General features: G+C 34.5%; 6 protein-coding genes and 1 long non-coding RNA gene across 18 annotated transcripts in view; 6 read left to right on the top strand and 1 right to left on the bottom strand.

Moving 5' to 3' along the window:
* The window catches only part of LOC110684643 (B3 domain-containing transcription repressor VAL1-like), a 10633-nt gene extending 8985 nt beyond the window's left edge, over positions 1 to 1648 (top strand). For all 4 annotated transcript variants that reach the window (XM_021861077.1, XM_021861075.1, XM_021861078.1 and 1 more), the window contains exon 13: positions 412 to 1648. In XM_021861077.1, the coding sequence (XP_021716769.1) occupies positions 412 to 1163 (752 nt within the window). In that variant the 3' untranslated portion in view covers positions 1164 to 1648. The remainder of the gene's footprint in view (positions 1 to 411) is intronic.
* A 2791-nt stretch (positions 1649 to 4439) lies between these two features.
* Positions 4440 to 7510, top strand: LOC110684644 (transcription factor RF2b-like). Its single transcript, XM_021861079.1, has 4 exons — positions 4440 to 5108; positions 6093 to 6225; positions 6415 to 6499; positions 6753 to 7510. Exons 1-4 carry the CDS (start codon positions 4618 to 4620, stop codon positions 7121 to 7123), a joined length of 1080 nt encoding a protein of 359 aa, XP_021716771.1. The 5' UTR covers positions 4440 to 4617; the 3' UTR covers positions 7124 to 7510.
* Positions 7511 to 14543: 7033 nt separating this feature from the next.
* On the top strand, positions 14544 to 30670 carry LOC110684645 (nardilysin-like). The gene is made up of 19 exons (XM_021861080.1): positions 14544 to 15033; positions 15188 to 15263; positions 15356 to 15402; positions 16451 to 16563; positions 18536 to 18609; positions 18722 to 18817; positions 18923 to 19042; positions 20357 to 20590; positions 20992 to 21140; positions 21272 to 21428; positions 22253 to 22405; positions 22587 to 22966; positions 25243 to 25392; positions 25560 to 25742; positions 27099 to 27302; positions 27386 to 27492; positions 27655 to 27808; positions 29665 to 29786; positions 29978 to 30670. Exons 1-19 carry the CDS (start codon positions 14710 to 14712, stop codon positions 30219 to 30221), a joined length of 3087 nt encoding a protein of 1028 aa, XP_021716772.1. The 5' UTR covers positions 14544 to 14709; the 3' UTR covers positions 30222 to 30670.
* A 1470-nt stretch (positions 30671 to 32140) lies between these two features.
* Positions 32141 to 36836, top strand: LOC110684650. Of its 6 annotated transcripts, none has more exons than XR_002503796.1 (10): positions 32142 to 32262; positions 32654 to 32787; positions 33083 to 33203; positions 33350 to 33411; positions 33540 to 33575; positions 33740 to 33960; positions 34057 to 35092; positions 36101 to 36311; positions 36409 to 36493; positions 36569 to 36836. It is a non-coding gene; the product is annotated as an uncharacterized LOC110684650 (long non-coding RNA). The 6 variants fall into 6 exon arrangements; XR_002503797.1 differs by having other exon boundaries at positions 32144 to 32262; positions 33740 to 34161; positions 34809 to 35092; XR_002503794.1 differs by having other exon boundaries at positions 32144 to 32262; positions 33740 to 33831.
* A 1180-nt stretch (positions 36837 to 38016) lies between these two features.
* Positions 38017 to 43493, top strand: LOC110684648 (UDP-xylose transporter 3-like). 4 transcript variants are annotated; one of them, XM_021861083.1, is made up of 8 exons: positions 38017 to 38169; positions 38258 to 38554; positions 39762 to 39946; positions 40259 to 40326; positions 41061 to 41193; positions 41324 to 41485; positions 41574 to 41846; positions 43062 to 43493. In XM_021861083.1, the coding sequence occupies exons 2-8, from the start codon at positions 38425 to 38427 to the stop codon at positions 43176 to 43178; spliced, it is 1068 nt and encodes a 355-aa protein (XP_021716775.1). In that variant the 5' UTR covers positions 38017 to 38169; positions 38258 to 38424; the 3' UTR covers positions 43179 to 43493. The 4 variants fall into 4 exon arrangements, with proteins under 4 accessions (XP_021716775.1, XP_021716774.1, XP_021716777.1 ...); XM_021861082.1 differs by having other exon boundaries at positions 38273 to 38554; XM_021861085.1 differs by having other exon boundaries at positions 38306 to 38554.
* Positions 43494 to 44310: 817 nt separating this feature from the next.
* Positions 44311 to 47747, top strand: LOC110684646 (probable serine/threonine-protein kinase WNK5). Its single transcript, XM_021861081.1, has 7 exons — positions 44311 to 44660; positions 45144 to 45409; positions 45510 to 45733; positions 45873 to 46030; positions 46122 to 46434; positions 46548 to 46859; positions 47116 to 47747. The coding sequence occupies exons 1-7, from the start codon at positions 44571 to 44573 to the stop codon at positions 47475 to 47477; spliced, it is 1725 nt and encodes a 574-aa protein (XP_021716773.1). The 5' UTR covers positions 44311 to 44570; the 3' UTR covers positions 47478 to 47747.
* A 6401-nt stretch (positions 47748 to 54148) lies between these two features.
* LOC110684651 (transcription repressor OFP1-like) lies at positions 54149 to 55775 on the bottom strand. Its single transcript, XM_021861087.1, has one exon. The coding sequence runs from the start codon at positions 55336 to 55338 to the stop codon at positions 54265 to 54267; it is 1074 nt and encodes a 357-aa protein (XP_021716779.1). The 5' UTR covers positions 55339 to 55775; the 3' UTR covers positions 54149 to 54264.
* Between the last annotated feature and the right edge of the window lie 5173 nt (positions 55776 to 60948).

The following is a 60948-nucleotide window of genomic DNA, read 5'->3' on the forward strand; positions in this document are numbered from 1 at the left end:
GTCCTAATATGCCTTTGAGTCATATTTCCTACTGGGTGAACACAATTTCTATTTACTTGAGGTTTCTAAGATTTTATTGTCCTATTTGGTAAAGCAATTTCATTGGGTTGCCTTCGTTCAGCCTTCTAAAACTGAAAAACAATGCTAATCAGTAGGCGGCTTGCTCACTTGCTTGAGGGTATAGGACACCAGTATATGCAGTGTCTGTGGACTTTGAAAGATTGCCTGATAGATGAAACTTCTGGACATTTATGTCTTATGCTTTGAAATACACACAAGAACTTTGCCATGTCACTGTTATTTTCTTATAAGTCATCCTATATATTCTTAAAGCTCCATACCCTTGTGGTTAGAAGCAGGGTACCAGGTTAACTTAGTGACAGTAAGTGACACTTTTCTTTCCTTTTTCAGAATCCAGGAAGCGAAAAGCTGCAGAAAGCCCTGAGCAAAGATGTGAGCCTTCTGGCCTGGATGCTCTGGCTACTGCTGCCACCCTAGGAGACAGTGACGAGCCATCTGCTGGAGCTACTACGAGGCATCCTCGACACCGTCCCGGATGTACTTGCATTGTATGCATTCAACCCCCAAGTGGAAAAGGCAAGCACAAGCCTTCATGTGTATGCAATGTCTGCTTGACTGTGAAACGCCGGTTTAAAACACTAATGATGCGCAAGAAGAAGCGCCAATGTGAACGCGAGGCTGAAATGGCACAACAAAAGAGCAATGAACTGCAAGTTAAAGGACCTCAACTTCCAAAGAAAGCTGCTGCAAATGATGTAATGCTGAATAAAGATAATTTGGAGAATGAAGTTAGTCAAGAAAAAAGTCAAGAAAGAATGCAGCTAGATGAAGGCGAGAACAGTAGCAAGGGTCACATAGATTTGAATTGCCACCCTATCCGTGAGGAAGATTCAACAGCAGATGCTCAACCAAGTGTGGGCATTATGGCTCTTGCTCAAGCAGCTAGTGCTCCTGATTTGTACATGGAGCCAAATGGGCTTGCAAATCTTCTGGGCAAGCAGCCAATGGACACTGATTCTTGTTTGCTGCTAAAAACCTGTGATTATGTTGACAAATGTTTGTCAACTAAGGAGGAACATCACCCGTCAGTTGTGAAGGAGCAGGAGCACTGCAAGGCAGATGGTGTGGGTTCTTCCAAGTAGAATGACTTAGATTAGCGAAGCAATCTCATCTACTCAGCCCTCACTTAGCTACTTCTGCTTCAGCCCTGACAACATTTGGTTTGTAAATTCATCGGCTTCTGGTTCTTACAAGGCAGCGTACACCTTTAGTTTTCTAGTTGAGTCTTTATTTTAACAACATGAACTACAGTTACATAAAGAGTTAGTTAAGTCATAGCGTTTGAGTCCTTTTTTTTTTTTTTTTTTTTTTTTTTGGCATGAGTTGGAAATTTGGAAGAGTTGGACATTTCGTTACTCAAAGAGGTCAATACTGCAAGTTTTATGAGCCATCTTTGACCTCTCTGCGTAGTATCTGTCATTCTGTGTTCCAAACATTGTACTTGTATTATATAGGAATGCTGATGCAGAATGTCTCAAGTGTTTCTCAATTGTAAGGAACAATCATAAATCATGATTTAGCAGAAAATTATAATTTCGTCGATCATACTAATATGCAACTCCTGCAATTTCCTCTGTCTCATGTAGTATTTTACAAAGAAATTTGATGATAAATTCTAAGAATTTTATGATTTGTTTCAATAGGTGGTTTTTGTCAGTTTCTACCAACAAAAAAATGAAACTTTCTTAAATGATTGCTTATTGCTCAATGATAAAGGAGTAAGGCTTTGGATGCGATCGCGGAATTACTAGTTCAATGATTTCTCAAAACAGTTCTTAGATAAATTACTCTTCTATTTATCAAAAAAAAAAAATAAAAAAAAAATTACTCTTCTAAATAAAATATCTTCAACTTGATTATAATTAGCCTAACTAGGCTAATTCCCGTGTAATGCGCGGATTTTACTAAATTATATAGTGAAGTACAACATTAATTCCCGTGTAATAGATGCACGGTTGTTCAATACGGAGTGATTATAATACAACAATTATAAAACGAAATAAAAAAAATAAGAACTCGACACCAATTATTATTAGAAAGTATGAAGTATATAAATAAAAATAACCACATATAATAGTTATAATGAACAAAATAATATTTTAGAAAGTTTAGTTTAGATTTCATGTAAAGCAAATCTCATTATTTAGATACAATGATCCTTCATTATTGTAAGAATTTTTTTTTTAAAAGCAAATACTTTTGGAGGGAAAATACTCAATACAATGCTGCCAAGTGTCATTTTAGGTTCGCCTTTAGTAATATGTAATAATAGATTGTGCACAACGGAGTATATTTACACAATTTTTTGTATGCGACCTGCTGTGCCGTGCGGCAGGGGTTACTCGAGTTACTTGGTCAGGGGTTACTCAAGTTGCCGGGGTTACTCGAGTTTCTCGGTCAGGGGTTACTTGAGTTGTCGGGGTTACTCGAATTGTCAGGGTTACTCAAGTTACTCGGTCAGGGGTTACTTGAGTTACTCCTGACCGAGTAAAGTAACCCCTGACCCAGTAACCCCTCGGGTAATCCATGACCGAACCCCTCGAGTAACCCCTGACCGAATAACCCCTCAAGTAACCCCTGATTGAACCCTCAAGTAACCCCTGACCGAATTACTCGAGTAACCCCTGACCAAACTCCTTAAATAACTCCTAACCAAGTAACTCGAGTAACTCATGACTGAGTAACCCCTCGAGTAACTCCTAACTGAATAAATCGAGTAACCCTTAACTGAGTAACCCCTGACCGAGTAACCCCTCAGGTAAGCCTTCGAGTGAACCCTCGAGTAACCCCTATCCGAACCCCTCAAGTAACCCCTGACTGAATAACTCGAGTAACCCCTAACAAAATAACTCGGATAACCCCTACCACACGGTGTGGCATACTGCACCAAAAAATTGCTGGTATATTTATAGTTATATGGTAATTTTGTAAGTAAAGCAAAAGAAAATAAAAATAAATAAATAAATAAATAAATAAAAATCACGAGGAGATAATGTTATTTACGAAGAATCCTTAATTCCATTTTTAAAGTATAAGGATTGTATAAAAATAAACTGATACACTATATTTACATATTTAATTAATTTAAGAGTTAAGATATTTGTATTTTATAAAATAACATTAATATTCTTGTTCAAACACTACATTCTATTATATACTGTACGAAGCATTTTTTTTTTTTACAAAAAAAAAAAACCACTTTACTTATCAAATTTTTTCATGTTTATTATGTTAATATCAATTTTTTATGAATGTTGATTTGATAATCTATTTAATATCGTGTTGCAACTAAAACCGAACAGATAAAACAGGTACGTGCAAAATCCAAAACTTATGGATGAGAGATGGTGACCCTTGTTGATCAATGATCACTTCATAATGCGTGGCCGGTGGACTTAATGACTTATCCATCCAACCAACATCTAGTTCTAGTTTACCTTACTACAACAATCAACTCTCTTTCTTTCAACTTGCAATTAATTACCATCGTAAAAAAAAAAAAAAACAAAAAAAAAAATCTTAAAAAATTACTAACCCCTAACACACAATCAAAAATCATGGGATTACTTTGTTAGCCCGTGTTATAGCAGCTAATTTGTCGGTATTATAGGGTTATCAGTATTACAAAGATTACTCGATAAGTGTCATAAAAATTACTTTGTTATTCCCTCCGTTTTATAATAATCGCTACACTTTCCTTTTTCATCTGTTTCATAATAATTGCAATACAACCTTATTTAGTAAGGACCCACAACTAGTTTATTATTTCTCTTTTCTACCAACCCCACTTAGACCCCGTTCACTTCACCTTATATTTGCTAAACTGAAATTATTTTTACTGAACTGAAATTATTTTTTGCAGGACTTAAATTATTTTTACTGAACTGAAATTATATTTGCTGAACTTAAATTATTTTTACTAAACTGAAATTAATTTTACTGAACTGAAATTATTTTTGCTGAATTGAAATTATTACTGAGTTTCTATTATATTTCTTCTTTAAAGATACTGAATTTTACTGAACTGAACTTATTTTTACTGAACTGAAATTATTTTTACTGAATTGAACTTATTTTTACTGAACCTGAACTTATTTTTACTGAACTGAAATTATTTTTACTAAACTGAAATTATTTTTACTTACTATTTTTTTTAAGGTGAAGTGAACAGGGTCTTACACTACTTTTTTTTTTAGTATTTCTCTTTCCTACTAACAACATATATTTCCACTAACTATACCTTATAAAAGTATTAAAAAATTCTTCTTTTGGTCTCTACCCTATAATTTTCCTAAAACTTCGTGTCAGAAAAAGAATTTTATAAGTAGTTACGTGGTATGATTAATCGCACACAAGATAGGCTGATCCCATAAATATATATAGACAGAGAAAATGAATGAATGAATGAATAATAGTGATATATTTTGGTGTAATATTAGTGGTAATTAAGTCTGCGCGTCCCCCATCTTTCTCTCTCGTCCGTCCTTTTCTCTCTCTTGAATTTTCTCTCTCCTAAAATTGATTCTATCTCTATCCATGGCAATGAAACCAGATCCATCAACCTCCATTCCTAATCCCGACATTAATGCGAAGCCCCTTTCCAATGGCATTCCCAATCCCAACCCCAATCCTTTCAGAGGGCCCCACCATCGCCGTGCTCATTCCGAGCTCAGTTTCCGAATAACCGACGACATGGATCTTTCCTCGGATCCTTTCACCGGATCCTCCACCGAAGAGATCGGATCCGAGGACGACCTCTTCACCACCTACATTGACGTCGACAAGCTCGGCTCCGCTTCCGGATCTGGTTCTCATCCTTCCGACGACTTCCAACCCCATCCCGCCACTACCTCCACCGGCCTTGCCCTCGCCGATAGCAATAACAACAATCGTCCTCGCCATCGGTATAGTAACTCCGTTGATGCCACTTCATCTGCTAGCTTTGGTGAGATCATGGATGCTAAGAAAGCTATGCCTCCTGATAAACTTGCTGAGCTTTGGACCATTGACCCTAAGCGTGCTAAAAGGTTTCCATTTTTCCCTCCCTTTTTTTTCTTAACTTTTTATTTGCATTTAATTTTTATGAAGTCATGATTTTTTTTTTTTTTTTTTTTTTTTTTTGGTAATAGTATAGTAGTACTAGATCATTGTAACTTTTTTAATTTTTTTTTGAGTAATGATGTAGACTTTGCTAGTTTAACTAGCTTATATACCCAATTATAGTATAAAAGATTAAAGGGGTTGCATGATTCTTTCATTTTGCCTTTGATGTTGACTGATTTTTATCTTTTTTGGGTCATTCTAGATCTTGTGTAATGTGAATTATGTAATGTGGTTTTATTGCATTATTATTATATCTGATTAATTGTACAAAGGATTTGTTTTTGATAAACGAAGTATTATTGGTTTTAAGATGGAAATCATACAAGTTTCAGCTTGTTACATTTTCTTTGATTTATAGAAATCTGTTTTTGATTACCCTTTACATTGTGTTTAATTTATAGACATTGGTTTCGAGTATATTCCTGTACAGATCATCGAAAATTAGTTTTAATAGGTAAGTTAACAGCTAAATTCAATTTCAATTAGTTAAAGTTAGTTTTAAACTTTGTCAAAATCAGTTGAGAGGATTAAAAATAAGTTGAAGAGAGTAAGACCTTTATCGTGGTCATTTGTATGTTTGTGGCTAGCTTTGTTTCTTGTTTACTTTTCCGATTGGTAGATTGATTTTTAGTGACATCATTATCGATGGTTTTGGAGGTATCACTGTTACATTGTATTGCAAAGTAATGAGATGAGACCTCATTGTTTCATGAGAATTTAATCTGCTGTGGCTTTTTTTGTTGTTAGTGTTTATTATATCCAATCATTGCTATTTGCTCCCTTTAGAGAGTATGTTTGCTTTATAATCATATTACTTTTGGAAAATTAGGGTCCTTAATTGGTGGTTATTATGTTGCTTTCCTTATTTAGTGTACTTGTGCCTCACAATGGTTTACTTGTTGCTGCAGGATTTTGGCAAATCGGCAGTCTGCTGCACGCTCTAAAGAGAGGAAAGCTCGATACATATTGGAGTTGGAGCGGAAAGTACAGACTCTTCAAACTGAAGCAACCACTCTTTCTGCACAACTCACCCTGTATCAGGTATTTTTGCTAATCTCACACCATTGGTAACTTCTAAGATCTGCTCTTTGATTTAGATCCACCTGTTTTTTTAATTTAGATTTTAGATACAAGGTTTTAGAATCCTGGAAATTAAAGGCACTTTTAGGATTCCCCCTTTTCCCTTGTGTGAAGTTCTTGTGCTTACGTTTCTATGAATTTATTGTTTAGAGGGACACAACTGGTTTGACATCTGAAAACACAGAACTCAAGCTTCGGTTACAAGCCATGGAGCAACAAGCTCAGTTGCGAGATGGTGAGTCTCATGCCCTGTTCAACATTAAACATGGATGGGATCAAAATCTAGGTTTGAACAGCTGATTTAGTTTGGAACTTTTGCTAACGAACAAATTCAAGTTTATTACTATCAAATTATCTTGATTTCTTTTTTCAAGTCAAAAACTATCTCACTAAATACACTGAACTTGATTGGCTTGACAGGTCTTCTTTTTGAATTTTGTTGGTGTATAAATCTTTAAAATCTGCACTTGTCTGTTTATTTTTTTCAGCACTCAATGAAGCATTAAAGCAGGAAGTGGAGAGGCTTAGAATGGCCACAGGCGAAATGATGGGTCCTTCAGAATCATTTAACTTAGGGATGCCTAGCATGCAATACAATCCTTCTGCATTTTACTCGCTACCTCAGCAACATGTTTCCCAAGGCCAACATAGTATGCAAATGCCATCATTTCATCAAACTCAGGGAAATAATAATAACATGCACCATATGCATTCATCCAATTCCCAAAATCCTTCAGAATTTATGCCGAATGATCCCCTGGGAAGATTACAAGGGCTTGACATTGGCAGCAGAGGAACACCCGCTGTGAAATCTGAAGGTGCCTCGATGTCTGCCAGTGAAAGTAGCACAACATTTTGACGTGCGCTCAAGTTGCTGACTAGCTGACTTCTTCAGAAAGTGTGTGTTTGGTAGATTGTCTATAAACTGACATCATTCAATTAGATAAGGTACTATTGATTTGTTCCATTATTTATTCTATTCGTATCCTTTTCTCTGGGATCACGTCTATTTAAATTGGTCTCAAGGATGATCCCCAAAGAGGGGGTCGTTGTAGGTTACTGAGTTGCTTCATCTTCCTCCCGATTTTTTAGTTCTGCTGTGAAATGTTGTAGCATGTGCGACTGAAAGGTCATTCGGCATGCCAGGAAAGGCTTCTGTATTTTTTTTTTTTTCTTGTAACTTTTTTGTGTACTCAAAACCTGTATTATTCTTCTCAATCCAACTTTTTTTATTGTAGCTTTCTTACACTTGTTAATGATGAAGCTAATTTGAAAGGTGGGCAATCATGGTTGTTAGGCTAGGACCCAATGTTCTGTTGGGATCAAGTTTTTTTTTTTTTTTTTTTAAATTTCCTATGATGACTCGCGCTATTTACTGTTAGCACTTCAGCATGCCAATGTCACCTCAGCTGCATGGCTGCTACTATTGCAGCATCATCATTAGTCTTTTGAATTTTTCGGTGGAGGCAAGATGAGCATCTAAACAAGGTCAATAGCGTTGTCCTTTTAAAACAAATTAAGTAGCAAATCAATTGAACATAAAAATAGTCTCTCTAAAATAGGCTTTTGTCTTGAGAAGGTAGGATTTTCAATTTATACAAATTTGCAATTTTCATACACATCATAAAGGTTGATAAATGAAAAGGAATACCAAAAAGTCGAAAATTAAAATTATAAATGGGGATATGAAACTATAGGTTAAGATCACTATGTTTTTCAAAAGTACTTAGGTACTCACTTGGATCTTGAAAAAGTTGAGTTATTAAGACTTGAGAGAGCAATGCTTGCCAAAAAAGAGAGCAATGAATGTGTGTACATGTGAGAGCATTTACACTCATGAGGAGGAACTAATTAGGAGATGTATCCTCACGTGGGGATTTTATGAGATTAGGAAAATTGGATTTTTCTCATTAAATTAACTCATATGCTATTGTCAATTCAAATTGTGACACGTGGTTATTGCTCTAATAAATCAAGCAACGACTAATTCTTAATGACGTTTTAATTTTTTACTTATTTTCAAAGAAATTATTGTATAAAATATCTTAATGAATGAAATTAGTTAATTATCAATGTTCATTATGATTACAGATCTATATAAAGACATCTATTTTGATATATATTCACATAATTTTCAATATTTTTCTAATACTTCTTCCTCCGTTTCTTTATAGTTACAACACTTCCCTCAAATGGAAATGTCACAATAGTTGCAATACACTATAAAAGGAAGGTTTTTATGGTGAAAATTGTACAAGTACTTTTATTTAAACCTCATGGCCTACTTGATTATACTCCTAACAACCTCTTAACCCTACTTTAAGTGTATTATATCATGTGAGGTCTACTTTTATTAAATACCGTGATAAAGTGTGTGTTGTAGCTATAAAGAAACGGATGAAGTACAATTTTAAACTAAGAGCACATTGATTAATATGTCATCAACAATGCTACAGAATAATTTGTCACAAGTTGCATCTAAAAATAACTTCTTCTTTTTTGACATTTATATGATTTAGTGTATTTATTAATTGTCGCTAGTTTTTTACAAAGTAAGATTTTATGAAATAAACGTATATTAAAAACAAATAATGCATGGGATGGTTAATTATTTCCTCCGTTTCTCAATTAATACATCTCTTTTCTTTTTGGGATACTTCACAAATCACAATAGGTGCATCCATTCTCTTATTAATAAAAATGCACGTATATTTTATGAAAGAATTTAGTACTTTTATTAAAAATAAAAATCAAAAAGAAAAATCCACTGATAAGGCGAGATCTATTTGATAATAGGAAGTAGAAAGAGTGAGAACTATTTACAATCACAACCTCTTAACTTCCAAAGAATCAAATTGAACCCATAATCTCCTATGCAAGGCAAGGACATTCAAATGTCATTAAGTAGAAGATATGGTAATCAGACCACTCTCACTCATGGAAAAAAAAATAAAAAAATGTCATTCTCTCTCTACCCATTTTCTCACTCCTCTTTCCCACTTTTCCTTAAGGACATTTTATTTTAACAACTCCTCACACACTCATACTCATGAGCTAAAAAAAAAGAAAAAAAAAACCACATCACTATCTCTCCTACATTTTCTCTCTCATACACTATCTAATTTTCTGATTTAAGAGTTAGGGCCCACGAGTACTGTAGCGATTTATTTTCGCCACTCCCATGGGCATTTGACAATCTCCCCATTTTTTTTTTTTTTTTTTCTCGTGAGTGGGATGCCATTTTTACCTTAATATTCTCCTTATGGGCAATTTGTTTGCCCACGAGTGAGAGTGCTCTAAAAGATTGTACTCCGTATGTTGACATCAATGCATTATGTCTGGTTAAATTGTTGCTAATTGTTACAAGTTGTAGTGCCTTATTTTAAAGAAACTAATAGGACAACGATTAATAAGAACTAGAGACTTCCCGAGCCATGCTCGGTTTTTAAAAATATGATAATTGAAATTCAAATGTAGAAGTCTCTAAGAAAAGTTAATCATAACAATAAATAATTAAAGCATGAAGTTCCTAGGTAAATTCATTATTCTATTAAAAAAAAAAAGTTTAAGAGGGAAAATTCCTTCAAAAAAGATTTTGCTTTAGTATTGGTATATAGATGGTGTGTAAGATAATAAACTCAGGATATAAGCATCTCTAATATCTCTAGTTATTTTATTGTGCAACCATACATAATCAAAGGTGGAGAAGACAATTGATGAAATTGCCTTCCAAAGATAACTATTTGATCTAAATCCGTTGGTTTCTAACCAGTTTCAATTATGTTTATTTAAATTTTTTGCTCTTCCCTATCAACCAGTGCCATAAGCCCATAAGGTACTTTGTTAGTTAGTAAATTATCCTAGCAAATTTTTATTACGAAGTATATATTATATTTTATTCGTATAAATATTGTAGTAAACTCAAAAACATTGACTTTTCAACATTGTGAATTTGTAGTTCATGTTTTTAAACTCACACTTAAATCTTAATAACCCTAAGGCGCATTTAACTAATTTAAGTTAGCACACAATGACCTAACTGTTAACTCGCCTTTAATTTGGTCCCAAATGTTTATTAGCCATGCATAACTTACTTATTTTATTTTTTTGGGTGTTCCACCCGTTTCACCCTTTGGGCTGATCCGGATTCGAGGATCAGTTATGGGTGGTTAGGTTCCAGTCTCCACAAATTTAACTTATGTCACACAAATCGATGCATTTCTTGACATTTTATTTTTATTTTATTCTTTTTTTTTATTTTTTTTTTTAAATTTTAACCTCAAATTTGACTCTTAAGGATTAAAATGACCACATCAGATCAGATCATTAAAACTAAACATAGTCTAACAAAACCAATCTAACGCCAAATTAACAATAAAGTCACTGTATGCTTACTTAAATAAGTTGAATTTTCCGAGATTTATTGTGTGTAAATTTTTTAAACATGGGTTAAGGCATACAAAAATCAATACAAAAAAAAAGATTATGCATGATTAAGTACATACGCATGTGTCAATCGACGTTATGTTAAGCTAACCTTTATACACACTGGCCTTTTTTTATTATTATTAATTAATAAAATACCTATAGTTTATAACTAATACTAAAGTAGCAACTGCTGATGACATCTTCCAGAGCTGTACACATGACGTTACCTCATGAAAAAATTTCCCGCTCAAATGTTAAGCACATCTATCTATATACATAAACTATATTCGAGTTTTTTTAAGGGAATTTTCCCTCCTAAACTCTTTTTTTTTTTTAGATTTTTCCAGAATTATTAATGCGTCTAAAAACTTTATACTTTAATTATTTATGTAATACCCCGTATTTTTGAAACGTATTTTATAATTAATTAAACAATTATTATTTTCTAAAAAGGGTATTTTAGTGTTACTATTTGAATTTTGTAGCCAAAATGATATTTGAATTTTGGCGCCAAAAGTATTTTAAACTTAATTATTATTTTTGGATTTTGGATAAGATTCATTATCCACTTATTTTATTTTAAAATCAAATATATATATATATATATATATATATATATATATATATATATATAATTTGGCTATTTTAATTAAACAAATTATATTTTCTTATTTATTTAATTAAGACCGAATTTCCTAATTAATTAGCTAGGAATTTTTGGGTTTTCTTAGTGAAGAAAATCTGATTTTTCTTAGTTAATTTAATTGGTGAATAATGGGTATTTTTTAATTAATTATTTTATACAAAATATATTATTTACATAATCATTTTTAAACCCTTAAATCTAGCAAAATAATTTCCTAACTTCTACATAAGGGGTCTAAAAATTTGAACTATGGAAGCTCAAAATTTTCGGCCACCTTGGTTGGATTTTGGGGTGATTTATTTTGGTAATTTGTATTTTTAACTATCTCCCTTAAATCTATTATTTTTCCTTAATTCTTATTTCTCATCTCCTAAATATTTTATCATCTTATTTCCCTACCTTATTTCATCCTTGATTATTCCCCAAGCAAAGCTATTTGCTATATTATTTTTCATGACAACATACTTTTTATAAATTAATTATTTCTTAGTCACCTTGACATTAAACTTTCCATAATTCTTTAGCTCTCTTCTCCAAGTAATTTCCTTAATTCTTCCTACATTCTCCTACCATAATTCTTGCATGAGCTAGCCTATAAATACCCCTTGATTCATAGCTAAACACTCAGACCAAAACTCTCTAATTCTCTCTTAATTCACTCTAATTCTCTTCTCTTTTTCTCATCTTTTCTTACGCTAACCACCACCTGTCACCACCCTTCACCATCAGCCACCACCTCCGATGCCGACCACCGGCAGCAGACACCTGCCGGCATGTTGCTGCCCTCCTTGCCGCCACTCCTTCTTCCTCTTTTCCTTGGTTTTCTACCTTTTCTTCTTATCTTCTCTTATTTAATTAATTATTATTATTATTATGGGGGACTTATAAAAATTATTATGAGTAGTTTTAATTAAATAAAATCAGATTTTTATTCAAGTTTATGAAAAATAATTTATAAGGTTCATGTATATATAGTTGGGGATTTTATTTTAATTGTTGTGATTATTTGTTAGCCTTATATTAATTAAGGTTATATTTATTTGTAGGGTGTGTTTGATCAAAGTTCTTGAAGTCCCTTTTTGTGTTGCTAACAAGGATCAAAGGTACGTTTAGGTGGCTAGATACCTTTGAAATTGACTGGATTGAATAAGCATGTTTGTATATTTTTATGGTGATTGAATTAAATTGAATTGAATTATGATTTATGAAATAAAAGCATGTTTAAAGAATTGATTTTGATATATAAATTGAGGGTTGATTTTTATATCATGTTTTGAATGATTAAATTATCGGATTTATCACCATATATCACTGAGTTTTAACTTAATTCACCATATACCACCAAAAAATTTCTAATACACCATATACTACTAAGTTTAACATAAATGTCACAACATGCCCTTAATGACTAACGCTGTTAACTCCGTTAGTAATTAAGGTTAATTGTGCCACGTGGCTGTCACTTATTGGCTCTTATTAATATTATTTAATTAATTACATAAATAAAGAATTAAAAAACTTTCAAAAAATTAAATAAATAAATAAATAAAAACTACCACCAACCTAGCCACCGCTGCCCCCCAACCCAGCCCTGGTAGGCGCCTAGGTGGTCGGCGTCCATCACCCTTCCCCTGCCGGCGACAACCCCCGCCCCCAACCTTCTCCTTTCCCCAATTTCCACAACCCCACCACCAGTTTACCTCCCAACCACCCTCTCACCTACCAGCAGAGCCTTCCCCACCCCGACAATCGGCCATACCGGCCCTCCATCGCTGGCCGACCCACCCCCTACCTTTAATCCTTACCTCGACCTTCTCCCTTCCCCCATCGTGCCACCAGTCAATCCCTAATCCACGAAATCACTCCTTAGCTCTAACAAAAAACCCAATTTTTTGTACTTTTCACTCCTCCACCCTGGTCGATTCTTCTCGTGGGTGGGTTTTGGTGTGGTTGAAAGGGTTTCGGGGGTTGTAGGTAGATTTTCGGGAGTAGTAGTTGGTTTTAGAGGTTGGTGGGTGGTTTTCAATTGTTGTGGTGGGGGTCGTGGATGGATTTTCGGGAGTGGTGGTGGTTTTCAAGGGTCGTGGCTAGGGTGAGGGGCGGCGCCGACGCAGGGGAAGGGAGTTTGGGCGTCGACGGCAGGGTGGAAGGCAAGCTGGGGGCGGTGTGGGGGGCGGGGAGGATGGCTGACTGGCAAGGCTTGGGGTGGCGGAATTTATTTATTTATTTTTTAGTTTTTTAAATATTTTTTAATTAATTAATTAATTTAAATAAGAATCCCTCAAATGCTGCCACATGTCACAATTAACGTTAATAACTAACAGAAAATGGTATCTCGTGACATTTATATTAAACTCAGTGGTACATGGTGAATTAGAAAGTTTTTGGTGGTATACGGTGAATTAAGTTAAAACTCAGTGGTATATGGTGAAAAAAAACCGTTAAATTATTTATCATGTTTAAAAAGGTTCGATTTTGAAAACATGTGAAATTAAATAAAAAGAAGTTTGAATTGTTATTATAAAGATTGGAGTTATTGAATGAAAAGGATTTATTGATTTATTATTATCAAAGCTTTACAAGTATGTTGGTAGTAATCCCACTATGTGGATTTGGTTGATAAGACTTTGGACTTTGTATGACCGAGTCTTTCCTCAAGAATAACCTTGCAATATAAGGAGACTAGCTTGGGGGGTGTGCACACTTGGGTGAGGAATTGGATTTACAAAGAAGAATTGGTTTTATTAATTAAGTATTTGAAATATTGGATTATTGGAATTGGTTTTGGGATAATGAGTTTGGAATTATTGGATTAATTATTGGAGTTGGTTTAAAAAAAAGCATGTTTGCAAATAAATTGAGTTTACTTATCTTGCAATTATCGTACTTAGCATATTTTGCTAATCCGTATTTCCTATTTGTTTTGGTTCGCCTTGCTTACCATAAGCAGTGTTGACTATTTTCAGGTAGAGTCTATAATTGAGCATATGGGAGTTCAAGATGTTCTTCACCTAGTTTAGGATATCTTGAGTATTCATAACATTGGTTACTATTTTTATTAAGTATTAATAAAGAGAGAGTTTGAATTTCCGCTACAAAGTTGTAGTGTCAATTTAAAATTTGAATAGCCTTGCGTAATTACGCTACGGTAATACGTATAAGTCTATCTCTTTAACACGATCTTTTGATTAACACGATTACATGAGGAAAAAAAATTGTTCCATGAAATAAGGGTACGCTGCAGCCAGGCAGCGCAAATTAGGAACCCTCTATTTGAAGAAAACAAAATCCTGTCTAGCGGCGGCGAACGACAGTGTGCGAGAACATCTCAACCTCATTCATTCTCCATTTCCGAAACTATCGCCGCCGAAATGACGGTCGGAGGTGTGACATTCTCGTCGGATAATCTTGTTAAGAAGTCGCCCAATGACAGGCGTTTATACAGATACCTTCGACTTCATAATGGTCTTTGTGCTTTGCTTGTTCATGATCCTGAGATTTATTCTACTCCTGATGTTGATGATAATGGTGATGGTTCTGAGGAGGATGACGATGATGACGACGAGGAGGATGATGATGATGAAGATTACGACGACGATGAGGAAGATGATGAAGAAGATGATGAAGAAGAAGATGAGGATGATGATGAAAGTAGGAAGGAAAAGGGGAAGAAAGCTGCTTCTCAAACTAAAAAGGTTTTAATTTGATTTAATTGAATTGGGTTTTGAATTTGTTAAATGTGGATTGAATTGGGTTTTGAATTAGTTAAATGTGGATTGAATTGGGTTTTAAATTGGGTTTTAATTTGTTAAATGGGGATGGTTTATTTTGTGGAAATTGATGTTGCAGGCTGCAGCAGCAGTTTGTGTTGGGATGGGGAGCTTCTCTGATCCCTATGAAGCACAGGGTCTTGCTCATTTTTTAGGTATGAACTACTCCTATAAAATATTGCTGTAATTTTTATGGTTTTCCTGTTGAATTTGATTGGTTGGTTGGTTTGTTTATATTTGTTCGTAGAGCACATGCTGTTCATGGGTAGTGCTGAGTTTCCGGATGAAAATGAGGTATGCAAGGCCATGTGTGTTTTTGCTTAAACTTTTTGGTTTTACGACTTGTACTGGTGTTGTCGATAGCTTGTAATTCTGTTGCTGATTTATGCCTTGTGCTTGTTGTTTAAGGCACTATAGTTTAGTGACTTTGTTGTTCGATCATCTTCTAATTGCTTACTAGTTTCTGCTGGTATATCATCAGCAACCATCCAATAGTAATTTCGTTGGAGGAGGGATTGGGGAGGCCTGTGTTTAGATTGTATGGAAGATACGTTTTCTCAGTCCACTAAAAGTACGTAGTATTATAGTTCCAAGACTTCAAAATTACAAAATCAATTTATTTGACCAATTAAGCCTAAGTGACTTACTGAACTCACTCATTCTCCTTCTGTACTTCCCGAAACTTTCTTTGTGTTCCACTTGTCAGGTTTCGGCAAAGGACAATTTTACATTTATGTACAAACCATTGAAGCTGATTTTTAACTGGTAACTGAAAAAAATTATAGGGGAGTTTGGATTTTGGAATTCCTAATCAACATCAATAATATCTTTGCAGTCTCATTGATGTCTGCAGCTCATGGTTGCTGACAGTAGACTTGATAAATGAGAACTTGCTGACCAGCTACGTTGCCTTCCCAGCTTGGCATTATTGTTGTCTTCCCAACTAGGCATTATCGCTGCCTTCCCAACTTGGCATTACACTCTGAAATGGTGTATTGGAAATAGATAGAATGATGGGTGTTTTTAGGAACAAGGGACATGGGGATTGTGGGTATGTTTCTTGCTATATAAGGATCCCAAAGCTTCTCATTTCAGCTTAGTATATGCTAGTTAAATGGTTGATAAAAACTTATAATACATTGATTTTGTGTATATCCGTACACTTTTTTGTGTCATCATTCCCAGATGGACAATCACATTGTTGCCTCATGATATACATATATGTTTAAAGTTATGCTCTACTGGAGGTTATCCATTCTTTTCCTATTTTTTTTATTAAGCAAACAAATCTTCCCTTGTGTTTAAAATCTTGCTGCCTTTGCATTGACTTTTCCTGCCTTAGTATGATAGTTACTTGTCCAAGCACGGGGGTTCATCAAATGCATACACAGAGGCAGAGCATACTTGCTATCATTTTGATGTCAAGCGAGAGTTTCTCAAAGATGCCTTGAGAAGGTTAGAACCCTTTGCTCTCTTATATTCCTCATTGCTGCTTTAAGTCAGCTAATTATAATTCACACTGCCGCTGAAAGTTATGGGTTTAATATTCAATAAATAAATGCTGTTTGATTAATTAATTCATTGTGCATGCTTGCATTGCTCAATTTATTGTATGCAAGTCTAGTGAAGATTATGGAAAAAAGGTCTAGCTGTGCTTATGTATCTGACTGCTTATTAGGGTTTAGGCCATTAGTGACACTTTGGTACCTTATTATAAATGAGCAGAATTTATTTGATGGTATCAAAGAGGGTTTACTCCTTTGTATTCTATGCATATGGATAGGAATGCAAGTATGTCTGCATGTTTGATTTTGTACAAAAGAGGGCAATTTTAGGAGAGCAAATAAACTTGCAATTATTTATCTTTGTATTCAAGATGTGTTGGTATCCAATTGTCTAACAAGAGACACTTTGGGGTCACTATGAGAGTGTCTGTGGTACTGATACCTAGTTGATCCCTACACAAGAAATTAGGGTTGTAGAATTTTATTCCTTTTTCTGCTAACAACACAAAGTGACAATTTTCCCAATGTACACATACACCTCATTTAGTAACTAATGTAGAGGTGGTTTGGTAGAGCCATATAAATATGACTTTTAGAATATAAGTGTAAAGCTCAACCTATAAATGTTATTTTTGCGACATATGTTTGGGACATATACAATTATACACGGGTACAAAGGATCAGTTTTGTTTATTTCCTCTCCAAACTCGATCTTCTTCCTGTCCATATAGACAGTCAGTTGCCAACAGAAATATTTGAATAAAAGACTTAGCGTCATTGTGGCAAAGATAAAAAAAAATGGTAATACATTGGTTGATTTTGTTAATTGATTGACTTTATAATTATTTTTTTTCTAGCTTTACTTGTTTGATTGATTTCATCATCCTTCTTTCATGGTTCATATAGTGACTTACTTCAACTCTTTATTTTGTCTTACATACCTTAATGACTTTAACTTGGTATTGACCTCGTACATTACCCTTTCATTATCAGTTTGACATTTTCCATCAACAACATATTCGTAAAGGAAACTTGTAATTTGAGAGGGAAAGAGAAGCAGCAGTTTTGCAATGTATGCTCACAAATGCGCTTGAGATAAGAATTTTAATTTTAATTAGAATTAGCAGACAAGTCTATGTATGTGTTAAAAACATATGTAGCAAGTCTTTTGAGGCCCGTTTAGTATCATTTCTAGTTTTCAGTTTTTTGGTTTTTACATTGTAAGAGTCATATAATATGAATTGTATTTTTAACTTAATATTAGTCCTACTTATACATTTATACTAATCATCTAAATTTTGAAAACCGACAACAAAAATGTGGAAACTACTTTTTTTTGGTTTCCAAATTATTATTATTTTTTTATTTTTTTGCCTATATATGTGTCTAAAAGCCACGGGGATAACAAACAAGAAATCAAAAGCGATAACAAACAAGCCGCCTTTAATTTTGGATTATGTTTAAAAGCCACAGGGATATTAGAACAGTGTCCCCACGTCTGAAATTTTTAGCCTATATATGTGTCTACTTGCCTATACTATACCTGTACTTACTCCCATTATGTCTAAGTGAGCAACATAGAGTTTCTCTATTACTTATGAAAAAGATTCAGCTCTTTCTTATGTTTTAAAAGTAGTTAACTGCTAGCCTCTGGAGATTCCAAAAAAAAAAAAAAAAAAAAAAAAAACTGCTAGCCTCTGGGATATTCTTATTTGAAAGAAAGTGATAATGTTTGCAGTATGTTATTTCTTTTGCCATGTGGGTCCTGTCTTTTTTTTCTTTTTCTTTTTTTTTTCCAGTTAGTGTTCGTTGAGCTGGATAATTAGATTTTCTAATACTACTGCTAAATGATTGCGATTCTTGAATGATAATATCTTGATTAGCTATTTGATTCTTGCAGTAACTCTTCTTTTGTATTCTAGATTTTCTCAGTTCTACATCTCACCTTTAGTGAAAAATGAAGCCATGGAGCGAGAGGTACTGGCAGTTGATTCAGGTAAATTAATGATTTGCCATCGTTTCAAGATATTGCAGAGTTTCTTATTTTTCTTTCTATATTCATTCTCTGTGCTGCTATCACAATTTTCTTTCTTGTATTTTTTATTTAGAGTTTAACCAAGCTTTGCAAAGTGATACTTGTCGTCTTCAACAACTCCAGTGCCATACTTCTGTGCCGGGTCATCCTTTTAACAGGTTCTTCTGGGGTTAGTTTTTTATTCTCCCTTGCCTGTGTCTTCCTTGTCTGTGTTCCTTTCTTTTTAGTTGACATAGGTTTTATTTATTTATTTATTTTTTTTATTTGAGAACAGGGAACAAGAAGAGTTTGTATGATGCCATGGAAAAAGGGATTGATTTGCGACAAAGGATTATGAAGATGTATGAAGATAACTACTGTGGTGAAATTATGAAATTAGTCATCATTGGTGGAGGTAAAGCTTTTGCTTTTTCTCTCATGTAAATTATGTTTAGGTCTCCTGTAAAAGCTGTAATAAAACTGAATTAGCGTTAGGAAAAACAGAGAAACAGTGCTGCTGGTTGTCAGTTGTACTGTAGTGTTTAGTGCAGTATACAGTTATAGAGGAGAAAATTACAGGTACATCAAAGATGTATATTCTTCAGACCGTCACCAGAGGTCTTTGATTTTGGTTTATGGTACTTCATTGACCCCTAAATTTTTCATCTGATATGTTCTGTAGTCCTTTTGTCCATTCTAATGGAAGGAGAAGGTAAACAGGACCTAAGACATTTTGGATTTACCCCCATCATCGCCACTGTTAATTTTCTTAGGTTGTCAACCTTCTTCACAAATAGTTTATGTATCATGATTACACTATTTTAAAATGTAGAACAAAAGGGGAAAGGTTGTAATAAAACATTAGTGGTTCTTTCAAAATTAGCAACCATGTTGGTGCATAATTATTTATAAAGTACAAAATCATTAAATGATACATGGTGCAATTCCAACTCTTGACATATCCTTGGTGCAATACAATAAGGTTACCTCATGGATTGTCCTTATTTAATATTGAGAGAATAAAAAAATATGTTTTTGAAAAATTGGAACAATTATAAGAGAACATCCATTCAAGTATATCAATGTACAACTTCACCTTTGAATTAATTGTTTATCTCCAACCCTGTTATGGCTGTCTAGTCTTAATCTTGTAGAAAATTGAGGTTATATGACTTATATCTAGGCTTTAAATATTAGGGTAATATACTGCTATAGCCTTATACCCTTATAAGGGTTAGTCTTGAGTTCTCTTTCCTTGAAGAGTGCCTCTCTTGCATAGGGAGTTACTCGAACAGTCTTTTGCTTACCTAATAGACAATTTAGGGGTAATCTGCGGCATTTTCTTTGGGATCTGGTAATTAAGAGTGCTTCTTGGAAAATTGATGTGTGGAGAAGAGGTTTTTTATTTTTTTATTTTTTATTTGTGCTGTGGGGTCATCTAACCTTTCTGTCTTGTCTATCTGTCCTATGCTGAACTTTATCTTTTTTAGTACTTCACCACCCTTTTAAGGTGATTTCTTTCTAAATCAGGTTTCGTGTGACATAATGATTGGTGGACTATGCTGTGTAGCTAATTGTCTGTATTAGCATCGCCTTCTTTTTTTTAAACCCTTGATAAGGGATAATAGGCAGATAATTCATACTCCGTAGGTGTTGTAGCAAGAAATTAAGGATATATGGGTGTATTCTCTCTCTCTTTAATTAACTATGCTTCTTTCCAATGTTGCAGAGTCGCTTGATGTACTGCAGAGTTGGGTCCTTGAATTGTTTAGTAACGTGAAGAAAGGCCCTTCCTCTGGACTGGAGATTAATCATGAAGGCCCTATCTGGAATGCTGGCAAGCTATACAGACTGGAGGCTGTTAAAGATGTTCACATCCTTGAGTTATCATGGAAACTGCCATGTCTTCGCAAAGACTATCTGAAGAAATCTGAAGATTACTTGGCTCATCTAATAGGACATGGTAAGGATTTGATGTGTTATACTTTTGACTGATTATTGTGATAAGAAAATGATTTGATTTTTTTGGTTGAACAAGTCTCTGAGCTCAAATTGCTCAGCTTGTGAAAGTTGAGATTTGTGTTGACACATTTGTTAAAAGAATTTTGCTGGTATAAACATTTTATAGATCTTTTAAATCAAGATTACATCAACTCTTTTCTCCTGTTATGAAGATTATTAATTTCAGCTCTTTGTTGCTTTTTTGTCGCTTTTGGCAAATTTTCCAACTGTCTTTCTAGGAAATATGCCAGTTCCCCTTTCTTTCCTCGTTTTCTAGTTGCAGATGAAGAGTATAAATGACTTGTTTAATCGATCCATTTATTAGACAAGGAATTCAGTTATTTATGTCTTATTTTGTTACAGAGGGTAGTGGAAGCTTGCATTTCTTTTTGAAGAGTAAAGGATGGATAACATCCATATCAGCTGGTGTAGGAGATGATGGAATGCAACGATCTTCTCTAGCCTATATATTTGGCATGTCTATATACCTTACTGACTCTGGATTGGATAAGGTTCTGTTTTTTCTTTGCAAGTTTTAACCTTTGTCTTTGTTATGTTCTGCCCTCATGTTATCATTGGTCTTGCCATTTTCTGATGTTTCCCCTTTTTCTTCTTACTTTGCATGGCAATATCAAATTAGCAGATCTATGAGATTATTGGATTTGTATATCAATACCTCAAACTACTGCGCCAAGCTCCTCCTGAAGATTGGATATTTAAGGAACTCCAGGATATTGGAAATATGGAATTTATATTTGCTGAGGAACAGCCTCAAGATGATTATGCTGCTGAACTTGCAGGTTTCGCTACTGGCAATTTTATCTTCTAATTGCTATTTATGTTTGATTTTGTATTGTAAATGTTTTTGAAGGTGTCTTTCCTTTAATCCTCCAATTTAAGAATTTACTGTCTCAACATTTGAATCCATATTTGAGGCCTACACCTTTATGTCTGTATCCATGAATCATAGACATTTTGTTTCGAGCATTCCGACAATTTTATTTATTTATTTAATTTTATTTTTTGAAAATTTTGGTTTAGGTAAGTTGAAATGTACTCCCCTGGCATTTTGGAAAGATTTTTTTTTTATATAAATAAAGTGGTTTTTTTTTTTTTTTTTTTTCTTTTTTTTTTTTCCTACTGTTTTACACACCTGCAATGGTTTTATAGATGATATTTATCTGTTTACTTTAGTAGTGTACCATTATGTACAGGTCCATTTATCACGTGTTATACGAGGCTCACTTCTTGAAGAACTATGAAGTGATCACATATGTGGTGATTTATCAGTTTCTTGATCCAAAGGCACGTTTACAGCAAAATAAAATAAAGTTGTGAACATTGCAATTGCGGGTATCATTATGTGTATCTGTTATGGTCATGGTTTCCACTGTTGTCATTTTCTTGGAAGCAACCAATCTATCATTGAACCATTTGCAGTAAACTTAACTTGCTTGACATTCCTAGAGTCTGTTAACTTTGTTTACGTCCTGACCTACCTAGATTCTTACTGTGCCGAGTGCCGTTGTTATTATGTGATTAATAACTATATGCCTTCTTTATTAAGTTCATGAGCAAGTGGGTAATTTAAATCTTCATGTATGCCTTCTTTTTTTTATTGCAGCAAACTTGCTTGTATATCCACCGGAGCATGTTATCTATGGTGAATATGCATTTGAAGATTGGGATGCTGAAAAGATAAAATTCATTCTTAATTTCTTCGTCCCAGACAATATGAGGGTTGACATATTATCCAAGTCCTTTGGCAAATCTGGAGGTATATAGACATCCTTCCTTTATGGACAAATGAGCGCATTCATTATTTGTCCTGTTGCTTTTCTGGGATATTTTTCTGCTCATGTTTTAAAGTTTTATATTGTTTGATTTTAATAATGAAAATTGAATGAAAGGCTTGGTTTAAGTCATTTAACTCATCATTTTTTATTTCTTGGCTGTAGATGTCTTGTGTGAGCCATGGTTTGGAGCAAGATACACTGAAGAAGATATTGCTTCATCTATGATGGATTTGTGGAGGGACCCTCCAGCAATAGATGGATCTTTGCATCTGCCTGGAAAGAATGATTTCATTCCAGTTGACTTCCCTGTGCATGCTGATAGTGTGTCTGAAGATTTTGTTGGTGGATCTTATCCAAGATGTATACTTGATGAAGTATCAATGAAACTCTGGTTCAAGCTTGATAAGACCTTTAAACTTCCACGAGCAAATACATATTTCCGTATCAATTTGAAGGGTGCTTATGCAAGTGTGCGAAGCTGTCTCTTGACCGAATTGTTTGTTCTTCTTCTGAAAGATGAGCTGAATGAAATTATTTATCAGGTTAGTCTTATTGTACTATTGAAGTTCTGTTATGTTATTTCTGTATGTATAAATTTCACTTTCCTGGATTGTGGAGTTCAAGTTTTCTTACGTCAAGGAAAAATTATAAGAGCTTATATTATTTATTTATTATTTATTTATCACGTTTTTACTACTCTTTGAAACTTTCTTAAAGTTTATTCTTGGTACTCTTTTAAAAGTCTCTTAAATTTTACTTGAATGTCCTTTCTTTTTCTCACTTTACAAACTTTTTTTCAAACTTTTTCGACTTGTTATCTTGTTAAGCCATTTTTTTTCCGGACGGTTCCTTATGATGATTCACGTTAACCGACCCCAAATCTTTTTGGGACTAAGGCGTTGTTGTTGTTGCCCGCGGGGGGGGGGGGGGTGGTGGCGGGGGGTTGTTATTGCTATGCATAAGAATCTCTGAGTAATATGCCTCTTAATATCTGTATATGGAAATTTTATCATCATCAATTGTATTGTTTATTTCCTCTCTGTTACAAAGGATCCATCCCTATTTTTCTTTATGGGACCTCTGATTGCTTTGTGTTCTTTTGTTTTTTAATGTACTGGTTTCCTTGCTGTTGCCTGAGATTTTGTAGTTTTTATAAGTAGTCTACAATGTTGAAGCTTGAAGTTTATTTTTATCTCTCTATTTTATGACATAATGAGTATATTTGAATATTTTTTTATATGTATTAGGTAGTTGCTTGCTTAAAAAGCAATCTGTGATATTGTATATTTGCTTTCATTGAGGTTGGGAACCTTCAGGCTGAGAAGAGAGAAATTTTGATGAAAAATGTGTCAAGGAAGTTGCAATTCTTTCAAAAATGGCAAAAAGTAGAAATGGACTAGATTTTTTAATAATTTTGTTTATGAAAATTGATGAGTCAAGAGTCTCAAGACTGCTTAGAGTAAGTTAGCAAATAGATATTGACTGCTTATTGTGGGTGATGTTGGTCTATAATACTGTGATGTTAGTATTTAATCTCATCAGTGAGCTAAGAAGGCCTATTAAGGATCCAATTTTATCAGTCAGCCAAGAGCGGAGACTCGGAGAGCCACACCTATTGTGGGTTCTCTGACTATCAGACAACATTATGTGGAACCAGCATTCTTGCTCTTGTTGGAATAGAATCTTGAAAGTCATAAATGGGAGATCCTCAGTTCCAAGAGAACATACTTGAATCTTATATATTACAGAATTATGAATAGGAGAACCTAAATGTGTGCCAAAGAGTGAATATTTTTGAAGTTCTTTGCCTCTCTTCTTGTTAAACTCCACTTAACTTTGTCCTAGCAAGCTTTCCAAAATTCCAGCATACCCTACTTTGTCCTTGATGTGGGCAGATATTATGAAGATTTCAAGTACTAATGTAGAAATTAGATAATGAAAATATTGAGAGATATTACCTTGAGGTGATCAGATACTTGTACGACACTGGTGGATGAGGCTTATAGGCAGACAGATAAGTTGCACACTGTAAAGGGTGTGAACTGCCCCTTATGGTTGTTCAAGATTGTTTTACCTTTTATGCTCAAGGAAGTGAAAAGTTTGAAGTTTATTGGGAGAGAAAGTGCAAGGTTGTAGAAATTATTGGCATAGAGAATTGATAGCGTTCGTACTCTAAATAATGTGAAATTTCTAGAGTCATAATGTGTTTGGTATTTTTAATCAATCTAGGCCGCAAGCCCCACCAAGCTTGGTTTGAGCTAGGGGACATCCTTTAGATGCACCTAGTCATTGGCTATCTTTTATCCAATATACATGCAGATGTTGCTCAGATATAAATGACTCCTGGCTGTGTTTATTTATGCTCAGGCTGTTTAGCTAATGCCAAGGTGCTCAAATTCAGCCTTTCCACAAATTTTCATGTATCTTTCTTGTTAGATATTGAATGATTATGATTTGGTCAACCAAATGAACTTATAGCTCAAGGTTATGATTGCCATTTTTCCTCAGAAGTCTTCCTGTGCTCAGCTCCGGAGGTCAATTCTCTCCTATCTTATGGAAATTGAGGTGGTGAATGGGTTGGGCCTTGGGCTCAATCTAGAAAACTGGCTTTTTTTTTTTTGTTGGGGGGAGGAGGGGGTGTGCATTAATAAGCTAAATGTATACTTCTGATCTGATTTTGTGAGACTTAATGCATAATGTCATTTATTTTTGTTGATGGCAGGGTTTTAACTCTTTACTTGATGGCTTTCTTGACTTGTTGAGAATTATGATTTCAGTCCTTCTGTATTTGATATAAACACGTTTTCTTTGTATGTAGGCTAGCATAGCCAAATTAGAAACTTCAATATCTGTTTATGGCGATCAACTTGAGCTAAAGGTTTACGGTTTCAGTGAAAAAGTTCCGCTTTTACTTTCAAAGATATTGGCTGTAGCAAAATCTTTTTCACCGAAAGAGGATCGATTTAAGGTGAGATTTCTGGTTCGTTTACCCTTGCACAGTTACACACTTACACCCCTCCCTAAATAAAGAAAAGAGAAAAAGTCAATGCAGATTGAAAGTTCTCTTTTTGGACTGAATTGGGAGTTTGCATATTAATACTTAATTAATTACGATGTATTCCTGGAATTTTGTAGGTCATTAAAGAGAACATGGCGAGGAATTTCAGGAACACAAATATGAAGCCTTTAAACCATGCATCATATCTGAGATTGCAAATCCTATGCAAAACTTTTTGGGAGGTGGACGAGAAGCTACAGTGCTTAGCTGATTTGTCCCTTGCTGAGTTGCAGGCTTTCATTCCAGAGCTTCTTTCTCAGGTATGAAACTGTGAATGTCTGGTAATTATTTTATTTTTATTGCCCTCCAATTTATATCACAAGATGTTTGTCTAAAGTTGTGCAAAATTGAACGTGTACCGAGATAAAAAATAAGGTTAATGACTAAAATACTTTCGGCACTAAATATTGCATAGAGTGGTACAAGAGGAGAAGTGAAGGGGTAAATTGCAAAATTTCTTTATTTTTCTATAACCCTTTATTTCCTGAAGCAAAAGAAAATCTGTTATCTTCTTTTACAAGGCATGAAAAGGATTACTTTAGGTAGAAAAGATACTGGTAACACATTGATAGGGCTGTAAGACTGTTGTTCATGTACAAAAGGAGGATTAGATGACTTAAAGCATGGACTATCATTCTCTAAATCCCTTGTACTATTATGCTTGATTTAGATCTACGAAATTTGAAAAAAAAAAATAATTAAGTATTGTGAACTGCAGTCTGCTGCACAGATGTCCCCTAAAAATGTATTTGACATTCAGAAGCTTTTTGGTGAAAGATCCAGTGCTTTGATTGCTTCCATGAACCAATCACAGAATAGACCACTCAAGAATTCTGCTCTCTTTTCTCCAAAGCTTTTTATGTGGCTTAAAACTAAAACTAGCTCATACCAAAGAGAATTTTACAAAGGACATAAGAGGTGGTGAACTAATATCTGACAAATAAGCAATATTTTTTTGATATACATCCCAATTTCAAACTCTAGACGGTATGTAAGACCAGGAAAGAAAGTTCTGTTTCCTGTAGTTTATGCATATGAATCTAATGAAAGGCTAAAACTATTTGTGTACTTGTATTTGCATTGCAGTTTTTTTATTTTTTATTTTTTATTTTTTTTTATCTGTAAATACTTATGATATTCTCACAGATATGGGCCTGTTTGGTTTACCTTATTTTTTGCTTATCTGAACTTTTCTTTTCTGATCTGAATTTATTTTTTCAAATCTGATGTGACTATCTGATTTGACTCAACTTTGACCTTATATGTCCGCTAATCTATAAGGAGAAATTATATCAAGTGGGGTTTGGTTAGATTTGTAATAATGTGTATTCTATTAATATGTAATTTTTAAAAAAAAATTCATCACGAAATTATTAATATTAGCAATAAAGAAACCACACATAAAATGATTATGTCAAAACTTATTTTTTCTGATTAGAACTTATTTTTTCTTATCTAATCTGAAATAAGTGAAAAATAAGGTGAAGTAAACATAGCCTTATGATCTGAAATTTGCAGACAATTTTTGCATTAGCAAGCAACATTCTTTAATTTTTAAGTTTGGGTCCTATGGGAGTACTAATTTGGCCACCTGGCCATTATTATTTTTTCTGCAGTTATATTTTGAGGGTCTCTGTCATGGTAATTTACTAGAAGAAGAAGCCATCAATGTGTCAAAGATAATTCATAGCTACTTTTCGGTACCCGCAATTCCTGTGGAGATGAGGCATAAAGAACAAGTTTTGTGTCTTCCTTCTGCAGCAAACCTTGCTAGAGATGTCCGTGTAAAAAATAAGCTGGAAGTAAACTCTGTGATTGAGGTATGTTAGACTTGGCAGTACTTATTAGTGTCTATATATATATTGTGGGGTTTCTCATGCTATCTTGTGGGTATGTGCTTCAGCTTTATTACCAAATTGAGCCAGAAAAGGCTGTGGATTCACTTAAGCAGAAAGGCTTCTCTGATTTGTTTGATGAGATTGTGCAAGAGCCATTTTTTAATCAGCTAAGGTAGGTTATCATGCTTAAGTGATATTAGGCATTTCTGCAAGTATTTATTGTCGTAGCATATCTGCTTTGAGGTGCATTCCTGGCTTGGTTTAAATCTTGTTACCGTCTATGTCATGTCATTTGACTTCTCCTTTTATTTGCCTTGTTTTGATTGGGATATAGGACAAAGGAGCAGCTTGGTTATGTTGTTGAATGCAGCCCACGGACTACATACCGTGTCTTTGGTTTTTGCTTCTGCATTCAATCTTCCGAGTATAACCCCTTATATTTGCAAGGAAGGATTGATAACTTCATCAATGGCGTGAAGGACATGCTGGTAAGAAAGCTTTTTCAGGCTTCTCAGCTATGTTTATCAAGTAGTCTGGTGTTTAAATAAAGTATTTTATATATATATATATATATATATATATATATATATATATATATATATATATATATATATATATATATAACAGAAGTCACCCTTCATTTCCCTTTCCCCCTGTTTTGCTTCTTTGATTTTTCATCACTCATCTGCCTGCTCTATTCTTCCTTCGCATCTGTGTTATAGTTTTTGGTTAGAAAAATGTTAAATTGTTTGAAAGAACAAGTGTTTTTTATCATCAAGATTGAAGAATTTTTTTTTCAAAATTTAATGGAGGGCAGTTATAATTCTATACAAGCTCTCTCTGTTGCAGCTTTGTGGATTCATCCATCCCAGTCTTTATTTTGAAGCTTATATTGTTCTGTAGATGACAAAGTTAGAGCTTCGAAACTAGCCTGACTTGTGTTACTCTTTTTTTAAAAATATATATTGATCTTTCCTCTAAACCATATGCTCGACCTATTTCTGTTTCGGAATGGTAATTGATTTTCTGATGAAGTTGTTTTATTAAAATGGTGTGTGGAGGTTGTAGTCTGTGATAAATTGATATTACAAATTATAGAAAGCATAGGAACTAACTCTATGCTTGGATAGAGAGAAATGGAGGAAAAGGAAGAGAAGAGAAAAGGAAAAATGCATCATCCTTTGTTTGGATATTTAATGCCAAGAGGGAAGGGGAGGGATTGGAAGGATCCATTTTCCTTCCTCTTTAATAAACCAAATCCTTCTGTTGTTTGGAGAGACTTGGAAGGAGCGTGGAAGGTCACCTTCTCCATCTCCTCTCCTCACCTCACCTCCCTTCCCCTTTCCTCTTTTTTCAGCCCCTCCCTTTCCCTTCACTATTGTTATCCAATAAAGGAAAGAGGGATTTTTAATATGCGCTTTGTTTGGATAGAAAATAAGGAAGGGGAGGGAAAGAGGAAGGGAATGTTAAAGAAAGGGAGGGGGGGGGGGGGAGGTGAGCTCCATTTCCTCTCCAAATCTCTCCAATTTTGTAGGGATTATGCTTATTTAAAGAGAGAGGGAAAATGGATCCCTCCCTCTCCTTCCCCCAATCATTTACCCAAACAAGAGAGTTTGTCCTCCGCCTTTTCTCTTCCCTTCTTTTCCTTCCATTTCCTTCTATCCAATCAAAGTGTAGCGAAGTACAACGATAAAGGAATATGAATTACATCAACGAAGGAAAGAGGGATTTTTAATATCTGACTGATGAAGTTTGATCACATAAGCTCTAAGCATTGAGAGGCTTAGACTTTCTCCAAACAAGGAATAAACATTTCTTTTTCATAATGCCTCTTCTCACCTCTTCATTTCCTTATAAAAATCACAGCTTTTCTACTCATCTCTCAAAAGTTCCCAGCCATCTTCCTTTTTCAACAGAATTACTGTGACTTACCTTTATTACCAGTGTCCCTATGCCTGGCATACAGTCATTACATAAACATTTAAAGGTGGTTGGTCAGGTTATAATCGAGCTTGGTAGAGGGTGGTTTTTTATTCACTTTTGTGTCAAACCAAAATTTAGTCTATTTTTGGGTCAAAAAAATTGTTGAAGACCCTAAATATTTGGGAAAAAACTGATCGGGTTTTCATTTTGGGTAAAATAAGCCATAATCCAAAGCATGCTCAGGTTTGACAGTTTCTTTAAACATATGAGTTAAACCGCTTGGATTATCTGTAACTGTACTGACATGTTTCTGCATTGAGAATTTTGCTCAACATGGCAACTCACTGAATTGTAATAATGATTATCTGGGCATTCTGTTATTCTAATATCATTATTTTCGATTGCCTTGGTTGTGTTGCAGGAAGGACTTGATGATGGATCCTTTGAGAGCTACAAAAGCGGGTTAATTGCAAAATTACTTGAGAAAGATTCATCGTTGTCATGTGAGACTAGCCGGTTATGGAATCAAATTGTAGATAAGAGGTATGCCATTTCACATTTATGCTGATATTTGTAGATGTTCTTTGTGAAACGGGGCAGTGGTACTCATACCTTGAACATGCTCTGAGCTATGGGAGCGAATGCTCTAAGATTCATTTTCCTTCAACAGTTTACAGCACTCTGTATTCACTTTTTTTAATGGTTATTTGACATGCAAAATGGTCAATCTTCAGGTATATGTTCGATTTTTCAGAAAAGGTGGCAGAAATCGTGAGGAATATTAATAAAAGTGACTTAATTGACTGGTTTAGTAAATATTTCCGGAAGGAATCCCCCAAGTGCCGGAGGCTTGCTATCCGAGTTTGGGGTTGCGACACAGACTTAAAAGAGGCTGAAGCACAGGGCAGGTCTGTGGAAGTCATTGACGACTTTGCTGCATTCAAAACATCTTCCAAGTTCTATGCAAGTATTTGTTGAATAAACTGGCATCAAACATGATGAAGCATTTGTCGACTGGGAGTCTCATATTAGCTTTCAGTCAGGTGCTGAAGATGAGGTTGAGGTCTTGTGTATGGTAGTGAATATGCACAGGAATGTGAGGGTAAAATTGGGCTCAGAAGCAGGGGCCTTGCCAATGCGCTCCATCTTTCCTTTCACTGCTTTGCATAGCTATGCAGAGGGTCCTGACCATCCAGAGAGAATGGTTCTTGTACTGTGAACTATACAGGATTTCAGAGCTTCCTGTACTATTTGCTTGAAACTTCGGACAGGCTACCTCATATATTACTTAAGAAGCAGAGTTAGGACTTTGTTTTTGATGGGAGTAATATAAAATTTTGAGGTGTTAATGGAGGTGTACAACGCATTTGTTAAATATGCTATTTTATCATTGGTTAATCTGAAAAATTTAAACCATAAAACTTCAACAATTTTTCCTTATTGATATATATATATATATATTATATATATATATATATTTTTTTTTTTTTTTTCTTTAGAATAATTCGTTTGTTTGCTTTTTCTAATCCCTTCCTCAATATCATGGCAAGAGGTGTTTTGCAACTATAAAGAAATTGAGGAAGTGTTTATCTAAAAGAAGACATTATGCATAAACGCTGGTCAAAGATATCACAGCATATCACAAGTTCTAATAAAGGGATTATGTCACAGCAATCCTAAATGAGATAATATCAAGGAGAATTAATTCTTGATATCAAAGAGGATTTTTGATATTATCTTCCAAGTATAAGTAGCCAATAAACTAATATTGTATCTTTCTTCTATATCTGAAACTCTTAATTCGCCCTAATTTTCACTTAAACAAAAAAGCTTCGGCCTTTTACTCCCTAGGCAGGCCAGAGCTGAAGACCTCTTGTTTCAGCTAGTCGAAAACCATTTGCTCAACTCCTCCAAAGAATTCAAAGGCCTTACTTCCCACCAAAAGAAACAATTTACCACGATATCGAATTGAAATTGAAATATATAAATGTGTATTGAGAACATATTAAACTTGAAAATTTTTATACTCCAATTCGTATATAGATACGAAATACTCCTACTTACGTAGGACATGACAATTTAAGCTAGAACTATGACATGCAATTAGCCAATTCACTCTATTACAACACACCCACTCTGAAACTGTCTAAATCGTACGGCATTGTCCCAACCAAAATTCACTCCTCTTCTGCACTTTCCAGTAGGGGTGAGCAAACCGGGTACCCGGTCAAAATTTTAAGATCCGGACCCGGAATTGGTTGGGACCGGGTCCTAAAATTTGGAGCCGGAATTGGAACCAGTACAACCGGGTCCTAAAATTTAGGAATTGGAATTGGTTCCACCGGGTACCGGTTCCGATCCCGATTCCGGGTACCCACTTATATATATAAGTGTTGAAATATAATACAAATTATAATATTTTTTTTGGTGTATTTTTACTTTTAGCGTTTAATACTTATATTTTTATATACATTAAGCTATTTTAATTATATTAAATATTAATATTTTTTTTACTAATTAGTTACGTTCAAATATTTTTGTTTTTTAAATATATTTTGTACAATATATGTTGGGTAACCGGTATAGTAGAGCAGAGAGAAAAATCTAGAAGTTCTAGGATTTTGTTTGATAGTGGGTTGAGTGTTTTATAAGCAATTGGGTTAGAAAAAAATGGGTTGTACATAACTCTTTAGTTTCTTAAAAACAAAAACAATCCACATACTAGGTACCGGGTCCAAAATTTTAGGATTTGAAACCGGAACCGGTTACAACCGGGTCCGAAATTTTGGACCCGGTCCCGAAACCGGTGAGACCAATTCTGGGTCCGGACCCAGCGGGTCTTAACCGATTCCGGGTCCGATACCGGGTACCCTGAATCTTTGCTCACCCCTACTTTCCAGTTGACAGTCATAACACCAAATTCCATACGAAACTATTTTCTAATTTTAGAAACTAAATCAATTTAGGGTTCTTCTTCCTCTTTCTATCCGACTCAAATCTTCTTTTGAAAATTCCTTACGTAAGACTAAGTTCATCCCCGATTACACTCTTCTCTCAATTCTCTGAAACTATTTCCAAACAAATGATCAAATGCCATTGATGTATTCCATTCATTTATTCAAAGCAATTTAGGATAAATTAATGATGATGGTGCAAAAGCAACATAATTTATTAGTTCTGTGGCTAGCAATAGCATTTTTAATTCAGGGCCTGTCTTAAATACTTTAGAGACCCTGTTTTTTTTTTTTTTTTTTTTTTTTTTTTGTGTGGAATCTAGGGTTTATCGTGACTTTAATTGTGTCAGTATGGTCAATTTAGGGCTCTACTAGGGTGGATTACTGAACTTTTAGCACTCGTATATCAGTTTTCGAAAAGCTCAATTGTTGTACTCTGCTTTTGTCGAATTTCAGGGAAAAAGAGGAGATAGAGAAGAAGAATGGAGGTAATCAGTTATGTGAGACAATGGGGAGGCGTGGGATTTATCAGAAGAAAAGCCCTCAGAAATTGAAGGAAGAAGCTTATAATTTCAGTGTTTTCTGCTGAGGTTTAAATTTTAATATGACCCGAGTAATTTTGATTTGCATGTTTATTTTTGAGTTTGGTTTCTGAATATTTGAAATTTTGAGTATATATATTAACTTCACAATGTGTTACCAATTAAGATTATTATAAATAAAATAGACATAATTTAACTAAAAAATTACATTCGTATATTATGTACATAGCCTAATAATTTATCTGTTCCAAGGAAGCTGTGAAGAAGTGCCTTCTTTAGTAATGTTAGTGAGAATTGAAAGCTTAATGCCTGAAAATTTTCTTTTCCTATTTAAAAATATCAGGATGGCTGTTGCTATGCTTGTCAAGAGACATGCTGATGGATTGCTACCTACTGATGACTACAACATTGAGCTTGAGGATCAAATAGGGCAGAAGCTTAATATGGGTTCTGACAGATCAAAGGTATGTGTTCGCTGATTGCAAGCTACTGTATGCACCATCTGGAAGTCTCTCTTTAGTTTCAATTGTTGAGAAGCAACGCATGTGCGGAATTGCCTTATATTTTGTATATGAGGGAAATAATGATGGGTCTTATGCTGCATACAAAGGGAAGCAGCTAATGAGAGCACAGCAATACAAAGAGGCATTAGAGGCGCTTGAAATGGGAGAGGTTAGTGGCAGCACGTCAATGTGGGGAGTTTATTGTTAATAAGAAATTATTTTGTCAGACATTCGATTTTTTGTGTAACTCTTTTTTGAATATGATGTTCTTAACACGAGATCCATTGTGTTTTTCAGAAAGCCTTTTCTCTCTGTGACTCTAAACTCATAGAGGTATTAGTCATTCCTTTTCTCCCCGGGTTTTTTTATTCTTGCTTTCAAGTGGTATCTTACAGAGATTTATTCTGCATATCTGAGTGTATCTGGTTATCTGCTTTCTTCTTTCTGTCTGTTGCAGTTTAATATGTGCATGCTTATTCAATGGTTTATATTCACAGTGTATTGACATTGTTCCAATCCTTCAAATTGACATGGTGTGGACGTGTGTGCTATTTTATGCTTCGGGACATCAACTTGCTCACGTTGGCTGGTGAGCATATTGCAAAAGCTAGAGTAGGTATTGAGCATATTGCAAAAGCTAGAGTAGGTATTGAGCATATTGCAAAAGCTAGAGTAGGTATTGAGATCTTCAGAGTAGTCGTAGCCCAAAGACTGCATTGTAGGTTACATCCTTCTGTTTTCATATTTTGTAGTTTGTCTGGAGATGGGAAAGAATGACTGCTGCATAATTCTATTTTTGTTTGGTTCCTCCTAGATATTTGAGGTTAGATCTCTTGAAAGGTGTGGCAGCTTTTCACTGTGGCAAATTGGATGAATCCAGAGAAGCTTTGACATCTGCCAAGGCAAGATATATTGCAAGGTATGGAACAATCAGTTCTATATTGTGTTCTTTAAGATTATCATGAGTGGCTCACCTCCTTTAAGAGAGGGATTTTAAAGTGATGTTCAAGTGGTCATTGCTGCCAGAAAAGTGAGCATTCCTCTCTTTATATCCATCATGGTTTCTCCAGGTTTATATTCAAAATATGTATCATTTAAACTCCAAGTTTACAACATAATTGGTGAGTCCTTGTGATAAGTATTACAGAAATGGTAAATAATTAAGCTAAAACTCGTAACAGCCTTCTAATTTCTAGCTTTTAGAATGTGAATAATCTCCATCATGGTTTCTCTAGGATGTCATTCAGTAATATATATAAAGTTCCAAGTCTACAACATAATTGGCTAGTCCTTGTGATAATCGTTACAATATTGTAGGCGTTGGTTTGGATAATCAAGCTAAAACATAAAAATTTGAGAAACATGAGCTTGAGCTCGCTTTCTAATCCCCAGACCCCAGCTCTTAGAATATAATGCAGACACCTAATAACTTTTTAAATTTAATCTCGGTATTGGAGATTGGTATGAGTAACGCGTTTGCTCTTAGTTATAGTCTGCGGGGAATGCTCTTAGTTACAATCTTGGTATTGGAGATTGGTATGAGTAACGCGTTTTTCTTAGTTACAGTCTGCAGGAAAAGCTCTTAGTTACAATCTTGGCATTGGAGATTGGTATGAGTAACGCGTTTGCTCTTAGTTACAGTCTGCGGGAAATGGGGCCTTTCAAGCAGGAAAGCATACAGAAGCAGTTGAACATTAAACTGCAGTTTTGTCATTTAATGTTGAGTCCTGTCCTTTTAGTGCAGTATGTTTTTGCTGATCGAGCTGCAACTTACCCAACATTGGGGATGTTCACTGATGCAATTGCAGAATGCAGTTCAGCAATAGCTTTGTATGAACAATACTTTGAAGGTTTGGACCAATTATATTTGCATTTAGAGCACTAAATCTGTTTTTGGAATAACTTTTTTTATGAGATTTGTTTTACTTGTTAAACTGCAACTCCAACTTACTTGGTTCCTCATGAGGAAACATGAAAGTTTATAACTTTACCTAGCCTTTTGGAGGAACACATATTAAGCCGGTAACATTGGTTATGTGAACTTTCTGATTGACATTGAACGTATTAAGAAATTCAGATCAGTGCCTTTTTTTTTTTTTTTTTTGGCCTGGACAATCTGCTCATATAACTTACTGGCTTCTCAAATAAAACACTTTCTTTTTAATATGTATTTATACTGTTTGAACATTAAAGTAAATAAACACCATGTTGACATAAATAATCAGAAAAGCAGCATGCTTCTTTAATAAGCTTCTTGTCTATGCAGTATACCTTACTTAATCCGAAATTTAGCGCTTTGACTGAGTGATCTACCCAACTTATCTATAAAGCTATATGTAAGTTACAGATATGTACCCAAATAGGTGATGAATTTAGTTCTGTACAAGTAGGTTCTTTTTGCTGTTGTTTTTAAATAGACAACTAGTTTCTTCATTCACTAATGTCAACCATGAATATTTATAATTGTACATTCAAAAAATTAACATTTTGAAATTGAGATGAATCTAACAAGATATCAGATGACTATCTATTTGTTACATATTAAATCATTTGCGGTAGGGAAGTAATATTTTTAGAAATGGTCTTTTACTTAATGTGTAGAAACTAGAAAGAGTATAACTGTGTAGGTTGATGCTCAGGAATTCATTGCTCATCATGGCTTTTACCATAGTATGCAATTTGTAAGCTATGATCAAGTGAGGGAAGTAACTACATATTGACTTTTATCCCTGTCTACTTAATTAATCTAGCTGTTGAAAGTGTTCCAGATATTTGGTACTGTTTACTCTGGCCAATCACTGTATCTAATTAGAGTATTATCTTAACTAAATTAGAGTATTATCTTAACTATGTTGCAGGCAATATCTACAAGAGCCATCTTTTTGAGATGATTAGAGACTATGAGCAGGAAGTGAAAGATCTTGAGAGACTTGTGTCTCTTGTAAGTCCACTCAACTAGGAGCATATTTGCCATTGGGCCTGTAGCTGATCTAAGACAAGCTCGACAATGGCTCTATCAGTTGGAGGAACAGGCTAAAAAGGAATACCTTTAAAGTTGTACCTCATCTTGTAAGTGTTATGAATTTTTCAGTTTGATTTTTTTTATTCTGGTGAACTGGAATTTGGTACTTAATAACATCAGTTTTGGTCTTAATTCTGTTGGCAGGGAGTAGAGCCATCTGTTACAGCAATAAATCTGAAGAAAGCTTATTGTAAAATGTAATCCTGCTCTGAGGCATCATCCTGATAAGGTTTGAGCCTTCGCATTGCTGTTTCACTTGCCATATTTGTATGGCTTGCAATTGACATTAATTTTGCTAATACAGCCTGGTCGATCAGTCATTGCAAGAGCCGAAAGCGGAGATGATGTCCTCTGGAAGGAATAAGCGGAGGGGGACTACAAGGATGCTGAAGTGATAAGCTTTTCAAGATGATTGGCGAGGCATATGCAGTTTTTTCACACCCGGATCAATTTATGATATGTTATCTCAAGCTGATACTAAGATCTATATTAGCATTTTCACTTGTCAGCTGATACTGAAAATGATATTGCTTTTATTATTACCAGTTTTTGGTGTGTGTTTGTTTTGGGAATCGTTTGAGCGTTGCTTGTTTGATAGTTAAATAAAAAAGCATCACTTGTTTTTTGTTTTGATCTTGTAATCATTTGTGACTAGAAACAGATCTCTATTCTTGCGAGAATTAATCGAAATGTTATACGAAATAATTTATGTTTATACCCGTAAAAAATATAGGTCACAAATCATACCAAATCAAATACTGCATTTAACATGAAACTACATGAAATAAAACAACTCAAACAAGAACTAAGTACTTTACAATATCTTTATTATTTATTATATAAGCCAAGGAGTGAGGGGAGACTAAAAAGTTGGTTTCCAAAATATGAATTACTAACAATACCCTCCTTCTCTCTCTTTATAAAAAAAAATTAAAACAACTTAGGCAATAAAAAAATTAATTCTTATACCTTGACAAAATTAGAGAAATGCTATTCACAAATCACAATTGTTGATTGATTGCCTTGAAAAATTAATTAAAGCAATGAAAACGTACAATATTGATAAACGTGCATTGAAATTGGGAAAGACGATCATATATATAGATTAATTTGTGAATATTCCATCAAAAACTATATCTATTATACAAGTCAACTCCAGATAGCATATAAAAACACAAGTTAACCTTACTATCCATATTTTTATTGAAAAAAGAAAAAATAAGTAAAAATTTTATATTCATTAACCAAGGTCTATCTATAAGTTGGTTGATATAATTTTATTTATTTATTTATTCATTTGGAGAAAAATTAGCTTGATTAATTATCAATTCACGTGTATATTTGCTCAGAGTGAAAAATTACACACGTATTGATTTTTTGAAATATAAAGTACCCGTAAGGCCGTAATATTGTTTGGTCAAAAACCATGTATTAAAGTTATTCGTAAAATCTTTTGGTGCCAACGAAAGTTATTAATGCTAAAAAAATATATTACATGTAAATTTGTAAATATTTACTAATCATGTAATTCATGTTCATGAATCCACATATCATATATACTTTGACATATTATATTTTTTTTTTATTTTATATTTTCTCCTAATTGATTGAAATATATAATCTCAGCCTATATCGCGTGCATAGATTACTAGTTTTGTATATGAGATGTTTTAGACGTGATTTAATATCAAATTCCGAATCCACCCTTATTGGCAACTGCTAATTTGTTATACATGGTATGGTAAGTATTGGTGACTTTCAAGTTTGAAATGAGAAAACAATAAATGTTGACACACATACACGCCTTCATTCACTGTTATTACACTGCACACCATTCTCTGCATCACATAATTCCACCATAAAATCCCGATTCTCTTGCTATTCAGTGATCCCAATGTTCAACAGGTAAATCTCTATCTCTCTCCTCTGTCAACCCCAATAAATTTCACCCCACCTTTCCGATTTCTCTGCTAAAAAATTTCATGTTTTTCAGTTTTTTGATTGACAGATCTAGGGTTAAACCCATTTGATCAATTTACAGATTGGACTCCCCTCGAAGCTGATTGCCCTCATTTCAATTTATTTTTACCAAAGAAAGCATGCATTTTTGAGGGATTTTTCAAAGATTGAATATTGTATTACTGTGAGAATTTTTGAAAGATGGGTGAGAAATCTGAAAACCAGCGGTTTCAGCTTGGAACAATTGGAGCATTATGCTTGTCAGTGATTTCTTCAGTTTCCATTGTTATCTGTAACAAGGCTCTTATTAGTACTCTTGGCTTCACTTTTGGTTAGTCCCCACATTCTTATTGTGTTATATTGTGATGTTAATGTGAGTGTAGGATAGAAATTGTATATGATCAATATATGCTGGTTTAATTTGCTAATGTGTTTTTAAGGGATTAGGGGTGACATTCGTGGGGTTTGTGTAGAATTCTTTCTTTTTTAATTTGTGTTGGGCTGCTTTAGATTGTTGCTAACTTGCTAAGTATATTATTTAATGCTATGGAGTTGAAATTGAGAAATAATTAAAATAATATTGCTTTGAATGTGGACCACTTTTGTATTGGACTTGGGATGGAGATGGGGAATTATGGTATAAATGGAGATATTTAGCACGCTTGACCTTGTCGAAGTTTTGACGTTTCAGCAAAGGGTTGCACTAAATTTTTTCGAACTTGGTTGAATTAGAAACAAAATGCTATAAAGGGTTAGCGCCTTGACTGTTGGCCTTTCATGAGTTATTACGATCCGTGTATCACTATCTATTGAATATAGTTTCCAGCTACTCATTATTTGGTGAAGTGAGATAATGTAAGAAAGGAAGAGTGGAAGAGGAGGAACCAAGACGAGCCAAGTTATAGGCTTATTGTAACATGGATCTCTATGGCTAAGATAGAACCTAAAGTCCATGTTGTTAATATTGGCCTTTAGCTCGCTCATTCCCTTGAACAGTTTAGGGAACAAATCACATGGATGGAAGTAAGAACATGTTGTGAAAAACTCCCCGGGGTGGGGGGTGGGGAGGAAATAGCATCCTCGATGAAGAAAGTATGACAGAAGAGCCACATATTAGTGCTTCCTGGTAAACTCACCTCAGCTTAATTGTTTTGCAATCAGTCTGTAAAAAAAACTGATTTGGTCAGAAAGGGGGAGTGTTATGGGTTAGAAAATGCACCAAATTGAAAGAATACAGGGTACAGAAACTATACAAGATGGCAATTAATTTGTTGATTTCCTAAAACTTTCGATGAGAAGTATTAAAGGGAGAAAGCTACCCAATGCATAAAGAAACCATACTAAAAAGGTGAGGTAGTGATTTGAATGTATGGGAAGATAGAGTAACTTGATCACAGTAGATTTCGAGGTTGAAAAGGAATGCTTTCATGCTTATTCCTTCAGTAATAAGTAATAGGCCTATTATACAATAATCCTCACATTAATTTATCTAGCCTTGTTCTCTGATGTTGTATTGAATCACTTATTGGGATTTGCAGCTACTACTTTGACCAGTTGGCACCTTCTAGTTACATTTTGCTCGCTTCATGTTGCACTATGGCTGAAAATGTTTGAACATAAACCATTTGATCCAAGAGCGGTGATGGGATTTGGCATACTGAATGGAATATCTATTGGACTACTGAATCTTAGCTTGGGATTTAATTCTGTTGGTTTCTACCAGGTACATCTTTTAAAGCATTATCTCTTTAAGCATGTAGCTATTTCTCCTATATCCAACATATAAGTTGCTCAGCTGGTCTGAATTTATGTAAGTTGCTCAGCTGGTCTGAATTTACATAAGTTGCAATAAAGTCTTCTGGTCCTTAAAAGTCTCAATTTTTTTAGCTGTTGATTGCCTTTTGACAAACATAGTGCTTTAAAGTGCATTGATTCCTCTTTTCCATTTGTTATTTATTTATTTATTTTTTTTAATAATTTTCCTCTTCGAATTTAGTGGAGATAATTTTTAACTTCATCTTCTTGTAAACTGCAGATGACCAAATTGGCCATCATTCCATGCACTGTCCTTTTGGAAACTCTGTTCTTCTTAAAGAAATTCAGGTCAGGGTTAACCTTTGCCAAGTGTTCTTGCATGTTAAGTTTTCTTTGTTATACTTCAGAATAGTGTGCCAATTTCATATTGTAACTTTGACCTGAGAGGGAGAGGGGTATATCTTAATCTGTACTTGAATATTGCCTTGTGAAATTCTTCTATGATGAGAACCCAACTATGTCTATTCTTTGGTTGTGTGTATATAAAGTTGTTCTATTACTCGAATGGTGTTTCACCTTTCGAGATAGCTTTATTGGGTATTGTATCTTTGTATAGATTATTAGCCTCATGAATCTTTACAATGTGTGCATTACTATCAAATTAGCAATTTCCTTTCTCTTTTCTCAGAAGTATACCTCTTTAGTTCCTTGATCATCATGAATAATTACTGGGAAGGACAACATTATTAAGTTCATTTTAATAAGTTTTTCTGTTATTTATCTGAGTATTAATGCTAAGAGAAGGGATTTTTGAGTACAAACTCGTCTTTTAATGTGATATAACGAGTTGGTGTTGTGTTCACTTTATGAGCCTCTGGCTTCTATATTATCTGCCTTTTCTGATTATGTAAAGTTGAGTTGAAACTTAACTAAATTTGGGTTCCAAATGAAGCCTTGCCCATTGGTCGAATCTCTTCTCATGGTGTAGTGTATCTTGTGTTCAGTCTTTTGCTAACTAAATGTGCTTGTTTACTTGCTTCATCATATTATGACTTCATCTACACTTTCATCATGGATTGCAGTCGGAGTATCCAGTTTTCTCTTGGCATACTTCTTTTGGGAGTTGGCATTGCAACCATAACTGACCTGCAGCTCAATCTTCTGGGTTCTGTGTTGTCACTGCTTGCCATTCTGACAACCTGTGTCGCTCAAATTGTATCCTCAAATGAACCTTTGAAGCTTACCTGCTGTGTTTTATTTTTTAATAATTGGATATTAATATTTAAATCTTGAATTTAATGATAGAAAAGCATTTTGTTGTTTAATATCTTAATCAACCTCTCAGATGACAAACTCTATTCAAAAGAAGTTCAAGGTCTCCTCAACTCAGCTCTTGTATCAGTCATGCCCATACCAAGCAATAACCTTGTTCATTTTTGGCCCATTTCTTGATGGTCTTCTGACTAACAAAAATGTTTTTGCATTCCATTACACCCCAACAGTTTTGGTAAGAACTTGTTTGTGTCCTAAAGATCTTTTTACACTTTTCTTGGTATAAAATGATTGTGCAAGTAATAATTTTTTTTTCCTTTCAGGTCTTCATTGTCTTATCCTGCCTGATTTCCATCTCCGTAAATTTCAGCACATTTCTTGTAATAGGGAAAACATCAGCAGTTACTTATCAGGTCCTTGGACATTTAAAGACCTGCTTAGTTTTGACATTCGGCTACGTACTACTTCGTGATCCATTCAGTTGGCGTAACATCCTTGGTATACTTGTTGCCGTGGTAGGAATGATTCTGTACTCTTATTATTGTTCAGCAGAGGGCCAGCAGAAAGCTCCAGATGCATCAGCGCAGCATTCTCAGGTTTCTTATGACACTTTAAGTTTTATTTATTTATGACTTAACTTTTGGAGATTTGGTAATCAGTGTGTGTCTATGAAATTCTGGGAGGTGTCAAGCATAATGGGCACAAATAGTTGTTCCTTCTTTTCTTTGTCTTCACTTGGTTAGTCTTGAATGGGAATTATCAAACTAGTAAATCATAACTAGGGATGGCAATAGGTCAGATCTGTAATTACAATTCCCTTCCTACCAAGGGGCAAGTGAAAAGGAACTCTGTAATTACCTTTAGGCTCTGGTTCATTAGAGATATTAGGGTAGTAGTGATCATATTTCTCATTGGTGGTTTTTAGATTGAACAAGTGGTTCTTAACAGCTAAAGGCGCTTGTGTCTTTTACTGTGGTGATAGAAATATTGAGGATGCCTTGTCCACCGTCTTGCTATAGATCAATCATCAATGGTGTACATTCTGATGTTCTGTCATTCATCCCCAGGCCTGTCTATTGGCATTTGTCTACAAAATAGGGTCATTGGGTGATTTGATGATTGACCTCCCATGCATTAGCTTGGAGAAGTGTTCGAAAAAGCGCGCCTTAGGCGCAAGGCGAAATGGGGTAAGCGCTTAACTTGGTCTGGGCGAGGCGTTTTTGGTAAGGCGCATGAGGCGCACCAAAAGCGCACAAGGCATACCCGAGGCGCAAGTGAGGCGCACCTGGAGAAATTTCTGCCAATTTTTTTTAACTGCTTGACACTGGCGCACTGAGGGGCGCCTTAGGCGCACCTAGGCGCTGCATGACCCTTCTCACTTCAGCGCGCCTTGAGCTTTTTTATACATTGGCTTGGAGAAAGTTAAATCTATTGACCTAGTTTAGTAATTTGGTTTCTAGAAAAACACAGGCTCACATTAATGAAGTAGTTGATGTCAGGCACCAATAGGGCGGTACTTGGTAGGTATGTCAGTATTTGTCTCCAGGTGTAGTGGCTCTTAAGTATGCCTTTTTCTGGATGCTTACCGATGAGTGAGCAACATGTGACAACATGTAACTTAGAGATGTTTTCACATAAGTATTAGAAGTGTCATCTTTGGCAGTTGGGGCTAGAACCTCAAGAAATAAGTATCAATTATCTCTGGATGTTGGACTGTTAGGATAAAAAATGCTAATCATAATATCAAAAGTTTGGCCTTACATAGTGAAATTTTAACGTACTGAGCTTTAGTACACTTGTAACTTTTGCAGGGTAATGAAAATGATACAGATCCGTTGATAGTTGCGGAAGATGGAGCTTCAATCTTGGCTGACGGTGTTGTGGCAAAGGAGCCTGCCTGGAATTCAAAAAAGGACGTGGATGCTTGAAGGTTATGTAGTCTTAGTTGCAAGTTCAAAATATACAGGCTGATGGATTCCAGTGATGAAGATGTCACTGAAAGCAAGTCACTGCAGTGCACTGTTTAGCGTATTATCTCAGTTAAACTTTGAGGTGTAGTTACGAAAATTTCTCCGTTCATTTAGGCAGTTTTGGTTATTAGCACAATGAAAAAATTTGAGAACAATGGACTATATATATAGGTATTTTTGGGTAATTGTAGATGTTCATTGACAGTGAGATGGTATTCTGTAGATTTCCATGGTCTTCAATTCTTCATTACAATGTGGGTTACTGTTAAGTCTCTTCGGTCTATTGTTTTTCAGGGATTACCACAATGGAGATGCAAGCTCTAAGCTATCATAAAATGGCATCTGAAGCTCAATTCCTCTAGCTAAGAGAATCCTCTCATCCTCTAGCACATCCATGAGGAATTGGTGATTTTCTCTTGGCGAGTACGTAGGATACTTTCCTTAGCTCTTGTTACAAAAAAAAATGTTTATGTAATTTAAAAAAGGTGTTGAGGAGTAATGGGTAGTACGGAGTAAAAAAATTCGGTAAAATTTCATGATTTTAGCGAAATGATGGGTAGATTCCAATTAGACACCCTGTTCTAAATCCTCAACTGGAAGAGTTAGTAAGTAATAATCCATACTTTCGACAACAATAAAGGCCAGGGACCAGTGGTATCTTGAAATGGTATAACTCGGTAGTCTGGACTAATCACCCGGGTTCGACTCCCGGTAAGGTTGAACAAATAATATTGATCGAGTGATGAAGAAGACAAAACTTGTAGGTGGACTTTGGGGTCCGCCACTAAATCCTGATGATAAATCGGATGGAATTCAAGTGCCGTCTGAGCTCGATCATTCACTGTCCCTTCCCCCTCCCTTTTTTTTTATCTTTTTATTTTTTTTATTGTGATCAACATTTGACTTTTCGTGGCCGTCAAACATCTGGCTTCTAATGATTTGTAAGTTTCAATAACGATATCTTGTCTACCATATTATCCTTTCGGAACATTTGTTTGTCTTAAGTTTCAATCACTATATTTTGTCTACATCATTGGCCTCGTATATGCCAAAAGATAAATGATGATGAATGAATTGAATAAAGACAGATACCATCCTAAATTAGAGGAAAAGAAAGACTCGAAGACTTAAACTGAAACTCTTGCTTTGAACTCTGAACCTTCAAACCAATTGCGTTACACAGCGTAATCCTATTGATATTATGATTGATCAGTTCATAAACCCATTCAGCAAAATTAATTGCGTCAAATAAACAAGATAATTGCCAAGTCAAGGGAAAAACCATTTTTTTTTAAGTTCTATTTGTTGCTGATATAATGAAGGTTGACCATCAGTAGCAATAGCAAAAGAATGGCGTTAGTTACAGGAGGAAGAACACAAGCAGAAACAGATGATTCAGCTGACTATGCAGAGACTGATCCTACTGGTCGTTATGCTCGGGTAATTGATTTCAACTCTAAATCTTGATTTTTTTTTTCGTGTGTTCGTGTTAGAGGTCTATATGTACGCAACTTTATCCCTGTTCCGACAGGCCTTGGGATTGTTTATGATCATGTGAAACCCAACTTGCCCTTTTATAATAATTATGATTATTAATAATAATTATAATAAAGTAACACCTTTTTATCTAATTTGACGACTGTAACTTGATCTTGCGGGGGAATGGTTTAGACCCTTATTCTGGCAAGACATGATTTTAAGTAGAAAATCATTTGAATTTTTTATTGCTAGTTTAAAGTAATCCTTTTTTTTTTCCATATTTTTTGAGTATATATTGTTGTATTGGTAGCTCCACAAAGGCTGAACTGTTTACATACAAACTAGGCAGGAATAAATCATGTTTTTTGGGTAGTTGGATGAAATTTTGGTGATAGATATGTTGCATAGCGTTGATCTCATGGCTTTGATTTGTTATGTGGGTAGTTGAATGAAATTTTGGGAAAAGGCGCGGTGAAAACAGTATATAAAGCAATAGATGAAGTGTTGGGTATAGAAGTGGCATGGAACCAAGCAAAGATTAAGGATGTATTGCGTTCTCCAGAACAGTTGGAACGCCTTTACTCGGAAGTCCATCTGCTTAGCACCCTTAATCATGATTCTATCATCCGTTTCTACACTTCTTGGATTGACACCAAGAACAGGACCTTCAATTTCATTACAGAACTCTTCACTTCTGGCACTCTTAGACAGTAAGCTCTATTACAAGTCTTTCTCCCTGCAGGCCTGCAGGGGCTTTATAAAATGAATTCGAGTGAGTAGCTAAAAGTTTCTGAATCACCATTATTTCAGGTACAGGGAGAAATATAAGAGGGTAAACATCCAAGCTATTAAGAGGTGGTCTCGCCAAATCTTACAGGGCCTTGTTTACTTGCACGGTCATGATCCTCCAGTCATTCATAGAGATCTCAAGTGCGATAACATCTTTGTTAATGGTCATGTTGGCCAAGTCAAGATTGGTGATCTCGGATTGGCAGCACTTCTCAGTGGCTCCAAATCTGCCCACGCTATTATAGGTACAGAGAAACTAATATGTGACCAGCTAGCTTCACGCCTTCATCACAGCCAATTTGGAGCCTCTAACCGATCTTAGGTTGAAATTGATATTGTTGATGGTAACTTGCTGTGTGTTTCTGTTTGGGTCATATATTGCAGGTACACCTGAATTTATGGCACCTGAGCTATATGAAGAGGATTACGATGAGTTGGTTGATGTATACTCATTTGGCATGTGCTTACTCGAGATGTTAACTCTGGAATATCCATATAGTGAATGTGTCAATCCTGCACATATATACAAGAAAGTCACAATGGTAAAGTTGTGATTTGATCAATGGCTGGTGAATAAACATACATACCATTGAAGTAGTATAGTTATTTGGTAATTTTTTTTTTGTTAATCAGGGTAAGTTACCAACAGCAGTAAATCTGATTCAAGACAAGGAAGCACAACAATTTGTTAAAAAGTGTTTAGCCCCCAAAACCAAGAGATTGTCTGCAAGTGACTTACTTCTAGACCCGTTTCTTTCATCAGTTGCTGGTGATTTATTGCTCACCAAAGTTAAAGAAAGCGAAAATCCTATTCTTAATAGCTCGTCCAATCTGGGAAAGTTGATGCTGGTTGATACTCTACCAAGGACTAATATGACAATTACCGGGACACTGAAACCCAAAGATGGTATCATCTTTCTCAAGGTGCAGATTTCAGATGGACATGGTATGTAACAGTCTAATCATGCATTATGCAAATCTGTCCAACTCTGTCATGCTCTTGATCAATATGGCATTATATAAAATTACGGCTCTAAAAATGTCTGTGTCATCTTGCAGGTCCTGCACGGAACATATTCTTCCCATTTGACATAATAAGTGATACGCCGGAAGAGGTTGCATTAGAGATGGTGCAGGAGCTGGAAATCACTGATTGGGACCCAAAAGAAATAGCAGAAATGATTGAGGCTGAAATTTCTGTTTTGATGCCACATTGGAAGAGACCGGTGTCATCTAGGTCCCAACCTTACGATTACCAAGAATACAACTATGATGGGGCTCGTGGTTTGTATAATTCTTCATCATGCTCATCTTCCATAGCTTCAGCTTCAGGGGTGCTTTCTTCTCACGAGAGTGACCAGTTATTTCTTGGTAATGACTGCTTCCAAGGTTTCGGATTTTACTTCTCTAAGTATATGTATAATTATCAAGAAGTCAGACTCACAGTATATGTATGATTAGACCAAATTGATAATTGAATTTAAACTATTAATCATGTTTAAACTGTCTTTAGCACCAATTTAAGTTAAATCAAACTCACATGGAATGGTTTGCTATCTGTTCTTTATGTCTAATTGTCTATGATGTTATCTTTTGAAATGTTTAAGTTGTTCTATCTATTTTGCAGAGGATTTCCCTGATGAATGCAGCTCTTACAGCTCAACGCGTACTGATAAGACCACTAACTTGAGTTGCAGTTCAATTGCTGATGTAGAAGGTTTTACAGGCTGTAAGAGAAAGAGTTCAAAGGACAAGCACCGGTTGACTAGGAATCGTTCACTTATAGATGTGCAGAGCCAAAAACTTCACCGGTCATTGTTAGAAGAGGTAATGAAAAAGAGATTATCTAAAACAGTTGGGGCTGTGGAGAACATTGGGTTCCAATCCCCATTTAATATCTCAACTAGTCAGGGCAGAAGGCTAGCTCAGACTACCAGAGATGATAAAAGGCAGGGAAAAATTAGACCTGATGAAGCTCTTAAAAAGTAATCGTAGGGAGAGGATTAAATCATCAGAATTCTTTAGTCATGTCCCATTGGCATGTTTACGCTCTGCATGTATATTAATCTGTCATAAAATTTTAGTTAAACTGTATTCTATTTATATGTTCTTGCTACGATCCTCTACTTGGTTTACGGGCTAGGATTGAACCACCACTTATTCTCCCATATTGAACCTCCATTACTGTATGATGAGAGTGTTCTAATACCACTGTAATGACTGCTTCCAAGCTTAAATAAGAAACTTATATTGATAAGATTCTTATGAGGTTCAACATAAACTTGGCAAATGGGTCATTCGGGTCGGGTATGGATCGGGTCAAATTCCGGTCAAAAAGTTATCGGGTTAAGTTCGATTCAGGTCGGGTCATTTCGGGTTTTCGGTTCGGGTATTGTGTCAACACTTCAGGTCGAGTTTGGGTCGGGTCAATTTTCGGGTGCAAATTTCGGGTCAACTTCGGGGCGAGTCATATTCGGGTCGATGCATTGGGTTAAACTCAACTCTGTATATATATTTATTTATTTTTTGATGAGAAACTCAATATATTTATTAAGGCTACTTTTGAAAAAATATAGTAATTGTTAGACTTTTATTGACCTTGTTTTTTTTTTTTTTTTTTTTTAATTTTTTTATTATGGTGTTTAGATTGAGAATCAATTTCAGGATCTCCTGAAACTAAGAGAAATGATCTGACTAATTGAGTCATACCTCACTCTCTTATTGACCTTAGTTTTAATACTCTTATTATCATTGTCACTATTCACTGTTGTAATAATTTATTTGTATTATTCTTATAATAATCTATAATATAATCTATGTTTTTTAACTGCTCCATTAATTTTAACTGGACATACATCGATACATATGCAGGCATGCCAGTGCAGGAAATTGATCAATAATAGACTTCCTATTATAATTATCAGTAATTTACATTATAGAATTTTACCAATTGAATATCCTTAAAATATTTATTGTGGTAACGATTTCAACAAGTACACACAAGAGTGACAAGACTATATTTTTTTCTAATAAAGACTTAAAGCATAGTAGCGTGGATGGACGCCAGCCAAGTACACTTACTCGCGCTATGAACTTTTCTTAACCGATTCGATCAGATATATGTTATGACATGCTTCGTTTGAAATTAAATTTATTGATAAATTGCAAATTAGGAGGTCAAACCAGCCAATATATACTCAATTTTATTTTTGTGACCGATTCAATCAAAAATAGGTTATAACATGCTTCGTATGATAAAAAATCTATTGGTAATTAGGAATTTAAACAAGTCAACTTAAACTCAGTTGTAATTAGTTCTTCAAATTACATGCTTTAATGTATAATAATATATGTGATCAAGTACTTAAACATAAGGTAGGGTGGAAAACGACACAAAATTTTATTATAAAGTTGATTAACAACATTATTGTAAACCTATCCGATTCCAATCAACTTTTTTCAAACAAAACTCATAACAAGGTTTTTCTTGTTCAAGGTAATAAGTAATTTGATCTCAAATTCAAACTTGATAATATTAGATTAAACCTTTTCGGGCTACTTAATAGCTCAGTCTTCGACTCTCCGGTCTAAATTACTTCATAGGATGTCTCATCACTATTAGTCTATTATGAACTAATGAATTATGAAGTATTGCAGTTATGCAACTATGCTTGTATCTATGTATAATGACTGAGTGTTGGGTAATTGGTGCACAATTGGCCAGTTGCACACAATATGATACTTCCTTTGTTTCTTTTTAGTTGACACGTTTCTGTATCATATTGTTGTTATAAATTTATAATTAGACAAAGACAAAATGACAAATTCTTTCTCATTCTTCTTTCAACGTATTTTTTGTGATCTTTACACTAGATTATCCTAGAAGCACCTGAAAGGCTCTTGTAGAACTTTGAAATTTAATATGGAAATATAGTGAGCTGGAAAATATTATTAGTTTATGGTATGATTGAACCTTAAGTAATTTCTTTGCAGTTTATATATATACCACGGATATGCTTTAAAGACCTATTAGGCTTTCATTGTGCCATAGGTCAAGAGAACGAATTCATTAGGAAGTCCTTTAAGGTTTGCTGTGAAGACAGCGGTTTGTTGTAAAGCCTAAATGATCAGAAATGCCTGAGGATCATTTCTGGAAAGTGCGGAGTTGTCTTAAATGTTTGAGTCGTATGCAGATTCATCCTTGTCAAGAAGAACCCGACCTACTTATCCAAGGCCCCTTCCTAGACTACACCAATGGCCTTTGGTTGAAAATTTTGTACTCCAGATAATTTGTTTGCTGAACTTGGAAGTTTTATATTACTTATGCTATTAATTTTTCACCTGTAACGATACTCAGGCTAGATAATCTCAATATAGCTATTTTGGGGAAAGTGTTTCTACGATAATTATGCTAATTTGGTGTTTGGGGTAAGTTGTGGAGTTTTTGAGAAGCGATAATATCACAAAAATTAATGAAGGAAGAAAACTAGGCTCTGTTCACAGCTCACTAATTTGAAAGCAATGCATCATGTTTTTTTGTTGATAGTCATATGTGGAAATGATTATCGTTATAGCTATATGGTGTGCTTATACTTACTGTGTCAATTGTTCTGCAATTTGTAAAGCAGGCTAAGCCATGAGTACAAAGATCCGTGTAGTGGTTAGCTCTTTTGGCCGTCCATTTTTGGAAAGCCTTCCACCTCATACGCGAAAGATTTCACTGCCTGAAACTAGAGTATTGTATACTATTCTACGGTCACCTCACATTGACAAAAAGTCCCGAGAACAATTTGAGACCAGGGTCCAGAAATGTGTACCGGACATAAAAGCTGAGAGGCTTGAATTGCGCCACAAGCTGTTTTGGTTAGCACGTCATCGTATGTTTGGAGGTCAAATGGAAGTTCAAGTGTTTTCTAAGACTCGTCTAGACCCTAAGCTTTTGCCTCTCCCGCAAAGAAAGCCTTAGTATCTTTTCTGCTGCCATCTTATGGAGCTCTCAATTTTGTTGGTTAAATTATTGATTTCAGATCTCTTTGTAGCTTTTGTTGAGACCAGATTGCTCCAACTACTTGTTTAAGGAAGCTTCTTTTTTTGGTTTCTTGTTATACTTCAGCAAATAATTCTTGCACTTGTCAGATGTTTGTGTCGTTAAAGTCTTATGAATGGATACTAGAATTCTGTACATCAGTGGAGTTTACCTATAAGTTGAACCTAAAACTTTTCCAAATTCTGGCTACGAAATATCTCATGGATGTACTGGTTAATTTGTGTTGTTAAACTCTTATGAATGGATATTAGAATTCTGTACATCAGTGGAATTTACCTATAAGTTGAAGCTAATACTTAGCCTAATTCTGGCTATGAAATCTCTCATGGATGTACTGGTTAATCAATTTTTAGCTATGAGAAAATTTTACAAATTTGTTACTAGAGAGCAAGTTTGTCTACGTATTGGAAAACTGTTGGGTTTTGTTACCCCTTATGCTGTTCTTTGGGTCAATGATGATCAGATCTTGTAATGAAGTCTCGTTGCTTTAATACTTGTATTTTTTTCAGTTCATCAATTTACTGAATCCAAGTAGAATTCAACTTTATGCAGATGGGAAATATAGTTGGATTGGATTATGCAGTTTTCTGTTAGCAAGACTTGCAATGTAATATTTGCTAGCATGGTAAACGAAGTATTTGTTCTCTTTAGATTATGTATGCTAGAACTTAAGCAGGACTAATGATATTTACTTCTGACTCTTCAAGATTTCGATTACTAAATTATAACTCCCTCTGTCACAAAATAAGTGACATAGTCAAACATCTTTAATAGAATTCATATCATAATTCAGTATTACTTATTAAACATGCATGATACATGCCGATAAAGGTAACAATAAAATACATGTGTCTTAAACGTCATGTCTATCACGAATCCACCGCTCATCTCATAATAACTTACATCAATCTTCTCAATTCCCCAAATAATAATTAGATTTGAATTATAGTTGAGATAATTAGATTTAAATTCATACTTGCCCAATAACTCAAATTTCAAAATGATCATTTTTTAAAAAGACAAATGCAACCCAAAATTTTGAAAAATTACAAATTGTGAAAAAAAAAAAAAAAAGAGTCATGAACGACGTCGTTTACATGAGTTCATCCTGAAAAAAAAATGAAAAATACAGTAAAAATGAAGTAAACAGTGGCTCTTTTTCCATTAATTAATATTTATAAATTATAAAGCCTCTGCAATTTTCCGCCTCTCCTCTTTGTCTCTTCCTCCATTTCAAAATTTTGAAGTTAGCTCTTCTACCAAATCACACTAAAAGTGGAGCTTCCCCAATTTTTTATTTTTTCTTCAATTGATTTAAATTTTTGTCGTTGAATTTTTGCATTATATATTCAAGTTAAACAATCAATTTCATTGCAATTTTTTAAAAATTCATTAAAAAAAAGACCCAAAAATGGAGATATCTACCGGCCCAATTTCTACATGTTCTAAAGAACACCAGAAAATTTATCAGCTATGGTTTCCTATTGCTGATTCAGGTAATTTTTTTTCATTAATTTCCCCAAATTTTTTATTTTTGAATTTGGATTTTTTTTTTTTTTTTTTTTTTTTTTTTTGGAATTATTGCTATGAATTTACTCTTTTTCTTTCTTTTTTTTTTTTTAAAAAAAAAATTCTGGGTAGATGGAGATGGTCGTATTACTGGAAATGATGCAACCAAGTTTTTTGCCATGTCTAATTTGTCTCGATCTGACCTTAATTTTACAAAAAGTTGTCGATTTGTTCAAATATACATTTCTAGGGTTCTTATTTCAGCTGAAGTTTTCAATTGAAATTTTATGTTTTATTTTTGGTGTAATGGGTATGTTGAGTTTTGATATTTGCCCACTTCTTTAATTTTAAGAAATGTAGTATTCTACTTCCTGTTTCATTTTGAGCATATCACTAGGAATTTGGTAACAATCTCTAACTATTTGGAATGTTATATTGTTTGTGTGTCGGATGAAAACAATGGGAACTTCAGCAGGCCCTTTCAAGATGCTGGAGCCGAGGGTATCTTGCACAGCAAAGAGCACATAAAACTGGCCTCGGGGGTTGTGCCGAGGAAGGCCCCTCCGATGCCGAAGTCAATACAGTGTTTTAGAGAGAGAGAACGTGTTGTGCAAGAGATTTTGTGCTTGAGGCTGATTGTGAATGAATGTGAAGTGAGGAGAAAGCTAACTTTTATACCTTCGCTTAAATGAGGGGTTTGGGACCTAGTCAAGTGGGCTTGCCACTTGGACTGATCCTTTGACTGACTTTGACATTGGGCCGGAAGGTTGATCCTTATTTTTGGGCTTTGAATTGAATCATTTGTGGACTAGGTCTAATAGATAGTTATTTTGGACCCAAACAACTTGCCCCCCACACCCGATTCGGCTGAAGACGGTTCGGGTTTGGACTTGCCAGATGGAGGGAAGCAAATGATTAAACTTTGGAACATGGAATCAAGGCTGTTAATGACGTTTTTAACTGTCATTATGGAGAATAACTAGGGAAGGTGGAAGGTTTAGTGGATAATTTACTGGGCAACGTGTTTAACGGTTAGATTTAGGGGTTTTTGGCATTTTTGAACTCTTAGAATTCCTGATTCCAGTGAGCTATATAAGTTACCCTCACCACTATTTTGCGGTTCACTTTGCAAACACACCGCCTGAATATTGTAAAGCACCCTTGCAACCCTAACTTCAATTCCCCTTCATTCCTTGCAATTCCGAGACATTAAAGTGAAATTCGTTGCTCCGAACCGAGAGATCGCCGAATTCCGAACTTGATAAAGCTAATTTTTTCTGCAATTTCTTCGGTTTTGCCTTTTGAACTCCCCTCTCTTTTCGCATTTCGCATTTCCGTCAATTAAAATTCCCGGTAATCCGGAGAAAAGGCCCATTGAATCCGAAACAAATTACGGGGAAGAAGAAGAGGAGGCGCCGCAGTTAAGTATTATTCAGATAGATCACATTAAGTGCAACAGTTAAATATGCTACGCGGCACAACCAATTACCATTCGAATAAATAATGAAATAATCTTTGCACTTATTATCCCCGTATATATCGGTATTATGAGAGGGTTGCGCCACTGACATAGAGTGCGACTATTATATAGAAAATCTTCAATTAGTTAGTAGTATAGTTTTATAAACATGATAGACATAAATAATGAACTTGTAATTTATTTCATTAAGAAATAAATTTAAAGATATTCATATAATTATTGTGGCTACCTTTAGTTCAAAGGATATCATTATGCTAACAGATTAATGAAGGGAAAATAGACATCACTATTCTAGACTGAGTATACAAGTAAGAACAAAAGTCATTCAAAAAAGACAAGAGCATGACCTTTTAGTATTCTTGTCAAATATAAGACAATAAGATCATCACTAGTATTTGTTCTTTCATTAAGTGGAGGATCATGTATGCTCTGAATTTATATATGACAGAAGCATGAAAATTAATCTTCGATCCCCTGCTTGTCCACTAGCATTACCAAGCTTCTATAGTGAATCTATGTTGGATTGACCTATGTACGAGTGAATGTCGTCTGATTGGTCACATAAAAAGTTCTTTCTGAAACAGTAAAAAACAGCTATAAATTATGTAGGAAAGGCTTAAAAGATGCTGAAACCATAAACAGAAATTTACAGTTTTCATTATTTAGTATTATGTACATGAGAATCTTTCACAAACTTAAGGATTACAACTAGGACAATTTTCTTTACTAGATAAGCCTTATTATGAAGAGCAGAATATTTTGAGCCAGATATGCTCGAAAGCCTTAACAATAACAGGATGATACTCTTTACAGTTCAATGAAAGATAACAGGCTAAGAGGTCTTCTAAATCTTTAAACTCTCTTATGTTGTTTTCCTGGATCATCTCCATCATAGACTCCTTGAAATCTCTTTGAGGGTCTAACGACGACTTAACAATAGCAAAGTTATCTAATAGACTTGACCTTCGCGATTTTACCTCTTTGACATATTTATTGTTTTTATCAGTGACAGGCTTCTCATTTCCTGCAGATTTCCTGATAACACTGCTTAATTCTCTGATGTCAATCATGTCGAAGTTTGGTTCATCTGGAGGCTTTGTCAATATAGGGCGCAGCTCAAGCTCTGATGCTGCATCGAACTCGTTCAACTTCTGAAACTTTCTACTGAAGGATGATTCTTCGTGAGCTTGATGATTCAGGTCGATGATGATATCTGCGGTAGAAGAACTAATCCTGCAGCAGCAGCTGCATGATGATCGCAATGACGATGAGCTCCAAGAACCTACTTCATCAAACATCAATAACTCGGGCCCAAAATCAACACTAGCGCTTTTCCTGTCACGATCATTAGGCACAGAAATAACGACTTCAGGAGAGCCAAGCTCACTGGACGAAAGAGAATAATACAAGGGCTGATCACCAGTGCAACAATTTTCATTCTTTTGCTTGTAAATTGTTGTGCTTCTGCTTCTTCTACGAGCATTAGACGACTTTCTGCAGGGACTTGTAGCAGAACGAGCATCGGAGACTCGACTATAGTTCCTGGGTGAACTATACATGGGATCAGTAAACCTGATCAGGGGTTCTGCAGCACCTGCAGAGGTAGGATAGTATGCATAAGAGCTATTTGGGTGCCGAAATTTTGTGATGCTTGTGCTTGTTACACTAGTTTGAGTGTCTGAAACAGAGGATTGCTTGATACTCTTCGAAGCTCGAGAATTCGACTTTGTTGATCTTCCCTTCCCCATGTCCTTAAGCTTGTAGAACCAAGCATTCGGCATCATATCAGATAATCTGAATCTATACTTACCCATCTTACAAAAATAACTCCTAAATTCTTCTCTACCTTTTTTTTTTTTTTTTTTTTTGTGACTATTTCTTAGTGTTTCTTCTCTGTAATATGAATTCTTACTTCTTCTTTATTATGTTTCCAAATATATATTGCATATGATGAAACTATGCTATAAAACAATAAAAGGGTTACATTACCCCTTGGAACAAAAAAAAAAAATGTAACATAAAAAAAGGGTCCACTAAATAAAGCTTGGTAAAGAAAGCATGCATTAAATAAAAAGTATGTCTAGTAAAAGAAAAAGTCATCTTATAACAGAAGAAAAGGAAATGGAGATTTTATTATATGATGAAAGCCAGCAGCACGAAGGATATAAAAAGTATGGAGAATCATTGGGTTTTTTTTTTGGCCCACCATAATCCTATGCTCCCACTACAGACTGTAAATTAAGGGACAAATTGCCTAAACTTAGGATTAATTACTTGCTTAAATGATACTGTTTATTCTAGATTATTCTAGTAAATTAGTGGTTAGTCTTGTATTATAAAGGACAATTGAATTGATTAATGTTGTTTACATGATTGTGTTCTTTAGAGTGCTATAGTACCCTTTGTGTTGGTATTTCGTGCTTGGATGTATAAGTGGATGATTAATGATGATGTTAATCTTGATAATGATTCTCAAATCAATTCCTAACTTTGGTATATGGTTAGTATCCCATTGTTTAAGTAGCTTATGTGTACTTATCATTGACCATTATCATATCATATCAACTATTCTATTTATACGTGCTTTTACAACTTTACAATGGTGTATTAAACGATTTAATTTGAAGGGTATATTGATAAATTCATAACTTGTTTCAACTATCCTACACCTTATGTCTGTATTTAGGGTCGGGGTGTCAATTTTTCGAGTGTAGCTACTTCTTATTTTGAATCCGAAATAGAGTATATTTTGTCTAAAACCTACACCAATTAACCAAATTATTAAGTGTATATTTTAAATGCAGAATTGGCTACAAGTTTCCTGATTTCCTTAGGGTGAAATATCGAATGCTGTACCATCTCATATCTCATTGATGAGTGCTCAACATTTTTTTTTAACATTAAACATGTCCATTTTCCCCTTAAAAGAGGAAATTAATTATAGATATCTAGCTCTCACGTACATAAATGCACTATTATGAGTATAAAAAAACTTTCACTTAATTGTTTAAAAAAAAAAAGAAAGAAAGAAAACTTTCACTTAAAGTATACGGCATTCACATTCGTTATCCCCTTTGGTATAATATAATGTGCAAGTTTATTTTATATAATTTAATACTTTATATTGGTTCAAGTGGACCATAAAAACGATTATAAGCTTATATATATAATTTAAAAAAAAAGTGTTAAAAAAATTAAGAAATTATGTTATTTTCATTGTAAGGACAGTAGAATATAGGTTTAATTCTCCTTAGAAAATTACCTTGAATTTACCTAAACATAAAACACACGCAAAAAAAAAAAAAAAAAAAAAAAAAAAGAAAAAAAAGTGAAACGTACCCGTACTATAACAAACATAAAACATTGCTACAAAATGAGATAAGTCTAGTAAATAATAGAGAATTAGAGATGCATGAATTGTCGACAAAAAACTAGACCAATAAGGCAATAATAATATTAATATACAAGTATATTTAGTCGAAATTTGGGGAAAATTCCATGAATTTGATTATAAAAGTCTAGTTCTTCCCCCACACTCCATCAGAGCATAAGAGAATTTAATGACAAATTCTTTTGAAGATTTTAAGTTCAAACAATATTGATTTTATGAAATTGCAAATTGCAAAGGCATCCAAAGCATATTCATGTGGGGCCTTAGGAAATGAGGGAATTTAATCTTCAAAGCAACAATCTTGGACTAACATTTGTGAAAGCATGGCCTTTTTCTTTTTAATTTTTGGTTGTTGATGTAGGAGTATCTTTATTTTTTGGGCGACTCTTTGACGTTGATGTTTGATGCACGAGTTTCCAATGCAAAAAATCATGAAGAATCAAAAAAAGGAGGAAAACTATAAAAAGATTTGTAAAGAAACAAGGCATGGCAAAATTTGCAAATGGCCTTAGACTCTTAGAGAGAGAATGAGAGATACATATATGAAGAAAAATAGATATTTAATTACTGATTACAAGTTTCTATGTATAGTGCTATCTAGTATATTTTAATATTGTTTTCTTTCATTAATTTTGTAGCGTGAATGTTTGACTTGACAATGACATGGTGTCACATTACACATGAGTAGACAATTGATTATTATTGTGTATGGTTGTTTATTAAAAAGAGAAGCTTATAAATTATATATCCATTCAAAATATTTGTAATTACATTAGTTCATCTATAATACGTTTTAACAACTAATTTAAATGGTGAAATTGTAATGCTTACTTCAAATTATTAGTTAGTATCAATTGCACTTCAAGCTATAATGGAAAGAAAGAAAGAATAGTAAGTTCTTAACTTTTAGAGACAGAAAAATGAAAACTAGTCTTATTAATTTAAACAGTTACTTCGGCAACAATCTTCACCCTCCAACCTCTTTTGAAACTCTCATAACCATTATTTTGGACCTGTATTAGCATTTGTGCAAGACAAGGACAATGTTATGCAAGGATCAATGTCAATATATCTTAAGACATGATTACAAGGGGTGGGGTGAGCCTAGGCATGAGTTTGATGATTCTGGGCACCAACAGGTAGGTCTCCAATGGGCTTTTAATTTGGGGACCTTAGGAATCACCTTGATAGGACTTTATTGAGTCTGTAAATATTCTCTTGATGCTAAATATGAAGCTATAATACATGAAATTAAATCAATTTTAGAGATTTCAGGACCAAGTGTTGAAAACTCATGTGATGGACTGATGGTAATTGGTAAGGGATACATCTAAAATCACATATAATAATATGAAACCATATAAGGTCTCTAATAGTCACATATAGATTCATAGCGCTCTTGAGTTAATGACGGGAGACATGTATACAATTTGTTAAATTAAGAGTTAAGAGGCAAAGTGAATGGTTTCGACCACTCAAATAGCCTCGATGATTTGCGGTGTCTATGAGAAACACCTAATTCTTTTTCTTTTTCGATCCTAAAAATAGCTCAAAATTAAAGGTTATAATCCACAATTTCGGACCAATTTTAGAAAAAAATTCCAATATCGAAGTGGTTATGGTAGTTAGCCCCTAGAGTCATAAAAATTGGTTTAGTACCATAGCGAGCCTATCAACATGTCGGTAAATTCCTGAATATATGTTTGATACAGTAGTTATATGGTTCGTTTCGAAAATCTGCTGTAGTGATAACTGATAATTAAAGATGTAAGAGATGAAATAGGCAGGGAATTGTGGATTTTGGTCTATGATACATTTCATACTTGTTGTAATGCAGTTGTATTATCTTGAATGCTTATGGAATTGTGGACTATGATAACTTAAAGTAGAACAGGCAGAGAATCAGATGGAACTTCTGGGCCTCTTTTACTCCACTTGGGTCACCTTTGCTGCAGTTGGGCTTCTCAAAATAAAACTTTTAAGCATGTTGTATACTTGGGCCATCGAATCATTCTGACTTTGCAATAGTTATTATGCGCGTAGAATTGTGGACTATGATAACTTAAATAGGTGCACCACATCTATATTTTTTAATATTTTGTAAAAAAAATTGAACACTATACAAAATTAAACATTTAGTAAAAAAATTGAACACGTCACAAAAAATGAACATAAACATTAAATTCTATATGTTCATATTTTATAAAGAAATGTTAGCCATTATATGCAGTAAATGTTCAGTTTATATTACAAAACTATTGAATTATTACGAGTCAGACAAACTTCTTTCAAAAAATTGATATTTATCATATAGTGTTGTATTTAATATACTACATGTTCAAAATTTGTGATTGTTCAGTTTTTTTACTAAATGTTCAAAATTTGCAATTGTTCGTATTTTTTTTTACTTATTGTTCAAAAGTATAGGCGTGGTGCGTTGTGATTGTTCAGATTTTTTTTTATTAAATGATCAAAATTTGCGATGTTCAAAATTTTTCTACTAAATGTTCAAAATTTGCAATTGTTCAAATTTTTTTACCAAATGTTCAAAAGTATAAGCGTGGTGCATTGCGATTGTTTAGATTATTTTACTAAATGTTCAAAATTTGTGATGTTCAGATTTTTTTTACTAAATGTTCGAAATTTGCAATTGTTCAGATTTTTTTACTAAATGTTCAAAAGTATAGGCGTCAGGGTGCAGTGGTGCACCTTAAAATTTGCGCTGACTTTGCTTATATTTAGTCGAGCATAATAAGTTCTTGTTGAATTTAGGAAATGTTCTCCTTAACTTATCAAAACAAATAATGTAAAAATAATTAATGCTTAGCAAAATCCATACTATATATTAAAAAGCGTTCATAGACAATTTTCCGTGTAACGTGGCGCTCTCCTCATTTAATTGATTTCATTTGTTTAAAAACCATGGATTTTACAAGATTTGAACCCTCAACATCAAATTCAAAATGTAAAGTGTTAGCCACTAAGCTATTGTCATATTACACGTTATCATATCAAAATTAAACATAAATAAATATTTAAATCATGCCATTAATATGATGACTTGGAGCATCACCCAAGCCAAAAAGCTAGTCTCAGATTAAAACAAGTTCATAAGAATAAGCTGAGCTTAGGGCTGTTCAGAGTGCGGTTTAGACTGCACCAAACCCCAATTTTGCGTTTGCGGTTTGAAAATTGCGGTGCGGTTTTTGAATATGACCAAACCGTAGTTTGCGGTTTCTAAAAAAATTTAGACCAAACTGCACCGCAAACCGCACTTTAATGTATTTTGCGGTTTTTATACTATATTTTTATTACAAAAAAATAAAAGAATGAAAATATACTCCCTCCGTTCAAAAATGATGTTCCTGTTTGGAATATTTAACTTTTTAAAAATAGGAGAGAGAATCTTCTTAATTTCTCTCAATTTATAAAAACAAATATAGTCATGTGGGATCTAGTTTGATTCGTCTTGATGAGTACATTATTTTATTTTTTATTTTTTTTTGAAAAAACCTGCGGATTAAAATTAAAGGAGGTCAATTTCCGCCAAAGTTAACAGACTTTGGGGAAACGGACCTAAGCAAACACGTTCAGTACAATCATAAGTATTCCATCTAGAAACATGGTGTGCTAGAGTATTACCCGCACGTTTAACATGAGACACTGAGAAAACAGTAAAAAACCTAGACAAATAACACACATTGTCAATAATTAAAGAGAAAGGTGTGAAATTATCAGCAGGCTTCGTCTTTATTCCTTGCGTAACAGCATACGCATCACTCTCAAGCACCACAGCAGAGTAATCAAGTCTAGTTGCTAACTGGAGCCCATAGCGACAAGCTGCAGCCTCAGCAATCTCAGCTGACCATCCTAGAGCACCCCTCTTTACAGCAGCTGCCAGTATACTTCCATTCGCATCTCTGATAACCACACCAAGCCCCACATTCCTCCCTACATAAGCATCGCAATTTACCTTCACTACCCCCACACTAGGACAGGACCAGGCATTAGCAGCAGGAGTCACAGCAGCACC

The sequence above is a fragment of the Chenopodium quinoa genome, unplaced genomic scaffold (genome assembly GCF_001683475.1).
Source record: "Chenopodium quinoa cultivar QQ74 unplaced genomic scaffold, ASM168347v1, whole genome shotgun sequence".
Classification (NCBI taxonomy): domain Eukaryota; kingdom Viridiplantae; phylum Streptophyta; class Magnoliopsida; order Caryophyllales; family Amaranthaceae; genus Chenopodium; species Chenopodium quinoa.

Excerpts from the sequence above, each read along its gene's own strand:
- LOC110684644 (XM_021861079.1), top strand. The coding sequence starts at position 4,618 with ATGGCAATGAAACCAGATCCATCAACCTCCATTCCTAATCCCGACATT. Across the intron at positions 6,226-6,414 it reads CACAACTCACCCTGTATCAG|AGGGACACAACTGGTTTGAC; the intron begins GTATTTTTGCTA and ends TTTATTGTTTAG. Across the intron at positions 6,500-6,752 it reads ACAAGCTCAGTTGCGAGATG|CACTCAATGAAGCATTAAAG; the intron begins GTGAGTCTCATG and ends TATTTTTTTCAG.
- LOC110684645 (XM_021861080.1), top strand. The coding sequence starts at position 14,710 with ATGACGGTCGGAGGTGTGACATTCTCGTCGGATAATCTTGTTAAGAAG. Across the intron at positions 22,967-25,242 it reads TGAATGAAATTATTTATCAG|GCTAGCATAGCCAAATTAGA; the intron begins GTTAGTCTTATT and ends CTTTGTATGTAG. Across the intron at positions 27,809-29,664 it reads ATGGCGTGAAGGACATGCTG|GAAGGACTTGATGATGGATC; the intron begins GTAAGAAAGCTT and ends GTTGTGTTGCAG.
- LOC110684648 (XM_021861083.1), top strand. The coding sequence starts at position 38,425 with ATGGGTGAGAAATCTGAAAACCAGCGGTTTCAGCTTGGAACAATTGGA. Across the intron at positions 41,194-41,323 it reads CAACCTGTGTCGCTCAAATT|ATGACAAACTCTATTCAAAA; the intron begins GTATCCTCAAAT and ends TCAACCTCTCAG. Across the intron at positions 41,847-43,061 it reads CATCAGCGCAGCATTCTCAG|GGTAATGAAAATGATACAGA; the intron begins GTTTCTTATGAC and ends TAACTTTTGCAG.
- LOC110684646 (XM_021861081.1), top strand. The coding sequence starts at position 44,571 with ATGGCGTTAGTTACAGGAGGAAGAACACAAGCAGAAACAGATGATTCA. Across the intron at positions 46,435-46,547 it reads GCAGATTTCAGATGGACATG|GTCCTGCACGGAACATATTC; the intron begins GTATGTAACAGT and ends GTCATCTTGCAG. Across the intron at positions 46,860-47,115 it reads GAGTGACCAGTTATTTCTTG|AGGATTTCCCTGATGAATGC; the intron begins GTAATGACTGCT and ends TCTATTTTGCAG.
- LOC110684651 (XM_021861087.1), bottom strand. The coding sequence starts at position 55,338 with ATGGGTAAGTATAGATTCAGATTATCTGATATGATGCCGAATGCTTGG.